General features: G+C 38.5%; 3 protein-coding genes across 3 annotated transcripts; 2 read left to right on the plus strand and 1 right to left on the minus strand.

Moving 5' to 3' along the window:
- The first annotated feature begins 29,350 nt into the window (after positions 1–29,350).
- On the plus strand, positions 29,351–36,557 carry taok3b (TAO kinase 3b). The gene is made up of 7 exons (XM_071545537.1): positions 29,351–29,536; positions 29,644–29,772; positions 29,940–30,143; positions 32,201–32,440; positions 33,480–33,692; positions 35,920–36,102; positions 36,396–36,557. Exons 1-7 carry the CDS (start codon positions 29,351–29,353, stop codon positions 36,555–36,557), a joined length of 1,317 nt encoding a protein of 438 aa, XP_071401638.1.
- Positions 36,558–41,324: 4,767 nt separating this feature from the next.
- On the plus strand, positions 41,325–43,145 carry m17 (IL-6 subfamily cytokine M17). The gene is made up of 3 exons (XM_071545538.1): positions 41,325–41,391; positions 42,082–42,230; positions 42,416–43,145. The coding sequence occupies exons 1-3, from the start codon at positions 41,337–41,339 to the stop codon at positions 42,878–42,880; spliced, it is 669 nt and encodes a 222-aa protein (XP_071401639.1). The 5' UTR covers positions 41,325–41,336; the 3' UTR covers positions 42,881–43,145.
- A 3,220-nt stretch (positions 43,146–46,365) lies between these two features.
- On the minus strand, positions 46,366–51,455 carry tescb (tescalcin b). Its single transcript, XM_071545536.1, has 8 exons — positions 51,231–51,455; positions 50,053–50,122; positions 49,656–49,736; positions 49,217–49,356; positions 48,957–49,018; positions 48,004–48,111; positions 47,870–47,917; positions 46,366–47,602 (listed from the first exon to the last, which is right to left on the minus strand). The coding sequence occupies exons 1-8, from the start codon at positions 51,292–51,294 to the stop codon at positions 47,525–47,527; spliced, it is 651 nt and encodes a 216-aa protein (XP_071401637.1). The 5' UTR covers positions 51,295–51,455; the 3' UTR covers positions 46,366–47,524.
- Between the last annotated feature and the right edge of the window lie 20,612 nt (positions 51,456–72,067).

Below are 72,067 nucleotides of genomic sequence, written 5' to 3' on the forward strand. Positions count from 1 at the left end.
TTATTCCACGAGGAATTATCCCAATTAGAGCATGTGTAGGATTGGGATCATGGGTTTCACTCTCAGCACTGTTATCTCTCCACCTACAGTGTGTGAGCTGCATGTGCTCGTTGCATGATGGCTTTTAGTTGTTATGCTCCATGGTCCTGGAATCAGCTCCAGAAAGATGCAAACCTGGATCACTTCATCCCTCTGGGTGATTTTAAAAGTCTGTTGCAGTCTTTAAAAACTGAAGTTTGTAGCTGTTTTACTTGAGATTGTATACGGTGTAATTTGTATATTTGTATGTATTCCTTGTAATTTTATATTGTGGTTTTGTGTTGTATGTTTGTAACATCTGTCTGCTGCTCTCTTGGCCAGGGCTCCCTTGCAAAAGAGATGAACATCTCAATGGGACTCACCTGGTTAAATAAAGGAGAAATAAAATAAATAAATGAGCTGGGAAAACAAATCACCCATACAATGCAGTTCCCATTAAATTAAAGGCCTGAAGGCACTAGAAGTGATAGCTGACACACGTCATTTGAGGCTCCTAATTCAATGCCGCTGAGGCAGCATTTAACAACCTCCATTAGTATCACTGCTATATCATATTTTCATTAGAGTGATATAAACAATGCTCCATGGCCTGCAACACAGTCTGGAGACCAGCTAGTAGACTATTGAGTGTTCATATTGTTCCTATGCTGTACACCTGAACAAATCTATGCTAATTGTTAAATTGCCTGTTTAGTTTGTAGTCATATCCAGAGATGTAGTGGAGGATGAACCCACCTAAACTCACTTTGACCAGCTTTTTATTTGAAGGAATAGAGTTCAGACTGACATAAACACATAGTACACATCATAGAAAGTAAGTAAAACTTTATATTCTTTATATAGCACTTTTTACAACACACTGTTTTACAACACACAAAGTGCTGCACATAATAAAAAAGCGAGGTGCATACTAGCGGTGGAAGAAGTACTCAGATCTTATAAAAATACTCTGTTACAAGTAAAAGTCCTGCATTCAAAATGTTACTTAAGTACAAAAGTATTAGCCCATTTCAGAATAATACAGTATATATTATATTATTGAATTATAATTATTGATGCATTAACGTGTAAGCATCACTTTAATGTTGCAGCTGGAAAAGGTGGGGCTGATTTCCACTACTTTATATACTGCTGGGTAGCTTACAGTAATCTATAATAATGCATCACAATTTATTAGTTGATTATATTTTGTATTAATAATCTGAATCTGCAAAGTAACTAGTAACTTAAGTTATCAAATAAAGGTAGTGGAGTAAAAAGTACAATATTTCCCTCTGAAATGTAGTGGAGTAGAAGTATAAAGCAGCATAAAATGGTAATACTCAAGTAAAGTACAAATACTTAAGTACAGTATTCGAGTAAATGTACTTAGTTACTTTCCACCTCTGGTGCACACAAAGATAGGCCGACATACATACAAATGAAAAGTAAATGTATAAAAACAATCATCAGATAAAGAAGGCCACAAGAAACTATAGGACTAATCCTAACCTATAAAAATGAGTTTTAAGGCAATCAACAGATTCAGCTGATCTGATAACTTGTGGGAGTCTGTTCCAGAGTGAAGGGCCAAAAAATCATAAATTCACATTTTGTCTGCAAATATAACTGCTTTTCTGATTATATAGGTGGTTATGATGTCATAGCTTATACCACTGTATTACTGGTCATATATTACGGGGTGATTTCGAGCGCAATTAATTTCCCCATCTCTGTCTTCGGCTTCCTAAGTCTTACTCCTGGAGAATCTCACAGCCTGATTAAAAAGCACACGCATGGTTAACGGCCACTTCGCCTCCGGACACCTCACATAAAACAGCTGCTCTGCTCTTCTGTTGCCGCTCCAAAACCAAAAACCCAAGTTCAGATTTCGACACGTCAAGGTGGTTTTTTGATGCTTTCAGGGCCGCAGAAAACAACTGTCGTGTCGGAAATCCCTGCGTGTCTGATGCTCCCCGGTGTGTGTGTGTGTGTGTGTGTGTGTTTTCTGCCTGGCGGCTGATGACTGCGCTGTGTTTCCTCTGTGTGTCTCTGTGCTGCTCGTCTCTTTGTTGTCTGTGACCTATTTCGCTCTCTATCTGCCCAAACAAGCCAAGTGCTTAGTCCTTCTTTTTTTTTTCCTCTCCCTCCCTCAGCAATTCCTTTATTCCCTCTCATCTCTCATCTTAACCTCGTCTCTCTCTCTCTCTCTCTGTCTCTCTCTCTCCCTCCCTCGCTTCTGCCCTCCGTCATTTACTGCAGGTGTTTGTACTTGATAAAATCCCTGCATACCTAGCCTTTGTTTATGTTTGGATTACAGATCGGGCCTCAGCATTGCACTTCAAAATCTCTCCCTCCCCCTCGTTCTGTCTTTCTCCCTCCAAAGCTGCCAAAAAAGTGCCGAAACAACACTGCAAGAACTTTTTCTCTCTGTGTACAAGCAGCTGAAGGAGTTAGCCAGAGATATCCAGAGCAAACCAAGTACACAAATACAGATAAAAAAGTGGACAAACTGTGGTCACACACTGTAGGTGTTTGTGTTGGAAGTCTTCCTCTCTTTCTGCCTATTAGCGCGAGCCTGGCTCCACCTTTCCGAGCCACGTACCATAAATGGCTGTAAATCCGCCGGCCCTCGCCTTGTTTAACGTGGCTGGAAACCGTCCACAGGCTGTAAAACAAATACAGCCACAGAGCTGCTTATGAGGAATGGGTGCGAAAGGTCACTTCAGGTCAAGTTCGCAGTTACCGCTGAGTTGAGAGAGAGCGAGAGAGAGAGAGAGAGAGAGAGAGAGACATGGTGGGAATAGAAAACAGAGATATTTATTTATGAAGTGCTTTAAACAGGTGCCTGACAAAGTGCTTCACAGAAAACAAAGGGCACAAATAGGCTGCATCCACACTGCAGCTACATACGGTTGTTGTCTCTCCTCATTGGAGCTTAATCCTGTTCAATTCACACACAGTTCAGTTTTTAAGGAGAGTCACAACCGCTTTCTGCAACCGAACTCACGTCCTGAACAATTCAGGTGTCGGCTACCGAATTTGAGAGCAGATTCGGTTAATCCAAGCAGTGTGAACCAGAACTACACTGGACAGCTGGGGCCGGATTCACCAATGTGTTCTTAAGACAGATCTTAAGAAATGACATAAGAGGAAATTTTAGGAAGTTCTTAAGAAGGCTCTTAAGTGCAGTTCCTCAATATGTTCTTAGTAACAGTCTCATTTCTTACGAATTTCTTTAATTTTCCTACTTAAGAACTTCTCAAAATAGGGCCTGAATTAATTCTGGTTAATACACTTTAGGCTTACTGCCATTGAGGCTAGGAGACAAGGCTAGGAGGCTAGGAGACAAGGCTAGGAGGAAACCCAAAGTGCTTCCATCTACAAAACAATTGGGGAAAAACCTATTTAGGGCAACTAGAGCAAAGATTTAAACATTGGTTGCTGTTGGTAACTGTAAAATTTGTAGCTTATTTTCAACAGACATGAGACAGAGGCCTACCTGGCCCTACACCAAATAAAGCTTTACAATAAATGTTCATCTTAATGTTAGGTGTATGAAGACTTTGAACTATAACCTACTTGTCTAAAATGTGTTTAAATATATGATATTAGAGGCTTACCTTTTCACTGTAGGAGTTTTAATACAGGTGAAGGGCTGTCTTAAAGTTAAGAAAAAATTAAGTTAATTACAATTAAGTTATTAAGTTAAGAACACATTTGAGAACTTTCATTTCAAGAATACCATTTATTTGTAAGTTTATTTATTCGTAAGTCTTAGGAAGAAACATAAGAAGAAAGTTAAGAAAATATATAAGAACTGTTTTTGAGAATAGCATTTTTTCCTATTTTTTTTTTTTAGTAAACGTTACTATGGTTACAGACATTATTTATTGTGGCTCCTGTTACCCATACAGTCTTAATAATTTTCTCCACTCTGCTCCAGTGTGTGTGTATACACACCCACTGAGCTAAACTGTCATCCTTTACGGTTCAGTGGGTCAGGCACAGTACCAACACCGGCAGGGTGAGGGGTTCAGTTCCCTGTGTAGCTTAATCAGTTGAGCATAATACCAACACTACCAACCAGAGGTGGGGACTCGAGTCACATGACTTGGACTCGAGTCAGACTCAAGTCACAGTTTTAATTGCTTGAGACTTGACTTGATGTATGAAGAGAAGACTTGAGACTTGAGACTTGAGACTTGACTTGACTTGGGTTCTGGTGACTCCGGACTTGACTTTGACTTGTACTTTGATGACTTGAAAAGGTTTCTAAAGTCTTGAAGTCTCTGAATTTAAATTCTGTTTTGTTTTTTGTTTTTTCTATGAAATTATTGAATTTATAGTAGTTGAAACTGATTATAGAAATCAATAGTTTTTATTCTATTAGATATTTAGTTTTCTTTAAGATATTAAATTGATACTGGACTCTTGATTTGTTCTGACTTGACTTGCTGTTCTACATTTAGACTTGAGACTTGATATTAATGACATGGACTTGACTTGGTAATCTAAATTTAGACTTGGGACTTGACTTGAGACATGCACCTTAAGACTTGAGACTCAAGCAAAGCTGACTCGGTCACACCTCTGCTACCAACACTAGATAGAAACTTGTGAGCTACTTTCCCTGCTGAGTATAACAATAATTAACTAACTTATTTGTGAACTTCTTTAAGTCTATAAGTCTGTTTTCTGCGAACAGCTAAACGTCCACTTCAGAAGCGAGCTGACGTCTGTGAAAACCACTAACGACTGTGTTTGTTGGAGTTTCCTTGGTGTTTTTGCAAAAAGAAAAACCTCAAGAGAACACGGCGCGACTCTGACCTCACCATTTGGTAGCTGAAAGCCGCAAGTTTTGTCGAATATCGCTGTGTCATTATTTTCAAGTTGAAGTGGAGTTTAAATAGAACGAAGAGCTAATTCATCCCAGTCCAGTTGAAGGGACTGTGATGGATTTTGGCTTCCGTTCATCTGGCAGTCCCAAAATTGTCGGGGATAATACACAAACATCGCTCACAAGACTTAATTTACAGTGCGGCGGTTCGTTGGAAAAACACTCGCAGTCACAGAACGAGAACTCAACAACAACCATCCATCAGCCGTGAAATGTGACCTTTGACCTTTTCACCTTTCACTTCTCTTAAAGTCGTGTGCTCATCAAAATGCTTGGCAGAGTCTGGACGGATCTGAACGTGGCAGATTTTCGAGATGAGCAACTCTGTCTGAAGTGATCTAACTGGTCAGCTTGTCTTGTATCCTGTGTGTGAGTGTGTGTGAGTGTGTGTGTGTGTGTGTGTGTGTGTGTGTGTGTGTGTGTGTGACTGTCTGTCTGTATGTATGTCAGTTGTGCCTGCACTGTACCTCAGCATTTATCCATCTGTCTGCAGGCCGTACCTTCTCTGTGTGTGTGTGTGTGTGTGTGTGTGTGTGTGTGTGTGTGTGTGTGTGTGTGTGTCTGTGTGTGTTTCCATGTCTGTCTCTGTCCTACATGCCATCCTGTTTCCCAGCAGAGCGTGACTGAAGTGCCATCTTCACTTTGTGTGTCTCTTATTTTCTGTCTGTTCAGATTTGACGTCTCCACTTTCAAACCAACTTTGCTAAGGAAGAGTTGTGTGTGTGTCTGTCTGTCTCCCTGTCTGTCTGTGTCTGTCTGCTAAACCCTCTGTCTTCCCAAGGGGGGGGGGGGGGGTGCTAAATTGCTTATTCATTCATTTGTCTGTCTGTCACGCACATTATATCTCAGACACAGCTGGTGGGATTGTGATGAAATTTGGGTAAATGATGAATTTCACCATGAAGTTCTGGCCTTTTCAAAATTGCCTAAATTGACTGTCTGTCTGTCTGGCTGTGTGTTACCCACAATATATTTCAGACACCACTGATTGGATTTTCACGAAACTTAGATGATGCATCTCACCACTGCACTCCAGCATTTTCAAAATTTTCAAACAGTGATTGAAAAGTGGTGGAAAGTAACTAAGTACATTTACTCAAGTACTGTACTTCAGTACAATTTTGAGATACTTGTACTTTACTTGAGTATTTCCATTTGATGCTACTTTATACTTCCACTCCACTACATTTCAGAGGGAAATATTGTACTTTCTACTCCACTACATTTATTTGACAGCTTTAGTTACTTTTCAGATGGAGATTTGACACAATGGATAATATAACAAGCTTTTAAAATACAACACATTGTTAAAGATGAAACCAGTGGTTTCCAACCTTTTTGACTTTTGACGTCTTACAAAAAGCAGTGTGTAGTCAGGTCACATTTCAGATGTCCATGAGTTGTTAACAGCTCCACCAAATAGTGATTTTTTCCTCTAAACCTCACATGGTTTCATTTTAATAAATGTTCAAATGATCCAATATTTCAGCAAAAATCAAAGATTAGAGAAAAAGTCCAAAAACTGAAAACAGATTTGTGTATCAGAACTTTGTTTTTTCTTCTTTCCTCTCCCATTAATCATCTCACGACCCCTCAGATTTATCTAGTGACCCTTTGGAGGGGCCCGACCCCTAGGTTGGGAACCACTGGACTAAACTAGCTAACTGTATATAAAGTAGTTCAAACTAGCTCCACCTCCAGCAGCTACAATAGTAACATGCTGCTTACACACTAATGCTTCAGTATTAATAATCTAATGATGTTATATATAATAAAATATCAGTCAGAGGGACCAAACCACTACTTTTACTTTAATACTTTAACTACATTTTGCTGCTAATACTTATATACTTTTACTTAAGTAGGATTTTTCATGCAGGACTTTTACTTGTAATGGAGTATTTTTACATTGCTGTATTAGTACTTTTACTTAAGTAAAGGATCAGAGTACTTCTTCCACCACTGGTTAAAACCAACACATATTGTAGTTTTCTAACACACCTACATGTCTATTTAAGGTCTATTTAACATATGTAACATATATTCCATTGTTACATACACTGCCCGTTTGGGGACACCTAGCTTTTGAAAATACTTAATAAGTAAACATGTTTCCATTGCAATATGTTAACCTCATTAAAGTCTAACTACATGCAAATAATACATGCAAATATTTGTGATAACACTGGAACAATTAAACTATACGTTCATTAAAAAAAAAAAACTGTAACTGCTGCGCACACTTTCTTTATGTGAACAGACAAAACCTTCTCTTCATACCAAAGAAGACACTTTAATGACCATGAAGCTGAGTGTTGAATAAATATTTCCAAAGTATTAGTAAATAACTATTTTATGTTAACAAAAGCATTCTTTTTTCACTTACTTCTTGTGTATTGAAATTCCATATTTCCATATTCAGGTCCTTTGTGTATGCTATATTGTTACAGAAACGTCACCAAACAGCTGGTCTAGGGTCTCCTCTCCTATCTATTATCAAAATAGTCAGATGGACATATATTTACTGTGGGGCAACCTTGTACTTACCCTATAAGTACTGTGAACAAAAGGGGAATAATAAGTCTCTCATAATTACAAAATTGTTCTGCCTTAATTCCCAGACTTCTTGTTTTGTTACCTTGCAACTACAGCATTGTACCCATAATATTTTATTTTTACCCCATAATTACAAACTAGTTACACCGTAATTAGCTGTCTGTAATCTAAAGTGTACCAAGGTTTCTTATAGTTGCTTGTTAGTTACTACAAATAATGGGCTTCCTATTATTGTTAAATAGAGGATATTAATGTAAGTGACCTTGTTTTGTACATTAGCAAAGTGACTTGGGTCATAAATAAAAAAAGCACTCACAGCAAAAACTCTACGAGTATCAAATTTTATTTGTGTGTGATAATGAAAGCTGATATTCTGTCAATTGATACATATGGCACATATGTCCTTTCTTGTTTAGTGATTTAACTACTTCATTCCCATTTAGACTGCAGCTGTTAGGTGTGACATGAGTGCCAAATTTAGGGACTCAAATGAGCAACTGCAAACAATTAATGATGGAAAATCAAACCCTTACTCTCAGCAGTAACTAGATAATGTTGAAAAGCAAAATATATTTAAACATTATCCTGCTTGTAACGTGTTTTACATTTCTGTCTAGTGATGAATATGGAAAATACTGTATGTGTCATGAATGCAGCTTACCACCTCTTTTGGAGTTGTGGTGCAGTTGTTGGCCACAGACAATTTAAACTACACACAGGTCTTCTCACTGCTGTACTTAATGTTACTTCGAAGATGGCCACTAATAGTATTCCCTACATTTATTTTATGCTGTTTTATTTGCAGTAATGTTAATAATATGAATTACAGAAGGCAGACATGTAGGTAAACTATATTGATCTGTTGTCCGGCTGTCTGACATTATGTGTCAGAATAAACAGATAATAAAAACAACAGTAACAACAAAAGTAAAATGAAATAGGACAAATGTCATGGCCTTGTAATGGGTGAAATATTTCTCACTTGTAAGTTGTGTATTTGATATTCTGAGGGTTTTTTTTCTGTAAACATAGATAAGAGAGTTGAGTAGAGAATGCTAGTTTTGTAATTATTGTAAAATATTACTTAAACCCCTTATAAATTTACCTCAGTGTCATAAGCTCACATTCACAAACTGTATATATGTGCATATGTACGTATGTATGTATCTATGTATGTATGCAGTGAAGGCACTTTAGTTTCATACACATTTACTGTCTTCAATATACTGCACAGCTTTACATACACAACAGGTCTTTTTATTTTGCATTGGGACACTTTCTCAAAGACACTTATGGACGCATTTTAAAAATAGCAGTCAAAATTGGAGCTTATCAACATTTCAAAATAACCTTTGTGCTTACCAATAGTTTATATTTCCTAACATTTACAATACATTTGTGGGAAAGCAAGAGAACATTCAAAGTTGCAAATCATCTTGACTAACCAGCACTATCAATGTTATTTGCTATATGCCTTGTCATATTTTATCTCTTAAATTATTAAAGAAAAGAGGAAATTAGAACAATATTGTATGTGTCACCAGGTTTTCAGATGCAAAGCACCTCATGGATCCATTTAGTTTTTTTAGTTTTTTTCCATTCATTCATTCATTCATTCATTCATTCATTCACTCACTCACTCACTCACTCACTCACTCACTCACTCACTCACTCACAGTTAGCCTATCTGCCCCATAGTGGCCATTAGGAGACATGGCAACACACTGAACCAAGATCTTTCACTTGCCTCTCAACAGCAACACTGATACTAAAAAATTGAAAACTCCCATGCTGTTTGGTAGTCCTGCTGTAGACTGGCCAGCCAGCTCCATAGAGGTGTGTGAGGGGGGTGGGGGGTCATAAGATCATAAGTTCATCACATTTAATTTTTCTTTCTCCCCCCCGCCAACTTTACTTACATACATTCTACCTTTCATACGCTGAGCTGATAACACTGATTGTGTTGTGCATAAATTTGCGACCAAGACCACCTCTCCCCTGGCTTTATAAGGTAGTCACGCACCATACTTTATAATTTCTTTGTCACACATTGCCAGACCAGTGATCTTTTCTTTTGAAAATCCCATGATACTTGGGTGGAGAGAGGAAAAATATTTGCATTTGTGCAGTTGTTGAATATGAAATGTTTTTGAAATAGCCTGCTGAGTAATAACCACCTAGTTTCATGTGCACAAAAGCACAGAATTTCCTATTATTTTGTAAGAGCGTGGTGCTAGTTGCACAAGATTGAATCTAGGTACCCGCACTGGATGACATGTGCGTAACTGCGCAGCACTTTGAAAATGCGCATCCTTCAAATTAGCGGCTGCAGATACAATGCACATACCTGTCCTGCTGCCTCTGGATGGCTATAGTGATTTAATCAAACGAAAGGGAATGCCCTCATACATCCAATAAGACATTCTAGATTACAGATATTGGTTAGAATCAGCCGTTAATCTAACCCAGTACAGACTGTGCCTTACTCACATTATTGCCTTAATCGCATTAAAATAGTATTTTTGATGTGCATGTTAACATGTCTACCGGCTGAAGAATTTATATCAAAGTGAAACAGGCAAGCATAACATACATAAAAGGGGTTTATGTGAGTTTGGAGCGTCTATGTGGGGGTGCCAATTAAAGCCACGAAAATAGCACAGAATGCCTGCATCTGTGCTAAGAGGTGGCCTGAGAAGGCGGAGGCACAAGTGTGTTTTTGGACACCAAAACTGCACTGCGCCACCCGTTTTGTATTGACACTCCCCTCTAGTGCATTCCCTGCCCATTTAAGTACAAGCAAAGTCACGGCAAGCCACGAAATTACGGAATGGGTGCAGGTGGGAAAAAAACCGCTTGTGGGCAACGAAATTGCCAGCACAAGTCACTGCGCTTGATGTGCACCGGCATGAAAATAGGGCCCTCAATTTAATGTAGTAATTTCTAAGCCTGTAATTTCTAATAATGTGGAAGCCTACCTTAGTAAACTCAATTAATGTTTAGGACATCTGTCCAGCTCACAAAGTCCAGCAGTCTGTCACACAGTATTAACAAAACCCCTCAAAAATATTAAAAACTCAAATGGTTGGAAGATCATTAGTGGAAGGAACTACAGACTGAAAGGACTTTGGAATGTTATGCGTACTACCGGTTTTCATCTACGTCAATGCTTTTCCCCCTGGTTGTAGTGTGTGAATCAGTGCATGGTCCGTGCACGATGTCCATTAATTGTTATGGCCTCTAGGATCATATTATGTTTCGTGCTGTCTCTCCCATGCTCTGCCTTTCTTCCCATCTCTGGTTTCATTGGGGGTGAGGGGCTGTCTCTGTCCTGCATTAAGCCAACATGTAACATACTGTTCCTAGATCTTGTTCTATGATTTCATTAAATGTCGTGGAGGTAGAAGATGATTGATATAATGCCTGGAATCTGGACAAGCAGTTCATAACTATTTTACCTCTTGCATCCTCTCTTCCTCTGCTTGCTGGTTTCACTGGGGGTGAGGAGGCTGTCTTTATCCTGTATAAATTGAGCACTGATTCTTATTATGTTGTCACCGTGAGGATGAATTAAGAGCTGTTATCTAACATGAACGATACAGCTCAGTTTAGTTCAGCTTGGGAGACTAACATTAACAATAGCTAGTTTACTGATTTCTCCTGTATACATGGGTGATATGGATTTTTAATTTTTAATCTCTTGTTCCTGACTCAAGCAGAGAAAGAATGTGGATTATTGTACTCAGAGTTGATGGTTAGTTTTGAGATTTTGCAATCTCAATCAGGAAAGACCATGCATGTGGTAAGTTAGATCGTGTTAGCCTGTCAAAGGAGAACTTGTTAGTGTTAGTTACTTGTTAGTGTAGGCCTTGGTTAGGCAAGAATTGGTAGCTAACTTTAACTGGTGATAGTTGCCAGTAACATATTGTGATGTGCAATTTAGGCAACATTAACTCCCAATGCGTTTCCCATGGGACTCTTGCTTTGCCTTGGTTGGTGTTTTTGTGCATATTGTAACCTGCTAAATTTGTCTGGTAATGTTACTAAATGAGATTTGTCACTGACACTGACTTAGACTAGCAAACATCTCCTCATCTCAACTTTAATGTTATACTCTTCTACATAACTAGCTAATTAGCTAACTGATGTTTACCGCAGCTTTACCAGCCCATCTAGCCAGACAGTACGCTAGGTAGGTAACCTGGCATCACACACCCAGTTTCTATTATTATCAGCTGGTCCTCTTACAATGTTGAAAGTGTCACCTGGTTGACCACTTGCTTTTGTGTTTAGGGAACAAAGAGCAAACCGCCCTATTTATAAATCTGAGAGCTTAGAATGATCACCTTTTCACAGGGGTATAGGGGTGAGCCGGGACAAAAGAAGCACAGACATTTTATGGTGTAACACAGAAGTCAGGGCAGGTTGTGAAGTCATCATGTTTATATTTCCTCCCACAACTCCTCTGCAAAAAATCTGAGCAAGCCAACAAATTTTTAGCAGAGTTATCCCCGAAAATGTAATTTTTTGGTGTTGAAAGTAACATTTTGAAACTGGAACTGTTTATTATTACGAATTTATGCTATTTTATAGAACTATGCAGGGACTAAAAGTTAGCATAGGTTCCCTAATCTGGGGTGCTATATAGGAAAATGTTGTGGGAGACAGGAGAGGGACAGAAGAAGCACTATGCTATAGGCTATTACACGCACGGTCACCTAAAAACAAGACAGGATGAGAAATTACTGCTGAAATTACAGATAGTTCCTGTTTGGGAGATCGGATCTACTTTTATTTTTAAATAATACTAATTTTAGTGCAGGCTAAACCAAGAATAGAAACGGACCAAGGACTGTTTTATTGTTTTATTGTTTTATTGTTTATTGTTTTATTGTTTTATTACGTGTTAAATGGAATTTTTATGGCTATTTTTTCATGGCCTCATTCAAACACTACAAATGCTACAAACTCGTCCTAGCTTCATGATCTTGGTGAGTAGTTTATATTATGGTTTTCATGGCAGTCAAGTGCCAAATAACCCCCATGTTAAAACTAAGTGTAATATTGCTTTAAGTTCTATGTAACCCAGTACAGTTTGTACCATGAAATGAGTACTCACTGAGCCAGGTTGGTAATAGGAAGCAGTCATGAGACTTGTACAAAAAACAAATTACTTTTCTATTTGCATTAGAGTTACTGCTGTATGAAGTTCAACTTAAAGACCTGAGGTTAACCATTCCGTCACTGAACCATTTAAACACAATTCCATAAAAGGCCACATCCAGGGACAGATGCATCCAATGGCACTGGACCAAGTTCACATATAGGGAAGGCTTTAAATGTGATCCTTCTCACCCATAACTTTTTGCTGAGATGGCTATTTCTGACCCTGTTCCTTGGTAGTCATAAACAAGTTTATAGCCAGCTTGTAGATTTATTAGCTTAGTGCACTGACTAAGAAATCTTATCTAGATCAATAATTAAGCAAATCATTGAACATATTACTACTACTACTACTACTACTACTACTACTACTACTACTGTTACTAATAATAAAAATATGTACTTTTGTTTAGATTTAAAAAAAAATCATACACGTTAAAATACTGTTGTTTTTTTTATTATACAACCATTAAAACCAATAAAATACTGGGTTATAGAACAACAAAATTGTAAATACTACAATAAAATAAGTAAATACAAATTATTTAAGAGCCTGTCTGTGAAAATGTGGCTAAGAAGTGAGTAAAAAAAAAACCACTATTTATATATTTATATATAATTATGAGGAGTTCTTCGAGTTAGGAAGGAATTATTTATAAGGCATATAACAATGTGCAAAGGTGTTCTATCACAAATATTAAACTAGATTTTTCCACCAGCGTAATGCAGAACCAATGCTCCAATTCATGGACTTTTGGCACATTGCCCACTGATAAAACATATTCCTTTCACAACTAATACAAGGTTCTGCTTCTCTTTTGAGATTTGGATTTTACCTTGCTTAATGTTAAAATTCCAGTAATGTCTATATATTTCAATCACAAAAGCTTTTACTTTTGCCACAAAACATGTAGGCTAATATAAATTTAGATGCAAATGTACAGTTATATACATTAACAGCTGCTGTCTTGGAAGTTGAGAAGGTCAAGACTAATATCAAGTGCTAAGCTAGTAGGGCACTAGGAGGGACTGGTGTAAGGAAGAGCAAGGCCATGTCACACAAACATGTTCAAAAGTAAACAGTGCCATCCAGTGTTTGATTTGACTATTGCATAATAACACTTGTACTGTAGCAGTAACTCATAATTTGTAAGGCAGTATCTCATCACATGGATTAATGTTGGAAATAATTCTTGAAGATACAGAGGTTGGTTTTAAGAGAGTATATACATAAACAACTATGCTATTATTCTGGAGAGTTGATTGTTTTCTTGACTTGATTAGTTGATTATCTAACCAGTGGCAAGATATGAAACTACTTTTGGAATCACTCTGTAGCAATTTGATGAGTAAGGATGCTAATAGAAGTCACTGTAAGAAAAATACCTCTTAAAAAAAAGAGTGGGCAGTCCACTCACCTTCAGAGTTTTGTTTTGTTTTTTCTATTTAGAGAGTGAGGTCAGCTGCAGCTCCAAAGGACGCAGACCTAATCACATGATTATCCCTGGCCACATATAAATGAATCTTCTATGACTGTCTCGCTCTCTCTCGAAGCCAAAGCCAAAATGGAAAAAAGTCGGAAAACAAAATCAATATATGAAAACAGATGCTCATTGGTGAACGGGTTTGTCAACAACAAGGTACAAAGACCCACTGACATTCACCCCAGCACGGAACATATATTCTGGAATTGACTGCTCTAGTCTTACAGAAGAACTATTTCCTTTTTAAAGATCAGTTTTACCTACAGAGAGTGGCTCGATGGAACCACAACTTGCCAATATATTCATGGGGAAATTCAAGAATTAGTCCATACTGAACTCCGGAAACCCCCTTTTTAACCACATCAAACTCTACAAACATTTTATAGATGACATTTGCATTCTATTCCCAGGCACATCACAAGAGGAGAGGTTCCACAAATATCTGAATGGCCTGAATGAGAATCACTGCTTCACTATCAGTGCAGACAGCAAGGACATACATTTTCTGGATGTGAAGGTGATCAAAGAAAACACCATATTCACCACCAACTTGTTCTGTAAACCAACAGATACTCTCCTTCGCTGTGACTCTTACCATCCTACGCAGCTGAGCAGCAAGAGTCTACTGATAAGTCAGTTTAATAGGGTAAAGAGAATCTGTAGTATTGAACGAACCTATAAGGAACAGTGCGAATAAATTACCAGTAACTTCACACTAAGAGGCTACCCTATCACCTGGATATGGGAAGCTAAGGAAAAAGTTAATCACATGTCCCAATTAGAGTGTCCCAACACCAGGAGAAGGAACATTGAGACAGAAAAAAACACCCAAGTGTTTCCAAAATTACTCACCACTGGGCAGATAATTCAATCACGTTATTCAAAAGCACTGGCACATCATTGATTCAGATAATAAACAAACATAAACATATTTTCAAGGCACCACCCCAAATTGTGCGAGAGCGCCCAATATACGATCCATGATAGTGAAGTGTGAACATAATCCTCCTGGGCCCCGGACATTTCTGGATAACACTCCCATGGGGAAATTTAAATGAAACTCGTGCACAATGTGGACATGAGTGACACTGTGATTGGGTTAGATGTATTTGGATACATTGTATATTTGTATTGCAATTATGTGGTGTATGGAATCCATAATATATACATTACCCTTGTAAACACCCACCAAATTTATTTTTTTTATATTCACCTTTCTTAATATTCACCACTCTTAGCTCCTTGATATTTGGGTCTGGGTATGTGATTTCTCTCTAACTTTTTCCTTTTGTCCATATTAAAAATGACCAAACGCGTGTCGACCTAAACAGGTCTTCATCAGGACATTTTTTACCTTCGACGGGGGTGATATTTTTGCCTTGTTCCGTCTGTCTTTTAGCAGGATAACTCCAAAAGTTATGAACGGATTTGCATTCAATTTTGTGGAAAGTTTGGTCAAGGGACAAGGAAGAACGATTCACTTTTCACACCAACTGGCCAAAAAGGGGTGTGGCTTCTCAAAAAAAGGCATATAACTTCATGTAACACCATCAAACTTTGTGTGTCCGCGAAGAGAATGAGAAGAGTATAAGTATAATAATAATATAATAATAATATATGCACAGAATGGTACTTTGCTGGGATTTCTCCTTAGATGTTTGTAATTGTACTGGCTGAGGTTATCTCCTATTTGGAAGGACAGAGATAACTGCTTCAGAGGTCTTTGGAAGCTTCAGATGCTTAACACCTCTGTCACCACTGACTCTGTGGCAAATTCAGTCAATAAGAGCACTGCAGCTGATACTGGAGCCCTCAATGAAGCCATCTTGACATATCCAGTCTGAAGGTAGTATCCCTGTATGAAATATCAGTATGTGATGCATATTCAGTAAATGCTTTAGAGGAAAACATACCAGCAGTAATAACAGAAAAGACATTCAACATTAATAAAATGAAAATGAAGGAAATACATTACCATCTAATCACACTTCATCAAAGGTTACTCTTCACCTCTGCTCATCAGCCACCCCTACTATGGCTCTAAATGCACCACTTCAGGTGACATGAATATCAATTGCAGCTGCCCCTGCAAAATGTCTAATTGTACAAATAACAACCAATTACACTTAACTGCATTCTGTAGCATTACTACTTAAAAAAGATTAATTTCAGAGCTAAGTGAAGATATGGAAAGTTTTGATGAGTTGTGAGATCTTTCCAGATCGGATTACTTTTCTCTGCAGAAAAAGAAACAGAACGACTACTGCAATGAATGGAAATATTTATTGAACTACCTATTAGACAAGATAACATGATCTATGAGATGACTGAAATATGGTACAAGTGAGCAGATGATACGACCGCAACAAAATACTGAACTCAGGCACTGAATAATGAAACTAAAATTATGAATATTAATTGCCAACTGTCAGTGGAAAAATTGAGGTTTGGGGTCAATGAAACCAGAGAAACAAGGTGGAAAGTTAGTAAGGGACAAACTACACTATACTAGCTTAATTGATTTATGCAGCAATTTAGCAACACTCTTGCATCAACTCTTTCTTAGCTGAAAGACATGGACTTACTATGGACCTACTTGATGGTTGAGATGGTTGCACATTGTAGAGGTTGGTCTTCCGAAGATCATTGGTTCTGGTGAGGCAGGCTCGGTGAAAGTAGGGTTGCCAGGCAACAGCAAGTGATCACACAAGCGGACTCTGACAGATCTGGCTTTCCCAAGTTGAGGTCGGAGACTGGCTGACCAGCTATCTACGCCTTGTAGCAGGATGGAAGGTATTCTTGCTATTATGCAGCAAGAATAAGATTTAGTTGGGAGAGAGTCGAAACAGAGCTTCTGATTTCTCTAACTTCTCACTGGTCAACAAACTAAAAAACTCGTTCTTGAACAGTGTTGAAAACACCACTGTGGGACCTACGAAGGCACTTCGAGTTAACTATTTAAGAGCGAGGCTCAGACTTCAAAGTGCAAAGTGGTTTGGAATAAGGCAGAATAGCAAAATAATGCAAAAATGTCCTTTAAAAGGACATCGAGCTCTTGGCTAAGATCTTGGCTTGTTGCTTGTCTTGGAGAGCTCTTTAGTTCCTTTTTTGTACTTCTTAGCTCTTTCTTAGCCTTTTGTCCACTGTTCTACAAAAGACAAGGTTTAGGTTAGGGTTAGGTGAGCTTTAACTATATATTTAGGTGTAGACCTAAATGGACACTACGTAGCAGTGTGCTACTATGAGTTGATTCAACTACAATTACAATTACAATTCACATTTGGCAGACGCTTTTATCCAAAGCGACTTACACATGAGATTTGCATACAACACAAGCAAGTTTCTAGATAGGAGAGAACAACGAGAGTAAGTGCTATAGAGCTAAGTTCTGGTCCAACAGGACAAAGGTGCTACGAGACAGTGCAACAAGCTAAGTTCTGGTCCAACAGGACATAGGTGCTACGAGGGAGTGCTACAAGGCAGTGCTATGAGGTAATGCATAGAGTGCATCAATTTTTTTTTTTTTTTTTTTTTTTTTTTTAATGAAAGGAGGTATTCGCTAAAGAGCTGGGTCTTTAGCCTTTTCTTAAGGATAGAGAGGGATTCTGCGATCGAATGGAGTTTGGCAACTCGTTCCACCACCGGGGAACCACAGAAGAGAAGAGTCTGGCTAGAGACTTAGGGCCTTGCTGAGGTGGCAGCACCAGGCGCCGCTCCATGGCAGAGCGTAGTGAGCGGGAGGGAGCATAGACCTGAATGAGGGAGTTCAGGTAGGTCGGAGCCGTTTTGGTTATTGTTTTGTAGGCGAGCATCAAGGACTTGAACTTGCTGCGGGCAGCAACTGGGAGCCAGTGGAGGGATATGAATAGCGGAGTGACATGTGCTCTTTTGGGCTGGTTGAAGACCAGACGCGCCGCCGCGTTCTGGATCATCTGTAGAGGTTTGAAAGTACAGGCCGGGAGCCCTGCCAGTAAGGAGTTGCAGTAGTCAAGGCGTGATATTACAAGAGCCTGTACCAGGAGTTGTGCTGCATGCTCAGACAGGTAGGGTCTGATCTTCCTGATATTGTATAGAGCAAATCGGCATGACCGAGCAACAGAAGTCACATGCTCCTTGAAGGTTAGAGCAACAGAAGTCACATGCTCCTTGAAGGTTAGCTTCTTAACTAGCTTAACTAGCTTCTTAAACCTGGTTTGTGGAAACTAAATTATTGAAAATAAACCCGATTTACTGAAATAGGCATGACTTGACTGGTAATCTCACTTTGTGAAATCCCCCCCAAGTGGGGTCAAGAAGATAGTTGTGTCTTAATTTGTAATCAATTACTTAAGGAAGGTGCAAATCAAACAACATTACCTCCATCTCCATCCTCATGTATTCCTTGTATAGGCCAAAGTGCTCTGAGTGGTACTGCACTGCAGTGGACCATGAGTTCCAGCGCACTGCTCATGGTGGTCATGGTTGCGTTCTTTCCTGCTGGCAGCTTGTTGAATTGTAGGTATCTTCATTTCTGTGACCTGGCTTCGTAAAACATCTGAGAGAAGCTCAGCATGAATGTGTTCACTTGATCATCTTCATGTATACCACGTTGTCAAACATTGAATATACCCAGAGGTGGTAGAAGTACACAAATTCCCTACTCAAGTAAAAGTGCAAATACTCATCTAAAAATATACCCTGGTAGAAGTTGAAGTAACATTTCAAATCCTTTACTCAAGTCAAAGTATAAAAGTACATGGTCTTAAATTTACTTAAAGTATAAAAGTAAAAGTCGTTCTCTAAACTGGTTCTCTGTTGAGTGTTCCTCTGAATCCCAGATGAGAAAGAGTCTGCAGCTCAAATCACTAACGTTAATTCTAGCAGTTGAATTCACTATGTTAATTCTCTCTCTTGTTGCTTCTCTCTTCTTCGTGTTGCTTCTCTCTCTCTGTCCCTTTCCTTCTTTTGTCTGTGTCGCTTTGCTGAAGCAGCCAATCTCATTTGGCTCTTGATCAGCTGCTTCCAGGATGAAAGCCGTCTGATGCACAAAATAACTTTTTTTTTTAGAAAATCAGTTTATTTCCCAAGAGTAACGAGTCTGTTTTGAAAATGTAGAAAGTACAGATTTTTCTTTTGAAATGTAGTGAGTAAAAGTAAAAAGTCTTCAGTGAAAGAAAAACATGAGTCAAGTACAGATACTTGAAAATCCTACTTAAGTACAGCAATGAAGTATTTTTACTTTGTTACATCCCACCTCTGAGTATACCATAATCTTACAAAACTTAAGTAGTCCACCGCACTCAAGGAGAAGACAAGCCAACTATGATTTATGCCATTACTTTATTAGGCAGATTAAGATATAGCAAACAATGCGTTTTGCCAAAGTTTTATCAGGTTTGCATATTCCTAATGACATACAGGTGTGCTTATATAATCTTGGTCACATGATCACTCCTTAATATAATATGTAATGCATCACAGTCCACTTAAACTGTGATGCATTACATGTTATATTAATGTTTAATATTAATATAAGCACACCTATATAAGCTTAAATAGACCGCCTTATTGAGAGGGGGGCGCTTGATAAGAGTTGTATGAGTAGTGTGTGTATCACGTGACTGCAGCGCGACTCCAGTTGTCTGCCTGAACTAGCTTCACAGGCTTCGCTCCATTTGTGAGGCTGAGGGATGGGGGATGCACTGTTACTATAGTTGCCAGTTCATGACTGCTGCTATGGGTGAAGAATGACACTATTTTTTGGAGATGGCAAAAGATTTAAAAGATGTACCAGGGTTTACCAGTCCATATGTGGGAAACTCTGGTGACATAATCTACATAATCTAATTTTCTCTCTATACTTTATAATTTTGGCTGTGAAACAACAGAATGACTAAAGGCTCACCTAGCACCTATTCACTTGTCAGAAATGCTTTATGAACAAACACTTGTAAAAATCTGCACCCTTATTTGCAACTCTTAACATGTAATAATCAGTTGCTCTTTTTGAGTATTTTTACATTGATCTTTAAACAGAAAATACACTGCATGCACCCAGCATTTTTGTGAGTTGCAAACTGTTTGCCCATACACACCCACCATTAGTGACATCATGTCTCTTTAAGTGTATCATTCATTGGCATTATTGCATTTGACATGGCTGATTAGTAGTGAACTCCTTGCTGTGTGTGTTAATGCAAAATGTGAGTAAACTTTTAATTTCCATTTAGAATAGGGATGTAAAAAAAGAGAAATGTAAATGCTCTACATTAAATTTTTATCCTCTTTATAATTTGTGAGAATGTTATTGAGATCCCAATTTGTGACCTTCCTTGAGTAGCACATGCATCCCTATTACTTATAGCCTGGTATTTATGTTACAGACATTATTTTATACTGTAACTATAACTGAAATTTGTTTTTAACAAATGTTCGTTGCATGTTTGTGTATATTGAAGGACTCATTTGCACTAAGTAAGCAGTACATGCTATCTCATTACGTGTCAGGTTGTGATTTCCCAATTACGTAAGCACATGCCCTTGTTTGATTCTGTAAGACCGCCATGCAGCTTGTCACTGTTTTGCAGTTGCAGTGTTTGTCCAGTAGAGGGAAGTATAGAACTGGCTTAGTGTTCCAGAATGCACTATAGTCATTGGAACCAGTGTGTATTGAATTATTGTGTCATGTAAATTCCACCATTTCTGTTACTTGTTTGAACAGATATGTTGTTTATCTGTTCATATTTTGTATAAATCATTCTACAATATACTATTACGACTCTTGTTTACTAATTTGAGGTTTTCATTTCCCCTATTTCTTGCAGACCACACACACACACACACACATAATTAACCTATCCAGGTCTTATATCCATGCCCGGTTACTACTGTAATCTTGATACCCAATGATAATTAAAACCTTTTGTGTTCAATTCAAGAGATCCTATGTCTACTAATGGTCCTTCAAGCTGAATAGATAGTTACTTTGAGGACAGTGCACCCCTGTACTCTGCGGGAGAGACATCCACCAGCCTACCTTAATGATTGTGAAGTTGGGTATCAATCAGAATTCCCAGACCTGTCAGGCCACAGCCAAGGCAAGTGCAACAGAAACTGTAGAAACTGTAGACACTGCTGGAGCTGGCAGATGCTCACCTTCCCAGTGGTCAGGTGCTGCCACCCAGTGCAGCAGACCCAAGACACAGGTGAGTGAGCATTCCTTATCAGCTCGCTCCCCCACTGTAGGATTTCCAAGCAGCCATGTTGGAGGAGCAATTAAAGCGTATTGTGACAGATTATCCAACTTTTCCTCTTTGCAAATCTGGTGTAGTTCCATAGAGGCCCAAGACATTCACCTGCATTCACCTGCTCCTCACCATGCTCAAGACATCAGAGAGCGAGGCTCTCACCAACATGTACCGGCTTATGGCCTCAGAGTGGTTTGGGGGAATCTTCAGTCTATATAACTTACTCGCTACAGTGGACCTTTATTCCAGCAAGGTGATTCAGAGCTATTCTATCAGCTTCAAATGCAGCTGAGTTGGCTCTAGAACAATGAAAATTGCAATAACATTCCTACAGTCTGTTGTTTTCTGTTCATTTGATCACTATCTGGAACAGCACTGGAAAAGATCAGATTAGCTTCTAGCAATTTATAAAACTTCTAATACTTTTTATGCTACTACTGTGCCTAGGTGAGGCAGAAGACAATTTTCAAGGCTTGCTTGAAGTTCTATTTTGTTTTATTATATTGTATTCTATTGTATTTTATATTGTAGTAGAACTTACTTGAATACTGTAAAATTTGTGGTAACATATACTGTATATTACATTGGCAGATTTCATGATTTGTCAAATTTAATGAACATGATTTATAAACAAAGCCAAATTACTGTGAATGTTAAGTATTACTTGGAATTTTTGTCGTTTTTTTTTTTTTTTTTTTTTTTTTTTTTCAGTTTATACATTCAAGCGAATGTATATTTGACAAATATTGGGCCTTGTTAATAAATGGAATAGCAAACAATTTGTATGAAAAGCTTTTATAAATTGCTGTCAACTGCATTTGTGCAATACGGCCAAAAGGTTTGGATTTTCAAAACTCAGGGTATAGCTGTAATCTATGAAGTCCATATATGCTGTTTGCAAAATTTCATTGAGACATTGCATCAACTTTTCAGGGGAAATAGTGAAAAATAGGTTTTGCATAAAATTAAAAATGGCAAAAAAAAAAGAAAAAAAAAACTATCATGGCATAAATTCTAGGCCTTGTTCAGGAGTTACTATCCAAAATGTAAAGTTGCTTGTTACAGCGCCACCATCTGGCCAATCAGTATAAAGTTTTTTCCTGAGTAGTGGGGGAGATTTTAAATCTATACCAAATGCTATTACTCTGCCGAGGTGAAGGGGGGCATGTTAAATTACTAATGAAATGCAGCAATGGTCATGAGGTACAGATCATTTTAAGGCAGAAAAAGAAGTAGATTCTGGGGGTTCAGGCTCTAATGACCTCTATGCCCAATATAGGCCACACCTACATCACCAACTACCACCAAATTTATGATTTTCACCAATACTTCTGCCTTCAGCATATGTGACGTCCCCATTTGTGGAATTTAAAATCCCTGTGCAAACTTGGTTCAAAAACTGCTCTGGGGGCGCCCCGGTGCCTCACCGAGTAGAGCGCGTACCATAAGGCTCAGTCCTTCCTGCAGCGACCCGGGTTCAAATCCGGCCCGCAGTCATTTGCTGTATGTCTTCCCCTCTCTCTCTCCCATATCTTCCTGTCTCTTTCTCACACTGTCACTATCAATAAAGCATAAAAATGCCTAAAATAAATCTTAAAAAAAAAAATAAAACTGCTCTGAAGCTATGAACCAAGTTCCATGACAACTGGACAAACAATCGACACATTATGACCAGTTTTGTACCAGGCCATACCTTTTTCCACATTCATTGGTCGATGATGGCCATATTACAGTATGTATCTGATTTTGCTGGTTTTTACAAAGTGTATCTCAGCTCTCTCTTTAAGTTTGGTGCTGATAGGTCAAAAACTGAAAAAGTCTTAGAGAAAAAAATGCTTTTCAAATAATTCAAAATGGTGGACTTGATGGTCCAAGAGGCAAGTTTGTAGAGCAAGGACAGCTGGATCACTTTACCAAGTTTTTTGTTGATCTGACTTTCATTGCGTGAGATGTGGCCTTTTGAATTTTGAAATGTCACTACAGTGCCCCATTCTGGCTAAGGTGCATGAAATTTCGTACACATCTTTGAAATGCCTTTCCAGACAAGGCTGCAGAGTTTAATAACATTTTTTTAAAAGTCTCCTATTGGGGGACGCCCCGGTGGCTCACCGAGTGGAGCACGTACCGAGTGGAGCGCGTACCGTGGGGCTCGGTCCTTCCCGCGGCGACCCGGGTTTGGGTCCGGCCTGCGGTCCTTTGCTGCATGTCCTCCCCTCTCTCTCCCGTGCCTTCCTGTCTCTCTCTCACTATCTCTCTGTCAATAAAGCATAAAATGCCAAAAATAAATCTTAAAAAAAAAAAAAAGTCTCCTATTGACAGCCATCAGTCTCATAACTTCTTAATACATGCACTGGTCTATTCTAACAGCCAAAGGGAGGCAGGAGGATCAGCCTCAGATGAGGGGAGACAGGCCAGCAGAGTTCAGGTGACTAAATCATGTAAAAGGTTATTATATTAATGAATGATATTTTGAGATGTTTTGAGTGACTTTTTTGTCATGTCATGTCATGTCATGTTTCCTCTAGCAGGAGGAAGTTGAGGCAGTTTTGAGGGAAGTGGCAGAAAATATTAGTGAAAACCATGCATGATCACCTTCAAACGGGGAAATGCTAGTAAAATATGAAACAAATGAATTGTATTTTTTTAATGTTGTCCATTCTATCAATATCATAGGAAGAGATTCAGGGAGTCAGGGTCAGGGAGACAGCAGAGAGCAGCCACACCAAGCAAACCCCAAATCCAGGCAGGACATTGCACCACCCATGACTTCACTACAGCCTTTTCTGTTTATTTTATGTATGCAGCTGTTAGTGCTAGTGTGATGGAAATCTTCCATCAAATTATAATAATTATATAAAAGAACTCCACTCAAATATAATATAGAGGTATGTTATATGATCTTTAATTTTATCAATTTAAGATTCAAGTTAACAACTATAGTGATATGTGCAGGGTACCTGTGGAAAGCTCTGTTTGGGGGTCAAGGGTTACATAATCACCTCCGGGAGAGCATGCCCCTGGACCCCCTAGGTGGGTTCCTCTAGTGAATTCTGGCCACTGACACCACTATCTATCACACTGACTATCACATGAACCTTGGAAGTTGTGAGCTTGACTGTAGCTGTCAACTGTTTTGCACCAATGTTACAAAAAATAAGATCAATTCCTTCACATTTATTTTACTTGAAAAATAATTGCCTCTAATAATGATGAGTGGAGGTCAGGGTTGTGCAACAGGGCAAGTAGAGCCCAGAGGTCCTTTTCCCCATCAGCCTCATCCAGCTCCTCATCAGCATCCCAAGCATCTCAGGTCAGCTGGGAGATGTAATGCCTCCAGTGTGTCCTGGGTCTGCTCTGGGGTCTCCTTCCAGTTGGCCATGCCCGGTATACTTCAAACAGAAGGTGCCAGGCAGGCATCCTTACCAGGTCATTCCTGTAGCTTGGGCCACTGCCTTGTGGGCTCACCACCCACAAGATGAAGGGTAGAGGTCCAATGCAATGGCAAAGAGCAGCAGTGGAGTAACTTTGGACATCACGGACCTCCATGTAATCCAATTGCCTAAACGTGCAATGAATGATTATAAATATTGATTATAAATGTGTCATGAGACATCTTATGACCATATTATGAATGTACTATGTAAACCCCTTGCAGGGTTTGAGTCTCAATACATTACTGATCATTTATGTTACATATCATTTATGTACATATCAACATTATACAGTATTTTTACAGTAAACATGTGTATATTCATACAAATGCAGTACATATGTATTTAATTAATAGGGTATCCTGGGGCAAGACAATTTGTTTTTCTGTAATTTATGCAGGACTTAATAAAGGAGATCCTGCACACTATAGGGGATGTTGACGTCCATTATTATCCCACACTTGTGTGCCCAGGTTGGGTCGGAGCAAAACTTATATAAGTGCCATTGAGTAATTGCTATTAGATGTATAAAGTCTATGTACCACTATTCCCCGCCAAGGTGGATTGTCAGCACTAACACATTATCTCAAACAGAGTAGAAGAGCAAATGGGAAGCCCCCCACTGAAGTCATCCTAAACTTGGCAGATTTTGTGTTGTGAAGATTTCATGTTTGAGGATGACTACTATCAATTGTTGTTCTATGGGCAGCACTGTAACGCCAAGCTATGCTAACTCATATGGTCTGTTTGAAGAAAGATTTATATGTAACTGCATTGAAAATCCATTTGAGAACAAAATCTTGAAACGGTATCACTACACTGATGATGTCTTCTGTCTGTTTCAGGTAAACAGAGAGGGACTGTGGCAATTCATGACTGCTAAATTAATTTGTTTACTATGGAATATGACATGACAAAAGTACATCTCCTTTTTTGTACAGAAAAAAACATATAGGAACACTTCTAACCAGTAGTTGCCATCCAATGCTTTTAAAAAGGTCTGCACTATAAGCTAAGTTTTTAGAATTCGACACGTCACACCACATCTGATAATATTTCGAAAACATCTGACATGAAAGGAGATTAATAGAACGGTGTTACCTCCTATATTGTGTCGAGGAATCCTTTATGGCCTTGCCAAATATAGAGATAAGTTTGTTTAAAAAAAGCACCCCTAAAACTATAAGCAGCATTCATTCATGTTTAGGACAACCTACACTCCCAACTCTTAGATTGGGTCACATCATTAGGAAACACTGGCATATATTGTCGTCTGATCCAACAGCGACAAAATAATTTAAAGATCCCCCTCAGATAGTTGAGGGTGTTGGGGTTATATGGGGTTATATGATAAAATGCTTTCTAACCACACTCATGCTGGTAAAAAATATTCCATTAATGGTGTCATTACTTATTCCAGCTCACATTATTTATATGATAAAATGTCCATATGGGTTAGCTTATATTGGCTAGACTTCACACCCTTTGAGACAGAGAATTAGTGAGGACAAGCGCTCCATTGGGAGAAACAACTATCCAGTGGCAGTAGGTAGCATTTCAATGATTTCAAGTATGATATATCATTCATCATCAGCCACTGGAAAAATAACCATCCCAGACAGGGGAGGTAATATAGATAAAATCTTAAATAAAAGAGAAGTATATTGGACTTTTACCTTACAAACTCTGGGCATGAATGATGAAATTCCATGGCAAGTTATGCCATAACCAAAGGGGATTGGTATTCAGTAGATCAACTTACGATATGCTCTTCGACTCTATATAAATGAACGTCTATCTTTATTGTTGAGGATGTTTTAGGATGATGTATGAAAAGCTTTTAAAGCTGATGTTTTGATTCTATAGTGGTGCAATATTTGTAAATTGTTTTGACACAAACTATTGGTTATTCAAATAGGGGGTGTTGACCTCCAATATTATTCCACACCTGTGTGCCGAGGCTGGGGCGGAGTATAATTTATATAAGACCCATTGTGCTATTGAGTACATACTCTGATGAAGGTCCTGGTAGATCTGAAACATTTGTACTAAATATGTTACCCTGATATGGGGTAAAAAAGCCCCCTATGGGAATCTTGGCCCACAGTGATATTTTGAATAACCTAGCCTATAGCTAATGTTTGATTTCTGAGGAAGCACAGTATCATACTGCAAAATAACATAATAGCTATGGTAAGAAATTTTCTGTCAAAAAAGCTAACTATGTTCAGAGAATATTGCAATAGCATAGCTAGCTAGGTACCTTGAATTTCTTTGCTACTGTAAGCATCCTGAGAGAAAAGAATGAGATAAGGCTTTTAATAATGATAATGATGATGATGATGATGATGATGATGATAATAATAATAATAATAATAATAATAATAATAATAATAATGATAATAATAATAATAATAATAATGAAATATGCCAGTATTTGAATTTTATAGACCAATCTTTTCAGAATTAATAGGTAATTATCAAACAATAAGGAAAACAAAGATTATTTTCTTATGTTAATGTAGCTTTAGTGTTGATCTTAAACTAAGAGCAAGGTCAGAATTTGAAAATATGACTGATATTAACATAATCGGATGCATGAATATCAGGTTTGTATAACTCAGATGACAACTGAGGCCAGATGGCCCCAGGGGGTTCCCTCCCCTGGGGTGAAGGGGCATCTTCCCCCAGTCCCTAGGGAAGATGCCCCTTTTTAAAACGTTATAGACTGTTATAATTGAATCATCTTCTAAATTTTAAGCAAGCTTCTTGTGTACATATAATATTGATATTTATTAATGACGGAAAATGGGCACTGTTCTGAAGGGGGCGTCTTGCCCAGGCTTACCCGATTAAGTAATTTTCTGTTTCATATTTATAAATCGTATATCACTGATATCTCTTGTTAAGGAACTTTTGGGCTTGTTGAATTGTGCTTCTTTTACGGTAGTATTGCGGTGTCTCTTTAAAGGAAGGGGGAGTGTGGAAGAGGGACAGAGGAAAGAGATGAATAGAAGGCACTAGAAACAACCACCATGACCAAGTGCGCTGTAAATGTAGGACAAAAAATCGATTGGAATATAAACGGATCATCAAGCAACATATTCGAAGGAAAAATATGTGCCTTTCTTGATTCAAATATTTTTAAATATGGTATCACCTGCGCTCATGGGAACACAGGAAAAGTGTTTTTCCTCCCAAACATTTCTTGCATTTTGAAATGGAAAAGAAGAATGGCAGTAATCTCTCTTTTTAAATCTATTCCTCTTCTATTTTTCTCTGATTTTCAATGATAGGCATTGCATAATTCGCGCTTACCCATCGGAGCCATTTGGTTCCTTCTCCTTGGGAAGTGGGGGACGCCAGAAAAAACGACTACATTCAGTAGCTGCCTTCTTGGTGGTGCCTGCAATTGCTTAGCAATGCCCCGTTCTTTCTTGGGAAGGACTTGCAGACAGTAGCAGAAGAACAAGCAGGGGAAGGATGCATTTAAAGCTAGATGTGTGCTGCATTCAGGGAGATTCGGCAGTAATAGCAGCTAAAGCAGAAACAGCGAGTGCGGAGGGCCTGGGAAGCACCCACCCCCTCTCTCTCCTCTTTTTCCTCCCCCCCTGCAGGACCATGCTTGCGTGAGGGATGAGGCTGTGCACAGGGACACCAGGCCAGAGCTGCGGCCTACTTCTTCTCACAAGAGCCGGGCTCTCGACTGCAAGATCTGTGAACACATTGCCACCATCAAATCAGCATCTTTGGTAGGCAGCTCCCTCTCGCCACCGTTTGCATAAGAAATGTGTGTGTGTGTGTGTGTGTGTGTGTGTGTGTGTGTGCGTGTGTGTGTGTGCGCGCGCGCGCGCGTGTGTGTGTGTGTGTGTGTGCGTGTATGTGTGTGTGTGTGTGTGTGTGTGTGTGTGTTTGGGGGGGGGGGGGTCTGTGTTCTCAGCTGTACATCTGTAGTCATGGCAACCAGATCCTGTTAATGGATGTCATTTTTCCATCCTCTGTTTCCCTCTCTGCCTCTGCTTTATGTGTGTGCATTGCATTTATATGTATTCCATATAAATCTCTGCCTCTTGTGTTATTTTATGAAAATATTTATTTTCTTTTTGTCATAGATTTTATTTTTTGTGCTTCCATACCTGTACCATTTCTAACCTTAAATAGTAGACTTGCAGATTAGGCTGATAGGCTATACTGATAGTGATATCAGACAGATGTTACATTCTCATCAAGAAATGTTAACCTAAAGGATTAGTATAATACTATATCACTTACTAATCTTCATCAAGTCTTTAGTTTATTATGGCTGTATAGTAATCTGTATTTAGTTGTGTAAATTCATTTAGTACAGTCATAGTATTAGCATTTGTTATGAATTGTTGCTCAATTTGCTCAATAGCCACAGGGCCATGACCCCTGACTTCACTTATACACTGTCTTTCTTCCAGTTTTTTGTCTCATCCTATGCTGCTGTTTCTCTCTGCCTGTTCTCTCACTTCCTGCTTCCTGTGTTCCTATGTCCAGGTCATCAGGTAGATCCAGGAGCATGAGCAGGACTTTGAGCTGCGGGAGCAGATGTCTGGGTATAAGCGCATGCGGCGGCAGCACCAGAAGCAGCTGATCGCCCTGGAGAACAGGCTAAAGGCCGAAATGGATGAGCATAGGCTCCGGCTGCAGAAGGAATTAGAGACACATGCTAACAACACTTACATTGAGCTGGAAAGACTGGCCAAACGCCACGCTGCTCAAACAGACAAAGAGGTATAGCCTCAATAGCAGGCCTTCTTCTTTTGCGGTCATAGCACGATATTGATAGTAAATAGATCAAAAAAGAGTGCTAATTGAAATATTTCAATGTCCACTCACAGATGAAGTCAGCTGCAGCTGAGGAGAGGAGGATCCAGCAACAGATTGTTGCTCAGCAAAAGAAGGAGCTGACTACCTTCTTAGACAACCAGAAAAAGGAGTACAGGCATTGCAAAGATAAGATCAAAGAAGTAAATACAATGTTATGAACAAATACATCTATGTCTGCTAAGTTCTATACAATATTCAATATGCATTTTCTCAGACAATTGATGGGATTGTTTTCAGATACTACCCCCATTCATTCTGTTCATTCTGTTATGTTTGTGTTTGCTGTTTGTATGCGGGTGTGTTATAGGAGATGAACGAAGACCCTGCTACACCCAAGGAGGAGAAGCAGGAACGTATGTCCAGGCACAAAGAAACAATGCAACGCTCTCAGGCTGAGGAGGAGGCCCATTTGCTGTCCCAGCAAAGGCTGGTCTACGACAGGAGTTGTAGGGCCCTCAAACGCCGAACATTGGTCAAGAGACATGAGTTTGAACAGGAACAAATGAGAGAGGTAATGTGCTTTTCTCACACACAATTATACAAAATGTAGAGAAACCAGACTAAGCAGACAGCCCTAAAAGAGGTAATCCTATCATTTTAACCGTAACTAGAGATGGGCACCGATATGGAAATTCCAAATCAAATTAGATTTCACAGATATATTGATATATATTGATTTATTTAGAAAAAAAAATATTTATAGGCCAGAGAAATCCCTTTTGGAAATCACTTGCTTCATATGGTTGATTGTAGTTATCATTAAAATGTCTGTGGCACTATTTCAGATGCTATTCTCTCATCTTTCTCATCATACATGAAAGGACAGTGAAGCCATACTATTAAATCTGGCCAAAAGCTGTAAGAGGTGATACATTAAATGTGTTGTTCTGAGCCATCACCTTGCATACTTACTTTACCCCAAACCCATTAAATAAACAATAGGAGCTTAATATGCCTATTTGTTCTATTGGGAAAGGCTCAGAGGAGTTGGCGAGTTAGTTGTTTGAGGTTCCCATTTGTATTGTATTTTACAAAAGTATTATTCAGAGGCTAAACTAGTATATGTAGTATTTGTTTGCATTATCCAAGTTTTAAATTTAAAACAAGTGGTCAGATAATTGTTTACATCCCTAGTCCATCTGTGTGTGTGTGTCCATGTGTGCATGTACCTATGTATGCACTGTATGTGTATGATGTGAGAGAATTCTGAGGCAACACACAGGATCTCAGATGGCCCATCTGCAGGGGAGGGATGGGAGGACAAGTAATGGCTCGTAAGGTGGGAATTATGGTAGACCATATGCTGAATAAGCAGGTCTTGAGTCTGGACTTAAACATTGAGATTCCCTGAGCATGATTCCCTGACATTTACAGGAAGCTGGTTTTAAAGGGAGGAGTCCCGGTAAGAGAAAGCACTGCCCCAAGCTGATTTCTTTTAAATACCAAGTATTCATGAATCCTGTGAGTGGAGGGTTCAAGTGAATTCAAGGGAGTACGTAAATATGTTATATATTGTGGGGCAAGACCATGTAATGCCTTGTAAGTCAGAAATAGGTCTTTGTAATTAATTGTTCTAAAACTGTGTGTTAATGAAGAGAGACTAAGACGAGGATAATGTGATCATGTTCGCTGGTTTGCAAATTTGCAAGTCCTGGCCAAGTTGAGCAAGTTGAATGTTTTTGACTGTGAAGTTAAAAAAGCTAGACAATACCGCATTGCAGGAACCTATTTTAGATAAAATAAAAGCATGGATCAGTTTCTCTGAGTCAGAGGAGAAGGTAATGTTCTCGATCATGGTCTATGAGATAAGTCTATAAGATGAAAATGTTGTTATGGATATTACCTTGATATGAATTTCAGAAGGAAGGGAAAGATCAAAGATAACGTCAAGATTTTTAATTGAATAATTTTACATAACTGTACAACCAGTAAGATTGAGGAAGGGGTCTGATACATGAGTTCACTGGTGCTAAAATTATTATTTCAGTTGTGTCAGCATTTAGGCATAGAACGTTAATTGTCATCCATCTTCTGGTATCTAGAATGCAGGATTTCATGTTTTTAACTGTGTTGTTTCACCAGGTTTTATTACAATTTAAAGTTGTATGTCATCTGCATATGTGTGAAAGAGGACACCAAATTTACGGATAATATAACCAAAGGGAAGCATGTAAAGTGAAAAAAGAAGAGGACCTAAGACTGAACCTTGGGGGACACCAAAATGAACCTTAGAACGGGCAGAAGGATTTTCCATCAACTATGCCAAATTGGAATCTATCAGGGAGGTATGAACGGAACCAGTCAAGAGCTATACTGCACAGGCCAACAAGATTTTCTAAGTGGTCGAGAGGAATTTCATAATGAACTGTATCGAATGCAGCGCTCAGATCAACCAAAACAAGTACTGATTCAAGGCTCTGGTCGTTCATGCTTATTTTAACTGATACCAGTATCGTATCGGTGTCCACCACTAGTAGTAAATCATCCAGTAAGCCTTATAGAACGATGGAAAGCAGAATATGTGTGTGTTTGTCATTGAAATGGCGTTTAATAAAGATCCTGTCCCAGGAGCTGAACAAGAAGAGGACCCAGAAGGAGATGGAACATGCCCTGATGATCCGGCAGGATGAGTCCACCCAGGAGCTGGAGCGCAGGCAGCTGCAGACACTGCAGAGGCTACGTGTGGAACTCATCCGACTGCAGCACCAGACAGAGCTTGAAAACCAGGAGGAGTACAATGGCCGACGGCAGAGAGAACTACACAGGAAACACACCCTGGAGCAGCGGCAGCAGCCCAGAAACCTCAAGGTGCATGGAACTTTCACTTCGACTAGTCATTCAGTGCTGCACATTACCATTGTCCTTAGACCACATTGAATGTAAGTTAGTGAGTCAATATCCAGTAAACCTCTTTATAAGAGGTTTTCAAAGCTTGTTTATAATAGGAACATGGCATGTTAAGTTTAAAATGTGCCTCTAGTGCCACTCTATTGGTACATCTGTCCACTCTACCTTTCTGTTCTACATTCATTTTGATGGAAATATAAAGATTCTAAATTGCCCAATAGAAAAACATGATTATTAAGGAACATTAACAATATTACCTTATGTCACCACCAGAGTTTCTTCATCCAAAATATTCTCAAGCTATCCCATCTCAAACAAACTTCAATCTTCTCTCCTCCCTTCATCTACCTCACTTCATTTAGTGAGAATATGTCTTATTTTGAGCTGCTGGCGAGAGAAGTGAATACTCACTTATGCAAACTGAAATGTTCAAAGGCATTGCAAACTCTTTTTAATACTGATATTCACTGAAATTCATATCCATTGAAAGAGTAGTCTGAGAACCAGGTGAAAATAAAATACATAGTTTGGTTGAGTGATTGTGCCATATATTGTAATACAATTACTTTGGTCTCATTTAAATCAACATAAATCAACAACAATTTGTTTTATTCCATGCAAGGATGACTTTGCTCAAAAATTTAAATATGTTGTCAATGCCCCTAAATTTTGCTGATGATTGCATGATGATGACTAGAGAATCAAACCATGCATTCTAGTTCCACCTGGTCCGTGACTACTCTTGCAATGTGCAAACATGAGATTTCCACTGAATGTCATTATTTAGATAGTTTTCCCATGCCATAGGTCAGCTCAGGTTCATTCTTTTAGTACAATCACTGCCTACATTTTGTTGTTGTTTGTATGGGTCTTTCCAAAGACCTAAACCATGCATTACATTTTCACGTGGTTCTTAGACTACTCTTAGGCTAAAGAACCATCTGAATATAACATGAAAAAACAGGACATTAACATTTATTTCTGTTTTAACCCTCTGAAGATGCTGGAGATGCAGATTAAGAAACAGTTCCAGGATACATGCAAGGTGCAGAACAAGCAGTACAAAGCTCTTAGGAACCATCAGCTGGAGGTCTCTCCCAAAGGCGACCACAAGGCCATTCTGAAGACCCTAAAAGAGGAGCAGACACGCAAGCTGGCTGTGCTGGCTGAGCAGTATGAGCAGAGCATCAACGAGATGATGGCTTCACAAGCGGTACGGGGATCCTGAAGCACCTTGTAATGAATAGCAAAAGTGGGCCTCATTTATCAGTTTGTTTGTATATTGTATATTTGTGTGTAGAATATAGTTGCACTAAAAGCTTGCTCACATCAGTCTAACAGAAACAGTAGCAATATGTGTAAATGCTGTTGTCTTGTTAAATTTCAAATGTGTTTAAATGTGCATTCATGTGCACAACAAATTTATTGATATACATTAACATAACATGCACTTATCTCCATATTGGGAATATATTGTGGGCACTTGAAATTGTTGTGATTAGTGGATAGTTCCCCTTTTGCGGAGACTGCAGATAATTTAAGTTAATGCCATTACATTTCCTATAGGCCTACTGTGCAAATGTTTCAATAAAAACATCACTTTCAATGATGTATTACAAGAACATCTAGTTTCATGAAATTGTTACCACTTCAATAAGTAACTGTAATTAAATAAAAATTAAGACAATAATGGAAAGGAAAACTGCATAGGCCTACTTTTCAAGTTGAGTGCAAGGCCTAAATAGTCTTTAGAATATTCTGAAAGAATTAGCAATGGTTTACAGTTGGAGAGCAATACTGAAAATTGAATTCTCTCCTTTTGTTGGGATTGCAATGCTAAGCATATGAAGAAATTTAGATTATATGCAAGTAATGTTGCCTATCTAGTCAGACATTCACAATTCATTGAGAAATGCATTGAGAAAAAAAAATATCTACATGTAGATGTCATTAATGTTTCCAACCCACAACCATTGCCTGTCAGCACAATCAAAGACAGTGTTACCATTCAAGCTAATTCAAAAGGACTGTTTTTATTCCAGGGTAGCCTGTTCAACCAACTTCAGCTTTATTATATTTACCTCCCTAAACTCCAAACATCACAATTGCAGCTGAGAGGTCATAACCCAGTAGAGGGCAGGGCTCAGCATATGATGTGGGTCACAGCACCAATGCTACAGATGTCATTCATATTACTGTCAAAAAGACTATAGCTTCATCTCAGAGAAGGTTTTTATGGATTCTGGCATCCAGTAATCCCTTGTCTGGGGGCCTTGTAACCAATCAAGTTATTTCAAAGATGATCAAGCCAACGGAGGATTAACTTCCAACTGTCTGCTCATCTCTCCCTGGAGATCAGAGGATTAATTGTGAACCTATCTGAACCATTCAAGTTCCTGGGGACCACCATCACCAGCACCCTCAAATGGGATGAGAACATCTTCTGCTTAATCAAGAAAAACCGAAAGAGTATGTTCTTTCTGCAGTAAATGAGGAAGCTCAACATCTGGTCCAATTTTATAGATCAATAACCAAAACCACACTCACATCCTCTATCAGTGTGGTACAGCTCTGTCTTCTTCATTGGCTGTCAGCAGGCTTTTACCAAGGAGCTGCAAGAAACTGGGATGAATAAAAGGGCAGGAAGGATTTTCACCAACCCTGCCCACTCACAAAACCAACTGTTCTAAAAGCCTTCTTCTGGAAGATGGTACTGGTCCATTAAGATCAAGCCCACCAGTCACCTCAACAGCTTTTTCCCTGTCACCTGCTTCATATCTGGACATCTCACATTCCAATAGAATTTCTACACATTTACTGTTAATATATATTTCCATGCTACTATTTTATAATATTGCAAGACCCACAGTGTCCACACAACCCGGTGTAACTTACGGCTGTAAACAAGGATGGCAGGAGTATGTGTTCTCCAATGTTCATAATTTAACTGATTATATTCAGTATAACTTCACACAGTACAGGACACTCCATACACTTCCCTCTACAGCTGAAACCAATCTGTATGCCATGCTGATTGAATCCAGACAGTAATTAATTTTTCACTGTTGCATGGGTATATGCATAATAGGTATATTCTACTATCTATAGAAGGTCTTGCACTGTATGTGACATCATAATTTCCTTGCACCATATTTCTGTGCCACTGTTACAAAGAAAAATTCCTGTACATTTATTGTACTTGATGATTAAAGTGATTCTGTCCCTACCAGAGGAGTGAGTTGAACCAACTTCTTCAACTTCATTACACTCTATAACAATCTCTCTTACAATCTCTACAAATTTGATAAATGCTACAATGCTTGTGTAAATCTTTTGTAAGGTGATTCAAGAAATGTTTGTATGTTGTTTGATAAATGAGGCCCAACATAGGCTTGTTGTTAATGTGTTGAGTAACTGCCTCTGTCTTGCCTGGTCTCTAGATACGTTTAGATGCAGAGCAGGAAACGGAGTGCCAAGCTCTGAAGCAGCAGCTGAAACAAGAGATGGAGCTCCTGGACGCCTACCAGAGCAAAACCAAGTCACAGATGGAGACCCAACACGAGCGAGAGCAGCAGAAGCTTGAGCAGAAGGTCTCCATACGCAGAGCCCACCTTGAACAGAAGGTAGGTTTAAGATTGATGCCACACTTAAATAATTAAAATAAATGCCATACAGTGTCATATTGTATAAAATGACTTCAAGATAGGTTGGTAGGCAGATACATAGATAGCTAGACAGACAGACAAAAAATGACTTGAAGATAGACAGATATATAGACGGACACATGATGACAAGAACAGACTGGGTAGCACAGTTTGTTGGATTTTATACTGTTTAAAAAAGATGAGCTTTCATTCTGTGACCATGATTTAACATAATAAATGCCAAACAGTACATAATCCTTTTTCGATTATAGATTGAAGAGGAACTGGCCTCACTTCAGAAGGAACGTACTGAAAGGATCAAGCACCTGTTTGAACGGCAGGAGAGAGAAACGGATGGTTTTGATGCAGACAGTGCTAGGCTTGGGTTTGGAAGCTTGGGATCTCTGGACTTCCCCAAAGAGGACAACAGATGAAAGTGGATGTATCTTTAGAGGACAATGTACGGTACACATGTCCGTGCCCTTTCATGTCCACTTGATCATTGTCACATCCATGGTGACAAAGCTGGATAACTCTCTCTCTTGCTTTCTTCTCTCTTAGATATTGCATCTCAGAATCAAGGTGTTATGTGCAATGAGAACTTCTTTTGTGAAACTTGAAGGGGGAAAGTAAAACAAAATATTCTACAACATGTCAATAAAATCAAACCTAGTCAGTGTAACTCAAAACTTAAGTGTTGGAAATAACAAATTTAACCACACAATTCTAACAGACTCTTTCCTCCATGCCATTTCCTCCTTTTGGTATGAATTGAATAAATCAGGAAATTTTAGTAAAAATGGGCACTTTGATATGTTTAAATATAAACCCATCATGTTCATATGATGCTTAATGCGTGTGTTACATTGAGGGACATTGTGGAATGTGAGCTGCGGACTCCCCCGTGGTGTTAAGCTGCTTTGTCAGTTTTTTTTTTTGTTTTTTTTTGTTTTGTTTTGTTTTTTCTCAGAATGTGAATAATAATGTATGGGGTCACTGGATAAAGTCAGAGCTTGTTCGTTTTTTGAGATTTTTTTCTTTTGTCATACTTCCATATTGTGCTTATGCATACAGTATACTGTGGTCCCTCACTTTTTTAGGCAACAGTTCTTACCTTTTCATTATTTGGTATGTAGGATCAATTGGCATTAGTTTGATCAACCTGTTTATCTTATCACAATTCAAGATCCCACTTGGTAAAACTGCTTATTATTGCATGCACTTTAAGGACAAATTCAGGTTGTGAAGTGAAGCATGAATCTGTCGGAGATTTTAGCTGTTTGTAAATAAAAGTGGTCATAGCATTTTTGTTTTAAGCCTATGGATACTGGACATAAGCGCCATATTTGATATGATAATTTCACAAATGCCTTTATTTAAGTTGTGCCTATGAAGCAGATTTTAGTTATTTATGTGTTTTTTATACCTATATTTTATTTAACAAGGCCGGCACCATTTTTTTGTTCCATCTAAATTTGTGAATCATTTAATGTTCACTAATCAAAGTTCTTGTAAAGGAAAATGGTGAGAATTGTGCTGTATAACTTTTGATATGAATATTTGTACATGAGAATATAGCTAGAATATACAGAGACACTGGTCTACTACTGATAACAGAGCTTAATGATAAAGATTTTGCTTCATTTTTCTTTTGTTATAATATAGAGATATGGTCATACAATAGCTCAATATATTGCTAAGTCAAACCACTAGACTATCAGATTGTATACATGCTGTTAAATGGAATCACAGACTTCCTATTAGTACACTGATCTTTTTAAGATCTGTGGTTATACAAAGTTAACCTAACAAGTGGTTGGTCTGGGTTGCATTCGAGTAATGTCTAATGATCAGATTTACATATTATTTGCAGTGTTCATTATTGTCATTGAACAGGTTGCACAATGTTTCCATTATACTGAATGGAAAGATAATTGTTTGGTGCTTAATTTCTAATACCACCTTTAGCCTTGTAGTTTTTTGTCTTGGAAAGAAGACTGGATTTTACAAAATGTAAAAGTGAAGCATTTTGAAACCCCTCTTGAGTCAAGTCAATACTATTACGTTTTTCAAACACTCGTGACATATTTAGAGTACCCCATGCAATGAATCCCTCTAAAAATGAAGTATATGTATAAAAAAAATAAATACTATTTTATCACGGGTCAGTTTGAAACATTGTGGTGGTCTTGAATGCAACCCTGTTACATTTGACAGGTGCCTCTTTACCTGCTCTTTTTTTATTTCAGAGCTAGAACTTGTATCACTGTTCAGTCATGCTCCTCATAGGGGTGAGAGATAGAGGACATAATGTCCCTTGAACAGAGAAGTTATTGAGACTGGAGCGATATTATAAAATTTTATTATATTTTCTGATGACGATAGAAACCAAACCCTTTCATTGTCCACTTATGTCACCATATACATCTGGGGTAGGGAGAAACCTAAATTCTGAAATTATTTTGAGTTTTGACCGGAGCATGTACTGAAGTTGAATGGCTCCTCTAGATTTTTCAACCTTTCACCTCTTCACAAACCTTTTGAAATTTGGTGATAAATTTTCTCATATGTAGTAAGGCCTTTCGTCTTGTCAGATATAACTGAAGCTTTGTGGACAAATGGTTCCATGACAGTGCTATTGGGGTGCTTCAGTGTGTTGAAAAGGGTTTGCTTGAGTTGGTTCATAACTGTTATGGACCTAACAATTTGTGTGATTTTAAGTTAATAGAAGGATGTATTTAGCTAGAATAAAGGGGACTTTCCTAAACAACCTTATTCACCATTTCCTGTGCAGTTCAAAGACAAAATAAAAGAGATTCTGTTGAAAAAAGGTGTCTTGATCAACATCCTGCATCCTATGACAATGCATTTCTCATTGTTTGTGGTTGAATTTTAGTCTCTTGTTATATGGGTCAGGACTGCTCACTTTTGGTTTTCCTTGGTACAGGAAAATGGTATGACCTCCATTGCCTACATTGTGTCAAATACATGTTATTAATTATATGTTAGGCTGCATGCATACATGCAGGTCAAAGATAACTTGTGAAAACCCCAACCTTGAAAGGAAACAGTTTTCAGTAAATCTCCCCACTGCATGGTAGTTTTGAGGGAAGTTACACTACTGTGCTTCCTGTGTTTCCTCAATTACTTTAGGTCTCCACAAGACTGTAAACTGCTTGATCTGGGTGTTGATTAGGGGCTTTTTTATGTCTGCACTGTATATACTGGCAGGAATTCAACTCTAAGTTCCTTGAATTGTTGACAGTCTGCGGCACCATCTGCAGCAGTTGCCTACCTACCTCACCACAACCCCTCTATTATCCCCTGGGGCAACTGGAAAGCCCCGGGGGTTGGCAGAGGGGTGGTTAACCTTTACCTGAGATAGTGCTGACAGGGTTGTGGTACGTTGAGTTCCCCCTGACTTTTCTCAAGTAGTCAGTGGTTTCACGGCAACTCTGTATCTGGTGTGAATGTTTGAAACCAAAACACAATTACCATAAAAAATGGAAACATGGACAGTGTGATTAGTGAGCTGTTTCACCTCCACAATGCAAAGCTGATCTGTTGCTCCCATACATAGTAAAACAACAGAGGCAACAGACAACTTTCATTTACTCTGACCTTTCATTAACCCATATGATACATAGTATTGCTAGCTAAACACAGCACAGTGTGTCTAAGCAGAAGTGACCATCCATTCTCAAGTGATGATGATGATGATGATGATGATGATGATAGCGGGGGATGGTGGTAGTTCTATAACATACCCATCTGACACAAGTCAGCCCTCATGCCAATGGTACAGTCACATACTGTATGGCATGATGAGATGGGACATATTGTGACAAGGACTAATATGCCTCCTTTGTCAGTTGTTGAGTAAACCAAAAGTGAGTAAGCCCAGTTTACATCAATACAGGATTCTCAAATACATAGTCTAGACTGGCTCCTCTTTGCATATCTCCATAAATAATATTGTGTATATAGTGTTTCATGATGAAATCATCAGTCTTCGGGTAACATGAGCACAGCTTCTCAGTAGGCTAAGAGTAGTAGTCTAAAGTTGTGGTGTGATGACGTTGTCATATTGCCTACATTGGCTAAGCAGACCCACCCTTTACGCATTGGTAAAAGTCTCTGATTGAGAAATGCCTTTCCTGTGACCTTGCCAGCTTCCTGTAGCCCACATGAAAGTGTTTCTTCATGAGTCCAAAAAGACGCATGGTATAATAAGCAATTGTAACAGTTGCAATGTGAATTTTTTTGATTCTTCAGGAATGTTAATCAAAATCATGGGGTACATCAAAGATCTAGAGGGTGGCTATAAGAATCTTACCTTTCTCATTATGAAAAATGAGCTCTCAAAGACTTTATACACTTTATAAATGCTTGCTGGTTAGAAATTACATATATGCGGCATGTTTTGATTGATTTAAGTTACCTTCATTTACTCAAAAGTCATCTTTGTACGTGTTGATCATGTTTGGGTGAACATTGTAGTTTCACCATTAGTGCATCTGGGCACCTACGGGCAAGGTTTTTGTAGGTGAGTTGTAACAATCATATTCATTTTTGATCATTGTATTCTCAAAGAACATATGCCTCTAGTTTCAATTTAAAGAACTTATAGATTCCTTGGAGTAGCTTTGCTTTTACAAATATCATCACTGTGCAGGTTTGTGCACTGTATAGAACTCACTTTTACTTTCCTGGCATCCACTAACTTCTCAGCTGCTCACTCATGCTCTCTAGAGGGCGATACAACAGCATTTCAGTGAATTGTGTCAGAGGGAAGGATGGCGTTAGTCAATAATCATCCTCATGCATTTCTGACTGGTTTGCTAAATTCACCAGGGTTATTTTCCTCAAGCAATTTACATGTACCAGATAAGTATATTTTTCCTTGCACAAATACAAAGTAAGTAATAAATGCTAATGAAAATATTTTGTGTTACATGTTCATACTTATGCTATTAATTAGACTTGTTTCTCTGTGAACAGGGATGTAGGGGCATGCTTGTTGAATAAAAGAAGAGATGGGAAGAAAAAAAACATCTGAAAAAAGGAGGAAATTCTGGGAAATTTGGTTGCCTCACAAAGTGCGCGTCATTTCCTCCTATGACAAATGTGTGGTTTCAGTCTTTTAAAAAAAAGTTTTTAAGGAGTGTGATTATGACAAGTCTGTGCAATTGGCCTGTGATACTGTGTGGGGAATGAATGGTCATGTAAAGAATATGTATTTTCAACAGTCAATGGAATCAGCTACAAGTAAGTCTTTTTACTTCTACATTATCATTATATGTATTTTTCTAAAATATATGATAGCTTATAGTTAGCTTAAAGCATTACACCACTTTTTTGTCATTTTGTGTATTTTCAATGCCTCATATACAGCTGTTGTGAAACTGATCTGAGTGTCAGATTGTATTCAACAATTTCAGAGTGCTGCACATTTCCTGAACACACTCTAGTTTAGCAACAAAGAGAAACAAGTCCATGGCACTGTTCTCTCATAAAAAGTTAATAAGCCTTTATTTTAGTGCCTATAATGCATGGCATTATAGCTTAAAAGTTGCATGGATGTGTTGTGGCACACATACTCTGGTTTTGTTCCACTACCATTGCAGTAAAATAAGTTTTCAAACTGTATTGAGAATGAAGCCAATATCATGAAAAAAACAACAACATACAACATAGATTTACAATGTCTAGTGGTATCTGTGTACCTGTACATACTGTAACTTTATGACTATATAGAGTGCCTGGACTGACAATGTATAGCATAGAATTATTAAATACCTGATGTCCACTTCTCTTCTTCTGCTTTGTACAATGCAATATTGCCTGAATGTTTGCCAATTGAAACTATTTTTACCCTAGATTGTAAGACACAAAATGAAGTTCCCTTCATTGATGTGATGTGTGAGAACATTAACTGACCAGTCCCTTTCTCCTCAGCATTACTCTCGCTTCTGCTGGTTATGGCTGTTGATTCAACAAGAACTGTCACACTATGCAGAAACCAACAGTGTGGGAATTCTCTACAACAGACTTTGAAGCTAACCAGACTCATACATAAGGAATCTGTTGATCTAATCAGAATATATGTGAGTACAGACAAAGAATTGCAGTATTTCATTTTGCTGTGTTAAATCCTCATGCAATGTGGTTGTTCAGTATTTCAAAATCTTTAAGTATGTTACCATTTGTATGAACGCTGACTGTTAATGTCACTCTAAGAAATGTGCAGCTTAATTAGAATCTGACTTTATTTTATCCTTTTTTTTTGCAGAAGGCCACACAAGGAGACATGTCGGAGCTTTTCTGCAAGACATCAATTAACAACGTCCCTGACCCCAACATCTCCGGTCTAGACCCATCAGAGAGGATAGCGAGCATTTACACACATGTTCAAGCTTTCTTCCCACATCTTAAAAGGGTATATGAGCAGCAGACAGACTTACAATTGCCCACAACCATGCTGCTGACTGAGCTGACCCGTGTCAGCAATCGCAGCAGCAGCCTGGCCGCTCTAGTAAACTGCATTTATCAGAGCCTCTTCCCAAACCTGCCTGTACCAGAACCAGCAAGGGAGCCAACATCACTACCTCCATCTCAGAACACCTTCCAACAGAAGGTCTATGGCTGTGTGGTCCTGAAGAGGTTCAAGGAGTTCCTGTCAAATGTTGCCCGAGAATTAAGGACTCTGAAGACTCAAGTGTGCAAAAAGAGGACACAAGTGAATGTATTCAGATGAGGATGACCAAAGGCTGGTCTTATAAATTTCCATCAACACTTATGCTCACTGGGTTGCTAAATAAAGACTTAAAAGGATAAGTGAGTATCAAGGTGGCTGGCACATCAATGATTGTCTTTAGTGGAGTCTCTATTTATCATATTTAATATTTATTTTGTTGTCTGTTTCTGATAGAGGAATGTCTTGAATAGTGAAAGATTGTACAGATATTTCTGTCCAAGTTATGTGTCTAATATGTCTAATATGTTATGTAAAGTCCAATACACTGTTGATGAAAGCTTACTTGCTGTATAAAGAATCATTAAAAACATATACTTATTAACTGTAACTCTATATTTTCTTTTATTTCTTTGTGTGGTCGTATCAGTAATGTACACATTCAGCAGCATGTCAGTGTCCTGCAGTGACAGTGTACAGTGACAGTGTTTCCAAAAAAGTCAATTCCCATGCACTGGACATGTTATGTTGCATTTATATTTGTTTGGCTTAATCCCAGCACCACACATATGTATTTTTCCACACATTTGGTGATGTTTTCTAAAAATACATAGCTAACAAGATTTTGGAGCCAACATAGTTTTAGCTTGAAGCATCATGAGCTGTGTACTGCACAGAATTGGTCCCAACATGGGAGGTTAAAAGTAAATCAGGAAGCTGTTGAGACGCTGACTATGTGATATCAGCTCACAGTGACGCATGTCTTGAGGACTGGGCTGCATCAGATAGGAAAGATTTCGTGAAACAGGCGGGCTGTCTGGCCAGTCACAAGGTGTGGGTGTGTGTGGGTCAGATAACTGTATGTGTAAACTGTGTATGGTGCTTATACATGCATGTGTGTGCAAGGGGATGCAAGTGTGTGTAGGGGTGGGGTGGGAAAGACTGAAGGCAAATTGAGATTGAGGATAAACCTTCCATTTTTTTCAACAGAGAGATAACAGACATTGACTACCAGCATCATTTTTCCTATATTCAAAGTGTTTCCACTGAAATGAAGTAATGCAAACATATCTTCTTTAACTTTTCTGAGGTCACAAGCTTTCAGAAAACTGGAAGTTGATGAGGGATTCACTCTGGGTCATGAATCAAGTTCCCTGTTATAACTCAGCACTTGAGTTTTATTTAGAGCAGAAACACAGAGGGTATTTCAGGGCAACAGTGATTCTCCAGTCTACATTATTCATTCATTTTCACTACCCACTGAATGCTTTTCAGGATCATGGGGTGTTGGAGCCTATCCCAGTATACATTGGGCAAAAGGCAGGGAGACATCCTGGACAGGCCGCCAGACAGACAAACACAGATAGACAAACAACCATTCACACTCACATTCATAGTTATGTGCAATTTAGAGTCTCCAATCCACCTGACTGCATGTCTTTGGGGTAGGGAACCGCCACACCCAGAAGAAAACTGCACACTAGTCTGCTGCTCTAGTCTACTCACCCGACAATGTAAAATAACATTGCAGACCCACTGTTATCCATCTTAACGGTTATAACGGTTCTTAACGGTAAGTATCTTTTAGGCATGAAAAACACTTTTTAAACAGGAATTGTAATACCGTGGTGTATTATACATGATGGACACTGCATCCTGGCGCATTTGCAACAACATTTCTCTGATCAAGCAAAGAAAGATGGCCTGTGTTTCTAACTGAATAACAAAAGACATCATACACACAACATGATGTATGGCAATGAACAAAAGTATTTGCAGTGATGGAATACTCATGGAGACATAAAGTGAATGTGTTTGAGAATCAACAAGCAACAAGATAAGCCCGCTAGGACAATCCAGTGCTGTAATATTGATTTGTAAATAGGCTGCAACAGGAATTTGGTTTAATATAAAGAGGAAATGCTGCTATTGGAAAAAAAAGGCTTAACAGTATAGACCTATATTAGAACTTCCATAGACATATGGTAGAGATTAACGACTGAATTCACAGCATATTTCAAAATACCGTAATCAAAACAATTGACAACACTGTGCTGAGAAACAAACATTCAACAAAGTTCACCAAAATCAGGTAAGCCCCTGATAGTTCAATAGAAAAGTCTGACATGTTGATTTGATTGATTTATGTGGTTTCAGTGTGATGAGAACCCATTAAAAATGTATGAAACTGAAAAGATCCTGGATCAAGGGGAACAGAGAGAGCAGGCTCTATGGTTGTAGACTTATAAATAATACTATTATATACTCTGCAAAAACAAAAACAGAAAAAAACATGTCATGTCAAAACTTGTCATTTTTGATCATATGCGACAATGTTCATAACAATTATAACTCTGAGCCACAATTACATTTGTATATTTTATTGCAAATGTGTACAGCTATACAAAATATACTGTATGCCTAAATGCCTATAAGGTGTACAATGTAATCATAGATTGTATAGGGGGTGACAAATATAATCATTCAAACTGACGTGCACCTGCAAAGAGATAATCAAAACATACCATGTCGAAAAGCATTGCATAGTACAATTCTCAATCTGTTACATAAAAACATCAAATGAATTAATCAAGTGTAAGTTCTATGTTATTTTACATGCTTTACATGTTTTGGTCTCTGGAGGGCAGTATACACCAATGACTGAGTACATTCCCTATAGACTTGTAGTGAAGTATAAAGTGTAAGTACTAATGCATCAGCAACAGAAGGGCAGCTGAGTGTCTTTGGCATGTTTCGTGTTGCTGCAGAGTATGAAGTGTTAGTATACAAAACATTACTTTTTCTATTTTCAGCAGGAAACACATAGTGTAAAGGGCCAAGTTCAAAAGCTATGTCTGTACAGTAACACCAAAAGCTGGGGACAGAATAGTCTTTTTAAAATTTCTTGCTATACCACTGGAAAGAAGCACAGTAGGCTATGAAGGCAATGCAGGCCAGCACAGCTAATTTGAATGCCACAGTGGCACTTTAGCATTCCTCACATTGGTGAAAGGTATTTGTAGGAAGACTTTAAAAGCTTCAATCCTCCAAACAAACTATGTATTTATTATTCGCTCATACTACTTTTCACTCTGCTGCAAAGCGCTCTGTAACTGTGTTGCTACACTTGAAAAGTACTATATAACTAAAGATCACTATTGTTGCTGCGGTTGATATTAAACGTGTATATCTAAGTCAAAGCAAGAGATTGGAGTCATGGGACACAAGCATTTAACTTTTAAGATTTAAACTTCTAATATTTAGATCTAAGTTGAAACTATAAACAGCCTATGGTTTGAAGTGTAGGGGGCTATGAAAGCTAAAACTTCTGACCTTCTGAAGAAACACTGTCCCTCAAGATTATGTGATATGCTGGGATATATCCGTTTGCGTTCAACAAAGGGGATAGGGGAAGGTAAAATATTTTCTGTCTCTTACTTACAAATCTACATAAATGCATTTAGCAGTGAGTAAATAATCAGGGTTGCCACATTCTCCAATACACCTTACACACACCCCCCCCCCCCCCCCCCCCCCCAAATGCTAAGCTTAAAACACTGGCAGCCAGTATTTAAACATAAATGCTTTGTATACCTATCTTTAAAGGGATAGGATTTCACAAAATAACAAATGACTTAAGTTATTAAGAGATGTTCCCAAACATAATGTATTCCATGGAGATGATATGCCACTGACCAAACAATTAAAAAGCTTATTCCTACAAGTCATTTGCACTCAGAGCAGCCCAACTTTTTGTCCCTTCTTCCTATAAATGCCCTATGAAGGGTAGAATGATATTTCTTAGGAAGCTTGGTGTGTTCTGCTGCGTGCTTGTTTCCAAAGATCATGTTTACAAAGTGTTAGTTTGGCTCTACCACCAATTAGCATGCTAGTGATTTAAAACAGGCACAATACTTGTAAGTTATAGCAAAAATTTAGATAAAATGTATTTGTATTATGTCATGTATTATATTTTATTACTGTATCTATGTTTAATAGTATATTGCCCTCTCTCCTCAAATATGGTGAAATCAGATGCTGCCTTTGAGCATTTGGCCAGCACCAACACCACTGTTATGTTCCTGCTCCCATTTTCTTTTTATCCGAACTACACATCATGAACTTAACTTAGATTTCTGTTTCATGGGGTCTTTAATTGTGCAAATGTAGTGTGCAAGAGCATGCAACCCTTTAAATATGTTGTAAAGTGTCATAGTTGTTAAACTGGATGAATGACAGGCATTTCAAATGACTGTCTTCAATATATCAATACAAAACTTGTTTTTAAGACATAAATATATCCCTGATTATTTATGGTTATTGTTTAATGTCATTAACATTCTTAAAGGATCATTGGGCATCCATGTTTGCATGCACAGAGCCTGTATGTTAGTCAGGACCTGGATACTTGATTATTGCTTTATCCAACTACTGACAGATTGATTGTTAGTGAACAGATTATTTCATACTATTGCTTATAATATCACATAAAGAGGTGATCATGCTAAATTCACAATATAGATACAAACCTTTGTATTTGCATAGTTATCCAAACATGAATCAAGGCATATATTCAATGCAAGCAAGAAAACTTGGTACAAGAGGCAACTAGAAACCAAATGCTACAAAAAATAAGTAGCAAAACCATAAATATGCTCCCTCAAGGTCCACTCAGAATCACTGCATAGATAAATAAATGTGTAGGCCTCACTTGCACAGGGTTGGCGTGTCCATATTCAAAAAGCGAATGTTCATTCTTGATTCAATATCAAAGCCCTTCAGTAACTGCAAAGGAAGTGTGTATTTCATTATTGATTAAGTAATATTGGTAATGATATGGTAATCTTTAAAAGTGGCAATGTTCATTTATTATTTGAAGGTTTCCACATCCTAAAAAATGTGGGTCATCATAAAGTAATTAGAATTTCCACCAAATCATTCAATACCATCCATATTAAGCATATTCACGCATTTAAATACACTTTCAAAGTACAATAATTTGCTAAGAAAAAAGTTGAAGCATACTATATCACATATATTTTGTGTACCAACCTTGAGGAAATGCTCAAACGTGATTCCCTCATAAAATTCATCAGGTTCCTGGGTTTGAAAAAGCAAATTACTGACATTGCCTGGACAAACAAACAGAGAATCAAACTAAATATTATCTTGAGATAACACCATACCATGTGACCCATTGAAATACTGGCCACCTCCAGCATGGCAGCATCAGCAATGCCTTTGGCCGTTTCCTTTCCCAGTGCCCCACTGCGAGATAATAATTCCTCCACCACCTAGCCAGATGTGAACAGTAATGAAAAGAAAATTAACATTAATGACACAGCAATGACGGCAATGAATGATCAGACTCAAACCCCTGGGCCAAAAACCTGGTGAAATTAAACACCCTCTCCCCTCCCTCATCAACTACCACTGAGGTATGTTTGAACAAGGCACTTAACCTCCAAGTGCCGGATGAAGCTGCCCAATAGCCAACAGTAGAAGACTGTGGGGCTATTTATAAAACACAATGGTTACTGCAATCCACCATGCAAAATCTGCAGCCCGTTAATTAGGATAAGGGTTGATTTGTTAATATACCATGGTGACGATTACTGTGACATAGTCTAAGAGTTGTTGCAGGGGACTGACAATGAAATGATTCTGAAAATTAAATGTTGCATATTAATCAACTGATTGCTCACGCATGTGTGCAGGTTCAGTGGACTACCTGTCACTACATGTTGGAATATCAAAGCAAGCCAAGGTTACCAGTTGCAGTATTTTAAGAGAAGAGGCCATGGAAAATTAAGTCATATTAACGTTTGTTTTGGAAAAAGTAGTAATATTCCATCTGAGGAGCAACTGGTATTTTTTTGCATGTTTGTGTGCTTTTATTAATCTCTCTTGCAATGCTGATGAATATGATCAATGGAGTGGTGGTGCTGATTAAAACCCACAGAAAGAGTAAAACAGACTTGGTAAACTTTCTATCATGGCATGCATGTGTATAACACTTCATCCCCTGGCAACGATTTCCCTCAGACTATTGCTGTGTTATATGAAGACTAAAGCTTTGAAACTGTAATGTAAAGTGGAGTATTTTTGTCTGTAGATGTTGTCCTGAGCAGAGGCTTACGTGTCTGTATTCCTCAAGGGTTATTGTTCCATCATTGTCTGTGTCATGCATGTTGAATAAAACTGTAGAGAAAAATGAGAAACTATTACACAAATACATTTTCCATCAGTGGCTGTACGAGACTACTGATACCAGTGTTACAGAGTGGTGGTATCACTACAGATTTCCAGAGATTTTATATAACCAAAGGAGGGATTTTTATGTGTTGTGAGTCAGCCATAGATAATGTCAAGCATGTGATAATTTGTCTTAAGACACACATCTCAGTTTCTCCCTCCTGATGCTCTCACGCTGCTCCTCGGTCATGTGCAGTGATGGGGGCCTGAAATGGGACATGACCACCAGGAACTCCTCAAAGCCGATCTCCTGAACTGTGCCCTCACCATTCCGTCGAAAGTTTCTTTAAAATATAGAAAGAGAAAATTAAACTCTGATCTACAAACTCTTACCAATTGTGCAGTTCTACCTATAATATGTATCCAATTCCTTCAATTGTATCCCACACCATACTAAATTATGGAATAGCTGCTTGTGACCAAGCCAAGCAATACTACCCAGGGACTATACAGAGTATTCAATTTCTTGTTTTATTTTGCAGATTTTCTTGTGCTACAAAGATAGTGCAAGAGTAAATAAGTTACATTATTAACCTTTCAGTCAGGTAACTTTCAAAATGAGAATTAAGTATCATTATAGTACCTTCTGTCGAAGAAGGCCTCTACAATCTGGGAACGGATGGGATTGCATGCCAGATCTGGAATTGTGTTGAAATCATCTCTCCTTGAGGAATAAAGTAAAGGATTTTAAAATAAAGGATTTTAAGGAGTGGCACTGCTTCTCTTGGGTGTCAAGTATTGTTGGGAAGATACAAATGTTCAAACACAAAACCTGTTAAGCAGGTTTCAATTTCTAAAGAACGTTAATCATTCATGTACACCCAACACCCAGATTACATCCACTTGTTAAATGAAAAGAATACACATGAAAATGGAAATAGAAAACTAATGTTGAGACAGAAAAGTATTTACTACAGCATATTTCCAGGCATTTATACATCAAGGTGTATTGATAACTCAATACTTAGAAATCAGCTTACTGCAGAGTTTCTTCATTGTGGCTCAACTGCTTGAATCGTTTGTGTAGGACTCCAATCTGTTCAAGTGAAACTAAGAATGGAGAACAGGAACTATCTTAAGACAAACGTGGTGGTTTACAGGACCACATTAACATCCTCTGTTTAATTAAGCCTGTGCAGGCCAAGGCTAAGTCACAAGTGAATTCATGCATGCATACGCAGCCTCTGAAATGTATCCAAAAACAGGAAGCAGAGCAACTACAACAACATAGACATATGCTGAGTAAAAAAAAACACTGCAAACCCATGGAGTATTAAGTATTTTGCCATTTTCAATGTTAATACGTGGGATGTTTGTTGACAATCTGATGACAACAGATGTGTATGCTAAAAGCAATGATGAAGTGGCACTGGAAACTTTCACACCATAGACAGATTTGGATATTCATATTTTATGTAAAACCCCTTGCTTACTACCCTGCCCTCTCTCTTGTCACTGCAACTATACATCACACATTTTCATAAGAGGCTATTGGTAAAATGAAAATAGCTATTTTGGCAAAGTAATGTCAGAGGCACATGGAGGTATAGAACTAGAAGAAAATATAAACAGCTATACTGGGCTAATCTCTTATTCCCTCTCAGTATGTGTTTTCTCAAAGCTCTACACAATGTCTCATCTATTATTAATTGTGACTTACTCTGTAAAGTTATATAAGCCATTGAGTAAAGTTGATATCCTTCATGCAACTTGCAGTGTAAATTATTCATTGCTACTGCACCAAAAGGCAGTTTTACCTTAGATTTAAGAAGAGCTGGACATTTATTATTGTAATGTATCATGACTTTAGGCCTATAATGTATTCGTCGCAGTGTGTGACATTTTATATAGATTTGTTTTTGATATGTCAAATAAATCAAATCAAAATAATGATCATCACTGTTTAGGTTTACTGCTAAACATATTAGACATTATCTTGGAATGGTCGGTTTTCCCCCTAGACTGAATTAGACCTAGATAGCGGACAGTGCAGTAGCACTGACGCTCACTTTTCCAAATCTTACAGTGTCTGTCTGGTGTGATCTGAAAAACATATCAGACGCTTAAAGCCACAGTGTGATTTCCGCATAAGGACATTCAATACATGCCACTGCAGTGTCCCTGCAAATAAGCATAGTAATGATGCATGACTACTCACACCCCGTCTTTTCCGCCAGATCAAGGTATTCTGGTTCACCAGGTATGGATTGTAATGCGCCCATACTACCAAAAACTGTCCCTGCGACCAATCCACACGAGACCCGAGACCGATTGGTATTAATGTAAACTACTGGAACTGAATCGACGTTGGTTCAGAGGATCATGTTTCGGTATCATTCATCTCCACTCTAATGTTTCTTTAAAACAGATCTAAGCTCACACCTCCTTGCGTTTAGCTCCCCCCCGCCCCCCAGCCTCAAGGCAAGTCCGGACACTCATCCTCTGACTAGCGCGCACTTCCGCAACTACGGTTCTGACGACGCCACGGTGTTTGGAACAACAGGCTGCAGTTTGTATTATTCATGCAGACTTGTTTACTTATTCATTGATAGCGACCATTGACTGTGAAATGTGTTTTTTTTATTTCACGGGGCAGGAAAGAAGTAAATAATTAAAGCTATGAAATAGCAATTTGCAGCCTATATTTGAGAATGGATAGAGAGATGGTAGGACTTGTCCAATCTTCCCTATTGGAAAGTAACACATTATAGGCTGCTGTAGCAGAAGTATGGGACTGACCTGAAGATGAGAGAGATTATATCAATCAGCAATGTTCAAATTAAAGCATTTGTAGTGTGTGCAGACAGGTTTGCCTCAGCAGAACCCCTCTTGGGGCATGATGAAATGACCTCAATTTACTGCTAAAATGCACAATGACAGTTAAAGATCACAAATCTGTAATGAAACACAGTAAATCAAATTTACATGTAGCCCCAGCTTTGGGAGGATGTAACCTTGGTAACCACCAAACTCCCCAGTGAACAAAATCCTGCATAATTTCACAATCAACACCTGGTACACGTAGGCCCCCAGATGTTTCCCAGTTTATTGACATTAACAGCACCCAGAGTAAAATGCCCAGAAGGTATCCATAAGCAACAGAGCAATGGCTTTGTTTCTTTCAGTTAATATAGTCCTGTTGCCTAGTTTGCACTAGGCAACAGGACAAAGACGGTTGTCACGCACAAAGAAAAGGGATCACACACTACCCAATTGTGTCATTCAAAAATGTTTTCCCATTCATCCATAAAAGTACACTGTAAATACAGTGTATCACTTAACCCAAAAGCATCTTAGGCAATAATTATTAAGGACTTGTGTGTCAAGGCAGAATTTTTACAGAGAGTCTAAACATGTACTATCTTAAAATACACAACAAGTAGAGTGTTATTCACAGAGAGCAAGCTGTGGCTTAGAGCCCTCATAGCCTAGCCTATTTGAGGAATTGTAATGTGTTTAAGAAAAAGCCACCCTAAAACTGAATTCACATAAGTCATTTCTATTAGCTTGAACAGTTCAGTCTATATCTCTGAAAACAAAGAACCGGTGGCTCCCAGAGCTGGAATCCAGAGATTGAAAGTGTGAGTTTATAAAAAAAAAAAAACTTTTCTATAAACAATGAATGAAAAGTTGATTTTGTTGACTGTTTGAGTTTTCATCCTGAAATGAGCTTTAGTACATAGTTGCACTCAAAATGAATGTGAAAATGTAAACATATGCCTGGAAAATTACCTGAGATACTATCTAGTGTCAAAAAGACAACTTGTTTATGTACACAAATATAGACTACACTATCAACTATCAAAGAAATAACAAAGGTAAATTCAGTCAAAATGTCACATACTGGATGTTAGACCATATCTTACAAATGTGTAGTATTAAAGGTGTGCCACATGGTGGCAGCATTTTATCAATTCTACAGTTACTATAGCACCAATTTCTGCTTATTGTGTTTGTGTGTGTGTGCATTTGTGGCATTGTTTAAAAAATGTTTTACTTTAACAGATTTTCAATCAATTCATGATAACAGTTATAGCCATTCTGTCTAGTTGTGTCTAATGTTAATCACAGTGATATGGTGCTCATCTCCAACACTTTACCTGGGCGAATAGTAAATTGCCAAATACTACATCGTGTTCCTCTTCACTTTTAAGACACAATGCAGGTCTTAATAAAAATTTGATATGGGGATCCCAACCTACTTTGTAGCTGTCAAGCCCTGGCCCCTGCAATTGTCGCATCCACCTATCATAAGCCAGTTTTTCCACAGATAATAATAAATGAATGAGTGAATGTCACAGGTACACCTGCAAAATAGATTTCAAATCGTGGGCAAAATCATTGTAACCTATTATATTAGCCACAGTACATGCAGGTCATTTCTGCGGTAACTGATAGCGACATGAAATGGAGATCACTTCCTGAAATCTCCTGTATCCCTTCTAGATTCCATTGTCCCGGTCGTGTCTGTCATGCATTGATAACATCACAAATAGGTCAAAGGAAAACCATGTAGAAGCTACATTTTTCTCTTTAGAATCAGATGCAGTTTTGTGTGTATAACATTACCATACTGTTTACATCTGAGGATATTTTCTAAGTATTATAGTGTTAGTATGAGTTAAATTCCTGTCTCTCTTTGGAAGTTCATCCTTTTAAAACCAGACACCATCATCATCATCCTAATTTAATTATTGTTAACACAAAATTACAGATGTACTTACATGTTAAATTACCAGTAGATGTACCTGAAAATATTACTAAATAAAAAATGTATTTCTACGGAAGCGTACTGTAGAGAAGTACATTGCATTCACCTGGTAAAAAACATTCAGCCTGTTTTTGTTAATGAATGACATATTTTCCTCATAATTCTGAGAGACAATCTCATAATTCTAAGATAATGATTTCCATAAATCCGGGGCAGAGATGATGAGGTGTGCTTGTAGAGGTGATTGTTTATCTTCCAGATGAATGCAATACGCTTACATAAATTTAACCTAAACTGCTCAATACTGTCTTTCACCTTACTTTTTCCTTATAGACAAATATACCAATACTGTGAATGACCTATGACCCATATTATGACACTAATTAATTGATCCTTTATGTCTCCTTACAGTATGGTTTCAGAATAATGAACTGGGAAGAAATGAATTACAATAAGTAATTTAGGCTTAACTGTCTTCTGATGCAAAGTAACCCTTTGTTGAATTGTTTCTTAGTAGTAAACAATTCAGTAATTACTACTAAATGATCAAGTTGTTTACTATAATATCTGTTTCCTTAGCTTAATTATTGCATATTACTGTGTCCTTTATGTGAGGTTAGTGAAACATTTCAGAATAATGAGCCGCAATGCCATAGCCTACCTCATTGAGAATTTTTTTTTTTTAATCTTTAATTAATTTACCATAAAAGTAAATGTTGTTTATATCGGTTGAAATGTTGCATTTACATGTATGACGGCCATTCAATAAGCATTAGATGTTTGTGTGGCCATTACCAGAGAACTACAGCTTGCGTTTCAGTCTCACGTTGACAGACCAAACAAACCTCTCATCATCACATGAAAACAAACAAACAAATAAATGGTTATTTTCTCAGTTGACTGACAGTATGTGACAGCTAAAATGGTGTACATCTTTTTTTCATCTTCTCTTGCTCAGTACTGGTTTTGTAAAGCACTATAGTACAGACTGGTTTTGTATTTTTAAAGCTATATAATGTTAACTTGACTTTTTGAGGCTGTAAGAGGTTGTTTATACTTTTTTATTTGTAAACATTGTATTAAAACCTATTCTAAAACCAAATATTTTGAGTTATGATGGGTTAAAGAAATTCAAAAAAGCTTATTTTACATATAAGTCAAACTTGTAATACAGGAATTACAAAAGCAGGGTGACGCACAGGGTCGAGAGAGACATATCTCTCAAAGAGTATATACTTTTTGGATTATTTAGCCACTACTAATGATAAATAAATGACACCCATGAAAACATTTATATGGATATTTTTGGATTATTTAGCCACTACTAATGATAAATAAGTGACACCCATGAAAACATTTATATGGTAGAATGTTTTATTATATGCTATGGTTGTAGGGTTCCAATGTTTAAACTATAAATATGAGTAGCCTGTCCAGCCTGCGTCAGTGTCACTTTGAATCGTGAAGCCCAGAAATGGTCTGACATGGTTTAATTCTCTGAAAGCCAATGGCTTCTGACAGCTGAGGGTAGAGGAGAATGTTACAAGTGGTCACAAGAGGTCAACCAATTTAGGACATGTTCTTTAATTTCCTTGTGCTGGGGGATGTATAGGCATCGCTGCATCTAATACAGTCAGTCTGGTCTGAAAAACAATGCATTTTTGTTTCTGTAACAGTCTCTGTCCTTGAAATGTTCTTTCCTGTAAAATTGTCTTGCTCGCTGCATAGTGTTTGTGTGTGTAATAATAACTCACCACACTATGTTTGATGGCTTGAAATGGATTTGAATAAAAACTCCGCTTCAGAGGGGGAGAAAATAAGGTGCTTGTTATATACAGAGATGAACAGAGGTGGTTAAGCATGGGCAAGGAGAGAGGGCAGCCAGTGCCTGTTTTGCATGCACAGGGACTTCTGTGGGAGAAGGAGTTGACAGGGCGCCGCAGTGCTGCCTCCAGCTCTCAGACAACAGCTGCTCAGAAAGAAGCAGACGTCCTGGGGGTGCTGAGACATGTCTCGCTCTTTCTCCATCTCTCTTTTCACCTGTCTGTCTCCCTCTTTCATCACAGACATACGGTAGACACACATGCGATACACAATGTCACTCCAACCACCAATCCCTACACACGCACACAAACTCTCTCTTTTTCTCTTACACAAAGATACACACATATACACATCAGGGTAGGTGGGCTGTGAGACTCATGACGAATGGGCTGATTGTCTGTGACACACACCTAGAATGAACCAGATTTAACTGCATATGGCTTGCATAATTGAACTCAAATCTGTTATTTGTTCTGCTAGCTTGGAAAGATTTTTTTGAAGAATAATTATAAATAAAGGGAATGAAATATTCCTCAACCAGAGTTGTCTGTACTGCTGTGGACAGAAATGCTCCAACACAGACACAGTTCTCTTATGTTAATATGTGACTTTGTATTGATATCAAAAAACACAAATTTGTTATTTGCCATGGTGTCATGGTGCCATCTTAGTAAATGGGTGCGATAGCTTTCACATTCTTCTAACTTTTCCCTCCTGCAATGAATACGAAACCAGTTTGTTTCTGCTGAGTAATTTTTTCAACTGTAACCACAATTTTTATGCCTGTGATGCCTTTATATACTGTCACGTTAAAATCAAGAGTGTTTGATGTGACAATTCAAATTTTTTAAATTTTACATGAACCCCCCCCAAAAAAAAAAAAAAAAAAAATGATTGGAAAACTCATAAAAGGATAAATCCTCTAGTTAGCTCAGAAGAGAGTATTGGTCTAAAATGGTTTGTCTCTGTACTGTAAAGTTAATCCAATTTAAAATCATGCTGTTTTTGAAGTCAAAGAAGTTATTAATAAAATGTTGCATAATTAATTCATTACAGGTTTCTCAATGGTCACCTCAATTTTATAATGCATGCCATACATTTATAAAATTTGATGTACCTTGTGAAATAACTGAACATTAATGACCAGTTTTTGCTTGGTAAAAAGATCTCTATTGCTTTTACCAAAACAAAGGTTTCCCACTCCTACAATCAAAACCACAAGAAGAGGGGAACGAAAAGTGAAGATGTTGAGGATTGAGGGAGAAAAAAATGTATCTTATGAGATCTAGCTGAAAATGCCCTTGCCTTTGTGGTTGAAGAGAAAAAATACTATGAGTATTTGATCAGAATCTTGGACTTAACCCAAAGATCTGTGTCCAACTGTGATGAGGACCCATGGCCCTGGCCCCCCTGAGCTAAGCTTGACAATGCATCAACCTTTGTCTCAATGGTTTTACTCATTGAGGTGCAATAAATTAAAAAAAAAGTAATTTCACAGGTTTTTTGCTTTAGAGTTGACAATGAGCGATGTGATTTTTTGCTTTTTGCTCTTGGTTTTTCAATATGGAAAAGGAGCATATCATGGAGGCCTGGTCCAGGAATGCTCTGATTTTAAGATTTTTTAAACTGAGACAGTCTTGCTGTTTTCTGGATTTTTGGAAAGCCGCTAACCCATGTTCCTCATGATTTTCCTCATGATTTAGTGATAGTATCCACAATATCCACAATATCCACATTAATGCTCATGAACACAAAACATATGTCGTTATTACACACTTCCAAATAGCAGTCATATACAAAGACCTTCTCTAATATCACCGGCCTTGGTCCAATGAACCCTCACTTGAGGGGCTGAGAGAGGGAGGGGTGAGTGGGGCATATGCTGGTTTGTGTGTGTGTGTGTGTGTGTGTGTGTGTGTGTGTGTGTAAGGTAGAGGCAGAGGCCAACAAGGTAATCCATCATAAGGGCATGCTTAAGCCCTATGCCGTAGGCTATAAGCACACCTTTTTTTTCCAAACGTAAGGGTTACCCCATAAAGGTTACAAGTAGGGGCAGACCTGACAGTTAAACCCAGCTCACCTCATCCTGTCTAGGCATACATCTGATGGATGATGGAGGGTGCTGTTAGTATTGGCAATAATATTACACATAGAATATAAGGGGTCTAACTATCCACAGACTGAATTTCATTAGACAGTAAATAATGGTCACAGGGACCTTGATAAGGAATACCTGGAGCTTCTACAGGCTACAGGCTTTCCCCTATACTGCTTGGGTACTGCACTGTATCTGCTGTACTACTACCGACTTTAGCCAAAGATGTGCTATGGCCCTGGGAGTAGGCTATAATGCATTTGATAGAGGTTATCGAAACAGGCTACAGCTACATACTGGATCCTGCATCCACATAACGTTTCCATAGTTTGATGTGGTTATGGAAGGGATTTTCAGAGGAAAAAACATAATCATTTTCAAAACAGGCTACATATAGGGAACTGAAGTTAGGAGACATTTTGTTGCCCATGTCAGTCCCTTTGCATTGCCTATATAAGGAAGACGCTTTCTCAAACATAAAGACATTTTTAGAAAGAACAATCTCTGCCAGTTCTCTTAAACAGTGAGTACTTGGTATAGTCCCAGGTGGTCTTTTATCCAAAAAATTGGGTCAAAGCATTTAAGCCGCCCTGATGGTCGACATTGGTAAATAAATTCTGTATGTCCATTGTGACTAGGTGTGCATCACTGCTTAGATCATCCACTGTCTTTAAGATGTTAATCATGTCCATTGAATCGGATGGATAGGGTGGAAGGGTAGTGACAAAGGGATTTATAAAAAAAATCTACATAACTGTAAATGTTTTCAGTTAGCGAGCCAATAGCAGAAACAATTGGTCTACCAGGTGGATTTTCCAGGCTTTTGTGAATTTTTGGTAGGGTATAAATAACAGGAGTGATAGGGTGGGACATCTTCATGAAATCACACTTTTTTTGTAATTTCTCGTGCTTCCAATAAGACCCTAAGTTTCTCATCAATTTCTTTTTTATAATCGAGAGTTGGATCTTTTTCTAGTTTTTCATAGTAAATGGGATCTGACAACTGTCGTTCCACTTCTTTGATGTAATCAGCACGTTTGAGTATGCAAATTGCACCACTTTTATCAGCTGGTCTTATGACAATGCTGGTGTCGTTCTTTAGTTCTGCCAAAGCTTCACGTACCTTTTTAGATAAATTGTTAAACACCTTGTACTTCCTTCTCTTATTCAAAATACCCATGACATCCTTTTCCACAAGTCTACAGTAGGTATCTATGGAAGCATTTCTGAATTTTCTGAATCAATTGCTCTCCTTCCACTCAGTAACTTGCCATGCCATGCTCATGTCATCCTCCTCTGACAGAAAGGAAAATAAAATAAATAGGCTCTTTTTAATACATTTTCTTATAATAAGTTATATCAACCACATAATGTAATTAATCTTAAATGTGCTGAAAATGAAGACTTATCAAGGAACTTCAATGTAACTTATTCAGTGTTGGTTAAAAATGATGCAAATCATAGCCATTGTTGTCTTCATCCTAACCTATTCCAGCTTGTTGTTGTGCTTGGCATGCTCCCTTGACACCTGGGACAGATGACACGTCATCTTCAGTTTTGACCAGTTCATCCCTAGCATCCTGTTCATTTTCATTCTTGCATGGAGAGATATAGTGGGGATATGAGAGAGAGAGATGCTTTGTAGTTATGAAGGGACTATGATGGGACAGTGGTTAATGGTTCATATAAAGGGGAAAAAATGATCAGAAAGAAATGGCTATGCTTGGATAGACTGAGGAGTAGTTTCCATGTCTTCTTCTCTTCTAACTCCCCCTCTTCACCTCATTGAGGTTTGATGCTAAGGGCAGGAATAGATGCTGGAGGGACAGAGAGAGTGAGAATATGAACACAGTGGAGGCCCTGTCACTCAGACACACTCAACTAGATACTCACTCACACACATGACATTCACAGTCACAGAAAATGACATTCACAGTAACGCTAACTTCCTAGCAGTAGTGGTGAACCCAAACGTTAAAAATAGCAATAGGCTAGCAAGATGCCTCGATTATTTCTGCCATCAGTAACAGTTAGACGGAAGGAAGGACCACTGCAGCCACAGCTGGTTCTGCGACCACAAGCGACCCCACGTCTACTGCAAAGCCAGGAAGTTTGAAAGAACTGAAGAGTGTCTCAGTTCAAATCAGTAGGGATCATCCATCCTACACCCTGTATGTTTAGGCTATATTTTGGTGGTAAATTGCCCAAGGAACAGCTACATGGCCTTAAAAATAAAACATTGCATTAAATCATACTTAACATTACCTGCCACTTAGAAGTGACAGTAGCTTAGCTTGGTGAAATTTCCTTATCTTCCCTGTGTAGGCCTAGTGCCCTTTGCAGGTCCAGGCTGATGGGCAATGAGCCTGAGCCTCTGTCATTGTTTTCCATGCAGTCTGACAGAAATAAAGATAATAAAAATATATATATATACAGTATATATAACTGAACTGTAATGGGAACTATGCAGGCAGCTAATCAGTTAACATTTCAGTTAACATCCTACTCATCCTACTCCTTTTCTGTATTGACAAACCATCAAAAAGCAAAAACAAAACGTATCTCTCTTTCCTTTTATGTGGTGTCAACTCAAAAGCAAAAAAGCAATTCAATTGCTTTTTTATTTAGTGCACTTCAGTGAGTAAAGCCATTGAGATTAAGGTATATGCATTCTTGGTTGGAATGTGCTTTATCATACCACTAATGTTATCTGTTGATAGAGATTTTTTGATACACAGAGCACAGAGTATGTTGTAGTATTTTGTTGTAGGTTTACAATATTGTAGGTATACAATACTGTAGTAAAAAGCGCAATTTAATTATGATATTCAGATGCAAAAGATCACACAAAGGCAATCACTATTCAGTGCATCTCCCAACCTAATGTCTGTTATTTGTAGGCAGCAGCTTGCCCTCTGTTGCTCCTTCACAGCAAAGGTAAGTAAATAAGAAAGGAAAATCAAAAGCCAGTTGGTTTATTTTGTAGACATGTGGCTCAGTTCTGCTCGGTTTGTTGCTCAGCCAAACAGGGTGACAGAGAGGGATTCCATCAATACTGACAGGCATGTTCTCCAGCAGCTTGTGTATACCTCACCTTGCAATCTACAGATGGATTTACACTTTCTGTGAACAAGCTAGGTCTCTTAGTGGCATATTTCATTACACGAGTCATGCACAATTAGTTATTTTTCTCAGGTTGAAGAGGGATTCTTTCAGACCTGGAAAAGCATGACTTGGAAAAAAAGAGAAACTTCTTTTCTATTAGAATTAGCAATGCTTTGTTGGCCAGGCTAATTCAATTTGGGCAGGATGGGATTTTCCCTGTAAAATGCTGGCACTTGCATCACAAAATCAATGAGAATGGCATCATTTATCTCCATAACCAGACACACTGAGGATATGTCACATCAACAGAAGCACTTATTTGGCCATCTGACTTTAAATGTAAAATATAGTTAATGCTGAAACTTCTCTGCTGTCTACTATAAACAAGTACTGTAACTAAATGAAAAACACCCAGTCATTAAATGGTGATTAATGGAAGCACTGCATATTCACTTGGCTTGGGGATTAAGCAGAAACTCAGTGTTAAAAAAGACAGTTTCATTCTACTAATGCAAATATGTTTTCTCCCTGTTTTCTTTTCCTATTGGTTAGTTAGCTAATTTTATGCATTGTGATGCCCGCACCACAATTAAGTTTGATTTTGTGGAAAGGAAGGTGACTTCTTGGAGCCCATAACATGGACAATCCCATATGCCATTTCTTGCTTGGCAAAAACAGCTTATGTCTCTGTTCTTGATGATGCCAGATGTTTTTTTGACAACTTGGTGGATTTTCAAGGTCCCCTTTATTCTGACAAGAGGCACCTCCAGCATTGTCTGTGCCATGCTCTCCACATCCTGGTCACTTACATAGAACAGCTTCACCACCGTTCCTGATTCCTTCAACTCCCTGAAAAAGGATTTTGCATCAAGGATATCTCTCCCCTGGTGGACCAAGGTATCAGCCATCTTAGCCACTTTCCATGACTACAGATCAGGTAAAAAATCCCTTCTGCCCATACTGAGTGGCATGGCCATCACTGAAGAATTGGAGATTGTGCATTTCAGGATACTGAGCTTTCACCATGTCCAGGATGGGGTTACGGTGTGCCCAAATCGCTGCAAGATCACAGCTTCTGTTTGGGGAGATGGCGCATAAGGACATGGGGGGCTGATCCTTCACACAGAGAACACCTTTAGAGGGTGTTGCTTGCTTATGTGACCCACCCAAATGCACAGATTTCACTTCCATATTTACGGTTGTAATTTTCACTAAAGTCTGTGTGTATAAGACTATAAGTCATTGGAAGTCAAATTTTCTCAGAGGATCTGGTAGCACTGAATGTTAAAGATGTGCCTCCTGAATTTGTACATAGGAGAAGACCCTGTTTCATAGTCAGATCTTTTTTTTTTTTTTTATTTATGCTCCTTTTTTATTTATTAGGTATGGATCTTATCTTCTCTTCGAATTAACCTGAATTTGTGTGGTCAGTCTTTTCCAGACACCACAGTGATAGTTGACAGTTGATCCCGTTTGATGGTTGTTTAGCAAGAATGCAAGTTTTGTGGTCACATTCCCAATAGAAACACTCCTTTGAATTACTACAAACAGCGTTTTCAACCATTGCATCCAAGTTTTTGTAATCTGTGAGGCCAATTTTGTACAGTTAATCTGCCATAAACTGAAGGTTCTCATGTGTTTTACATTGGCATGTTTCTCTGACACGCTCAGTTGGTGCTACAACCCAAAGGACATCTCCCTGCAGAAACTGGCATAAGATGTCACTTCCATTCTCAGCAAAAAATCTTCGGTGGAGATTCATTAGGAAGTTATTTTTTGTAGAGTGATGGTGTTCTTTCCAGTAGTCAATCTGCTTACATCATCTCTCAGGTACAATTCTTTCACCTTTTTTATTGCAAAGCAAACAAAGCTTGACTGATATTTGATGTTGTGTGATTCTCTTTTGTTTGAAAATCCAATGCCTTGCTGGCACAGTAACAAGTTTTTGAACATATATTTGTTTGACTCTTTTCTTTGGCAGTGTTGTAATGAAAGTTCTGAGGGTTTTTTTTACTAGTGAGGAAACACAAACCTTGAAGAATGTCTCTCATCTTTTGTGCTGGGCTTTCAGGGTTATACTCTTTATCCTGCAAGCGGTAGTACTGTTTCTTGAATCTTTTGCATTTTCTTGTATTATTCTCAATCTCCTACTTTTCTTTGTTGATACCCCTGTGCCTCTCATATGCGGGTTCTGTGTCCTCAGATTTGTTGTTTGGCAATAATTTACTATTCCATTCCAAAAACTGGATGTTCTCAGACAAAGTGAGGAATGAAGGTATAATTCATAATCCTAATTCAAATGCCAGCATAAATCCAGGATCAGTCCAAGTCTTTATCTGAGAAACCAGACTATTTTCTGATTCAATACTTTTCTTCCATATCACAGTTCTATATATAAACTATTACTATTACTATTTGGAGTTACATTTACTGATCTTGAATGCAACTTTGTTTTCATCCTCTTGAGTACAAGGGGTCTCCTCTGTGACCAATTTTGCTCGGAGCTGTGCCTGGTTTACCCTCCATCTCATGTGCTGCATTCTCTGTTCTCTCTTTGAAAGGTCATTTATCCTCTTTTTTTTCTATTATTTACATCATTTAGATATGTTTGCTGCTTCTGTTGAAGATAAGCTGCTCTGCGCATAGGGTCTGCATCCCTGCGTTGCCTTTATAGACCCTGTCTCTCAGTGTTTTTCCATATTTTTCAAAGATGGAGGCCTCATGATCTTAAATCACTTCAGGCAGTATTCAGTAGTGTAACTGAACTTGCTACCAATCCTACCTGTGCTGCAACGTTATATTTGCTATTGCATGTGTAGGCCTAAGGTAGACACAGAGTAGAAACATCTAGCTAATGTTGCCTAGCAAAACAGAGATAAGCTATGACATGATTAGTCTCTAATCATATCACTATGATTAGTGATATGATTAGGAGTGATGATTTTGGTGGAGATGTAGAACTGGGTGTCATCGGCATAACAATGAAACTGTAGTCCATGATGGCATATGATGTGACCTAAGCACCAAGCCTTGGGGGACATCATGGGTGACTGGGGTGGTGGCGGAGGAAATTTATGATTTGAACATGTGAGGGCTGAACCAGTTATGCCAATGTAGGACTGCAGGCGACTAAGGAGGATGGAGTGGTTGATGGTGTCAAAGGCTGCACTGAGGTTGATGTTGAAGGAGCCGGAGGAGAGTAGGAGGTCTTTGGAGACTTTGAGCATAGCAGTTTCTGCACTGTGATGTGTTCTAAAGCATGATTGGAATGTTTCATATAAATGGTTGGTGTGGAGATATTGTTTGAGTAGCGATTACATGTTCCAGTATTTTTGAGAAAAATGTGAGGTTTGAAATCAGTCTGAAGTTGTTTTGGGGGGTTTTCAGAGTCCAGGCCAGGATTCTTTAAGATGGGTGTGATGGCAGCAAGCTTGAGGGGAGAGGGTACAGTGCCAGAGGTGAAGGAGTAGTTTATTATGTCAGAGATGAGGGGGCTAAGAGAAGCTTTGACAAGGGTGGAGGGGATGGGGTCCAGGGGGCAGGTGGAGGACTTGTGAGTATTTGAGTGAGGTCAGATGCAGTCATGGGGGAGAAGTGGGAAAGGCTATGGTCTGTTGGTGGAGGAAGCACAGGCTCTGGGTCAGTGGGAGTGGGAGAGGAGGTGGCTAGCTGATTGTGTATAGTTTTTAGATTTTGGAGTGAAAGAATGACAGGAAGTCTTGTTTATTTTTCAGATCAGTGTGTTAGGGTTGGAAGAGGGTTGGAAGATGATGCCGCAGTAGAAGGTAGAGTGTGTTGTGTTGGGTGCAGACTTGTAATGATGAATGTGCTCTTTGTAGGGCAGGGCATGTACGATGAGTCCAGTTTTCTTGTGTAGTCGTTCCAAGACAACTGTTGTCTTCCTTGTTGTTTAAGGTTCCGTAGTTCAGGAGTGTACCAGGGGGCAGAATGAGTGAATGTGACAGTTTTTGTTTATATGGGGGCAAGCTGGTCAAGGCAGGTAGACAGCGTTTGTTTGTAGAAGTTGACAAGGTCTGTGGGGGCTGGGTTTACGGAGAGAGTGAACCCATATGTTGTTGGGCATACAGGTGGAGAGGGAAATGGGACAGATAGACTTGAGATTGTGGAAAGTTATTGTGCAATTGTGTTTGGTCTGAGGGGTGGGAATGTCAATGTCCAGGATAATGGCCAAGTGGTCGGAGATGGTGAGATCCATGGTGCTGGAGAGATTATTAATATTGAGGCCAGGCAGAGTAGACCAGGTCTAGAATGTGTCCACAGCTGTGGGTGGGAAAATTGGCATGCTGTGTGAAATTACAACCAGAGTATATCCAAAATAAATGTTTTTTTACTGTCACTTTTGTAGTCTGGGGAGTCAATGTGTATGTTACAGTAAAGTCATCCAGGAGCATCAGATGGTTTCTAAGAGGTCCGAGAGAAAAGAGGGGTTGTGTTTGGGAGGATGGTTGATAACAGCTGGAGTTTGGTCTGGGGTTTATGTCTTGGTGGTGTATTGCGGCAATTCCTCCTCCTCAATCCTCAGCATGGGTTGTCTATATATGAGTGTCCAGCAGGGTGGTTTGATTTAGAGACAGGTAGTCCAGGGTTTTTTCTGTTTTTTCACACTTCTACAGTCAGACTGACAGACACTAGAAGACAATTCAGTTACCTACTTGACAATGGAAACAGAGAGAGGAAGCAGCCAGACACCCCTCTGCCTGTATTTGGTCTAGGCCACTCAGTTTGGAAGTCCGTTTGTCAGTTTGGAAGACCAGAAGGCTCACAGAGTGGCAGTGAACATATTTAAAGATTTTTTCCCCAAATCCAAATACCATATTCGGCAAAGCATGAATAAGCATGAATATAGCATTTGACACAAACATTTTTCTCCTTTCCTAATTTTTGAAATATTGTTTGGATTTTTTAAGAGCATGTCTTTGTAAAGAAAACATATTGAGCTAAATATAACTTACTTGATTGGAGGAGGGGGCAGAGTTTGTTTTTGTTCCTCAGTCAGTCTGCCTGCTTCACCCATGGAGCTGCAACAGAGAGAGAGAGAGAGAGAGAGAGATACAGAGTTGCTTGTTAGTATTTTTTTTTGTTTGCTGTGGGAATAGTCTAATTATATTGATTACTAATTTAGCATTAGTTAGGCCAGTTTTTCTCTTTTCCTTGTCCTGTTCACAAACGTGTTAAATGTAAGTTTTCAGGCTATTTTCGTGGCCTCATTCAAATGAATGGGAAGTAAAAATCTGAATGTTACAAACATTTTTTTCTGTATATAATTGATTGTTTACTGTTCCCCAGTGATGCAGTACATACTAGCATACAATAAGCTCAGGGTGGAAATTTTCTTCCTGTTTTTATGTTTATGGTTACATAACATTTTGGTTGGTTTGTTTGTGAAATACAGCTTTAAAAAATAAACAATCTGCTTTTATACTTTATTATTATTGATAGGTCATTGTTTAATGCTTTAATATCTCAACAATAGATACATTCTTGTCATCCTCTTAATGGACCAAAGTACAAGATAAATAAATTTTTTAATTGTAGTTCCACCCACGTTATATATATGCTCAAATCCCTTGTGGCCTGGTGTATGTGGGTCAGACTAAGCATGCACTCAAGGTGGGAACTGCAGACCACAAATCCTCATAGGCAACAAAAACCTTGACTATGCTATGGTGCAACACTGTTGAAGATGATTCAGTTTCTTCCCTAAAATAGACATAAAAGGCATAGAAAAGGCCAAGTCGATTGAAGTTCCAGTTAATAATCTATAATATCAAATTCTACAGCCACAAAATGTTTCTCACATAGTGGCCCCAATTCAGTACTGTGTCAAGTAGGTATGAAGCTCTTGTTTAGGTATTATGAATGGTGAACCTGGTTTGTGTACATTATAGCCACAGATGTTGCTCCCTATATTAAAGGCAGTCTATGAGATGCAGAGTTTGCTCAAAGAATTCAGTATTATTGAGTTCATTGTTTATTCAGCTCCTCTCTGACTTTTCATCTGTTTATTCTCTCTGCTCTCTGGTGGATCTGTTATCTCTGGTACATGCTTCTGGACAAGGACTGTTTCTGATAAGACACTGGCCATTGGTACCCATGGCCACTGGACCCCATCCACTGAAAAACTCTGATCAGAGATTGCTGCCAACAGGCAGGTTTGTGTGATACAGTGTTGTTGTAGATCCCAGCAGCCTGTGTCGTGGTTCAGTGGGTCTGTGGCCAGATGTCAACCTCAATGTCAGTACTGCTATGTGGATTGGTGGTTATACCACTGTAAATTATTGAATACAGAAATATCCTCAGTGCAGATTGAAATACCCAAGGCTGGAGACACACTACAAGATTATCAAGCCATTTTACACCAAATTTGCTTGTCCCAGCAATGGTGGTGGTGGTGATGTTGGTCCATGTCAGCAAAGATTGTGTGAGGGGTTTACAGATTTAATCCTGATCTTCCCGACTGACTCACACACTGATCTGTGCTGCCCTAATAATATCAAACATGTTCGATTGACACTATCATGTTTGAGAGCCGAGCTTACACTAAGGTGAAGTGGAAGTGTTCTATAAAAAGTTATATTAAATATAATAATGATAATAATGCAGGGATAATCATTTGGTAACTACAATGAATGCATGCAAATTCCACAATTGCACTGAATGCAAAAGGCTCATATTTACCTGATGTTGATATGACAGATCCTTGTTTTTTAAAGTGTGAGCAGTTAGGTTAGGCCCCACTGTTAGAAGCTCTACGTTAAAAATGTAAATCATTCAAGAGACCAGCACAAAGTGGAAGTTTTTAGGATGAAACTAGGCCTACTTACTAAAGTTGTCTTGTTCAGAGAAGTAATCTGCCACACAGGAATCTGCACGCTTGTTCATCACGTTACCGACGTGGGAGATTTAAACTGCGTTTTAGATATTTGGGTTTTATATTTTGGGTTTTATCTGATAATGTTACATGATGTGATGTGACAGGTAACGTGACCCCCCATAAGAGAAAAGGGACCCCAGCTCCCCCCAAATTTACCCTGCTTGCACCATCAGCCCCAAGCTGTGCCCATGATGGCTATTTTTCTAATTATGCTCATCTTATTCCACTGTCATTGAATTAAATCACAATTTCAGGCCTTGAGAATGTTGCTTGGGTAAGAAACCTCTCTTAATCCAGGCATGCAATTCTATGAATAACAATGGTGAAGCTCGATTTAGGATACCCCATCACATCTGTCTCTCCATGTCTTGTCTTGTCTTTCTCCCTGTCTCCGCCCTCCCCATGACAGCCTTCCATCTGCTCACAGTGTTATACATTTGCTTCTCTTATCTCCATGTTTATCATATCTTTTTCTAACTTGAGCATTCAATGCCAAAAGTATTTCCTCAGTCACATAGCTTACCCACCCCACAGCACTGCAAACAATGTGTGCTTTTCACTGTGCGACCTGCAGGTGATTACATTCTCTCCATATTGCCCTGCCAATTAAGATGTGACATTGTTCTATTGAAGTAGGAAGATTTATGAGCAGACAGCAGCTGTCTGATTTAGATATATCAGGGCTATTAAAACACTCCTCATGAATAGCCTGGTCTTTCGATGCAATTGCCATATTAATCTCCTCTATGCACATTATCTCTGTGCCTGTTCACCAGGCATCACAGGCCTTGTCTTGCATGCAGAGGGAGATTAGTTTCCAGGAGTGGCTGCTCTTCTCATAATCTTCCTGTTCGCTGTCTCCCTGACTGCTACAGTAGTTGTGTGTGTGTAGCAGGATTCTCTCTGTATTGTGTTTTGTGTGTGAATCAGGACAAGGTGACAACCAGATTGGCTACTTGAGGTCACTTTTATTTCTCCACCAGCTAGTCTATTCTCTGCATGAAAGTGGTAGGAAACAATGATGTTGAATGTTCAGGAGGGTCTCTAACAAGTGCTCATGCCTTCTCTCAAGCAATGCAAAACCAAAGAGATAGGGTCAGTATTGTGGGCAAGCACACATTGCACACACTATTATTTGTGTAAAGGAAATAAAATGCACACAATCTAAATAAAAAATGTAATTTTGCAAAACCAAAATATTTAATTCTCCTTAAATCAGGTTAAATTAATTAAAATTACAATGCACCATTACATACCAACATGAAAGAGGTGGGAAACAATAATGTTGAATGTTCAGGAGGGTCTACCTCTAGTAAGTCCTCTTACTTTATCCCTGTTAAGCAACAACAGTTTAAATGAATGACAGAGACTGACATCTAGGCAACACTGCTCCGTTGTGCTAGAGACTGTACTGCAGCCTCTACTCACGTGCCTTGGCAAAATCCCACGGGAGATTAAATGAACTAATGGAAGCATTGCAACCCTGTAGCATTAACAATTTACAAGAAACATGTATATCAACAGTGGTATACGAAAATACGTTTTACTTAGTAACAAAACCAAAAAGTAGCACAGCAGAGGAATGCATACCTTCTCTCAAAAAATATAAAAACAAAGAGGAGTGGAATTTCAACCCAAAGTGAGCGTGAGTGTGACAAAAACTTTCTTTCCGCATCAGTTTACATGCAAAAATAGTAAATGAACTTGGCATCAAAATGAATGCAGAAAAAAACATTAAAAACAAAAATCAGTAATCTTCACAATAAAGGCCCTTGTTCATAATCTAGTGTAACAACATTGCTCTACTACATCTAGTTCACCTGTGTCTCCCGGTTGGAACTGCAGCACATAGCTGTCATGAGTTCCCATCCTGTTATAATGTGGTAATTGAAATTGTGCAGGTGTCAGGCACACTGCTCGGGGACTTCATTAGTAAAGAGAGATTTTACCTGACCCACTTTCGGAAGACCCTGTGAGCTAAGAGGACTTATTTGACATTCCAACTGCTGTTTTGACATAGAGAAGAGGGGTGATTAATTTGTTGCCATGGCGCGTTAATCCATGGAGAATTATCATATGTCCTGGGTCATTTCCAGAGCTTGAGTCCTGGAGGTCAGTAAGGCTATGGTCTACCTTGCTGGTGATCCATCTTAATTGTTCCTCTTTTACCCAAAATCAAATTCACACTATAGGTGTTTGTCCAAAGTGTCCAAAGCTCTCATTTTGTGAACTTGGCTAATGAAATGACTTTTGTTTGTTTGTTATACAAAAATAGCATATGGGTGTACAATTGGAACACTCAGGGCTTTGGTTGATTTTGTTGTCTTTGCTGTTCCAGTAAGCTCCCACACATGTTGGTATTTTTAAGACCATATTTTCTGATAGACTGATGCAAGAAAGCATTGAATTGTCTAGTTTGGAAATGTCTCTGCCTTGGAGCTGACTCTCCACTTACTGGAAGGAAGCAGAGAGGCATGAGTGGAATATCAAGTGTCACACCGATGGCACTCCCCGTGACTAGTGCAAGATGTACACCCTACTAAATTAATCACAAGCCATTCATTAGGAAACTTCTTTGCAATTCAAATTCATTAACTGCATAAAAACTAGATCAAGATTTCATTAACTGGGTAAGAGTTACTGCTTCACCTACACCAAGGAAATGTGGCAACTGACAATGACCTTGTGATTGTGTGTTTGTTTTATGCAGAGGACAGATCTGGTTCATACAGTACAGCTTGGGGGGGCGATACATTAGGTGATACATGTTTTAATAATTCCTCATATATATTGCTAACCCTAACAAGAAGAATCTAGAACCATATCTCACCGAATTTCTCCCCTGATAACGATTTTGTCTGTCATTTGGCATTGTCAGGATGTCACAATATAATCACATTAGTTCTGAAATAAAATGATTATTGTTTTTTTTTGTTTGTTTGTTTGTTTTTTGCAGTATTCAAGTATTGTTGTTACCTGCAAACACAATAACTCCACAAATCAATGCATATTTCATTATTCAGAGAATGCATGCTGAGACAGGCTCATTATTCAGAGAATGCACAATGAGACACAATTCCAGCATCAAATAGTGTTTTTGAGGTGCACTTCATTCTTTGTTGGCTAAAATCTTTGGTTAATATGAGTAACTGTGATGTTCCAGTTGAAACAATTTATGACAACATGGAGCATTTTGAGTTTGACAGTGAGTGTCAGGTATGATTGTAGGTTTACTAAGCTATGATTAATTGTAGTGGGGGGATTGCCTTGCTTAAAAGCCTCTCAATCTTAGTATGGGAAAAAGAGTTTCTGTATTCCATACAGAAATGTTGTTTGAAAATCATCCTTTTCTAGGCAGCAACTGTCAACTGGGGCCAAAGAAATAACTTTTAAAGCCTGTCGCTTGTTTTGGTAAGCCATGATTATGATGCTTCTTCCTCTCTAATAAAATTGTCTTGGAGTTGTGTCCAATCTTTAATGAGTCTGGAGTCTGCAACTGGCACAGATGTAATGGGTCATGAAAAGCTTATTTCACTCGGTGTCAACTAGGGAGACAGATTTTGATTCATCCCAAATCTGCATACTCAATTTACATTTCAAAAGGAAGCGATCCTTTTAATTTCCATGAAATTGGGTGTCTATTAGAGGGTGAGTTAGACACATGGAATAAGACAATCAGTCCAATATGATTCTCACTTGGAGGACATTACACATGGGAAATAACCATGCAGATTATTGACGTGTTAACCTCCCCTTATGAGTTTTTGCTCAAATAACATTAAGAAGCATTGCCATCTAAGTCTCCATAACCAATAGCGTATCTGACAAATAAAATATTTAAATACCCTGATCCTAGATATTGCTCCCATAAATAGTCTTTTGCTTACATGGTAGCGCAGATCTTTCTGCTGTAGAGCTGAAAGAAAACTTCACTCTTATTAGGTAAGGATTTGGAGAATCAATCACCTTTTCCATATCCATCATGTCATGCCTTTGTGCAATGAAATGCCTTCAGTTTTACTGCTTTGCTTACAGTTTTCATGGTAGCTGAAGTGTCACTGCCTCTCACTTTTATTGCCCTGTGACAGAGTCAAAACTACATAACTCCCTATTCTGCTCTGGAGGATTGTCCTCTGACATTTCCTGGGCAAGACAAGAAGCTTTTCTTGACCTTATTATCCAAATACAGTGAACAATTCAAACTTTGTTTAAGCTTCTTCGACCTCACAGTAAACTTGTGAACCAGGGCAGAACACATAATGAATTCAATCATATAACCAACCTTTAAGGCAAAGTGTTTCCATCCATAAAATAAAAATAACACAGAATTGTATATGGAGTATTAAGATCCATGTATGTTTATCT

This window comes from Centroberyx affinis, unplaced genomic scaffold (assembly GCF_046629955.1).
Source record: "Centroberyx affinis isolate AG114_WGS23_722 - 3 ecotype Tasmania unplaced genomic scaffold, CSIRO-AGI_Caff_v1 ptg004947l_1, whole genome shotgun sequence".
NCBI classification, from domain to species: Eukaryota; Metazoa; Chordata; class Actinopteri; order Beryciformes; family Berycidae; genus Centroberyx; species Centroberyx affinis.

Excerpts from the sequence above, each read along its gene's own strand:
- tescb (XM_071545536.1), bottom strand. The coding sequence starts at position 51,294 with ATGGGCGCATTACAATCCATACCTGGTGAACCAGAATACCTTGATCTG. Across the intron at positions 48,112-48,956 it reads CCCTTGAGGAATACAGACAC|GTGGTGGAGGAATTATTATC; the intron begins GTAAGCCTCTGC and ends ACATCTGGCTAG. Across the intron at positions 47,603-47,869 it reads CGTTTGAGCATTTCCTCAAG|TTACTGAAGGGCTTTGATAT; the intron begins GTTGGTACACAA and ends CTTCCTTTGCAG.
- taok3b (XM_071545537.1), top strand. The coding sequence starts at position 29,351 with ATGTCTGGGTATAAGCGCATGCGGCGGCAGCACCAGAAGCAGCTGATC. Across the intron at positions 29,773-29,939 it reads GCAAAGATAAGATCAAAGAA|GAGATGAACGAAGACCCTGC; the intron begins GTAAATACAATG and ends GGTGTGTTATAG. Across the intron at positions 33,693-35,919 it reads AGATGATGGCTTCACAAGCG|ATACGTTTAGATGCAGAGCA; the intron begins GTACGGGGATCC and ends CCTGGTCTCTAG.
- m17 (XM_071545538.1), top strand. The coding sequence starts at position 41,337 with ATGAATGGTCATGTAAAGAATATGTATTTTCAACAGTCAATGGAATCA. Across the intron at positions 41,392-42,081 it reads GTCAATGGAATCAGCTACAA|CATTACTCTCGCTTCTGCTG; the intron begins GTAAGTCTTTTT and ends CTTTCTCCTCAG. Across the intron at positions 42,231-42,415 it reads TTGATCTAATCAGAATATAT|AAGGCCACACAAGGAGACAT; the intron begins GTGAGTACAGAC and ends TTTTTTTTGCAG.